The 72,089-nt window shown below is 36.7% G+C and overlaps 4 protein-coding genes across 5 annotated transcripts; all 4 read left to right on the top strand.

Annotated features, from left to right (window-relative positions):
• The first annotated feature begins 2,294 nt into the window (after positions 1 to 2,294).
• sf3a3 (splicing factor 3a, subunit 3) lies at positions 2,295 to 9,790 on the top strand. Its single transcript, XM_065295172.2, has 17 exons — positions 2,295 to 2,504; positions 3,103 to 3,150; positions 3,278 to 3,330; positions 3,414 to 3,519; positions 3,611 to 3,683; positions 3,886 to 3,977; positions 4,059 to 4,141; positions 4,261 to 4,399; positions 4,634 to 4,702; positions 4,840 to 4,907; positions 5,060 to 5,167; positions 5,285 to 5,354; positions 6,752 to 6,916; positions 7,316 to 7,426; positions 7,721 to 7,811; positions 8,353 to 8,408; positions 8,568 to 9,790. The coding sequence occupies exons 1-17, from the start codon at positions 2,409 to 2,411 to the stop codon at positions 8,643 to 8,645; spliced, it is 1,506 nt and encodes a 501-aa protein (XP_065151244.1). The 5' UTR covers positions 2,295 to 2,408; the 3' UTR covers positions 8,646 to 9,790.
• A 3,776-nt stretch (positions 9,791 to 13,566) lies between these two features.
• Positions 13,567 to 25,726, top strand: lin28ab (lin-28 homolog Ab). Its single transcript, XM_065291016.2, has 4 exons — positions 13,567 to 13,728; positions 15,754 to 15,929; positions 22,146 to 22,324; positions 25,196 to 25,726. Exons 1-4 carry the CDS (start codon positions 13,695 to 13,697, stop codon positions 25,416 to 25,418), a joined length of 612 nt encoding a protein of 203 aa, XP_065147088.1. The 5' UTR covers positions 13,567 to 13,694; the 3' UTR covers positions 25,419 to 25,726.
• A 4,323-nt stretch (positions 25,727 to 30,049) lies between these two features.
• Positions 30,050 to 45,003, top strand: pdik1l (PDLIM1 interacting kinase 1 like). Of its 2 annotated transcripts, XM_065295161.2 has the most exons (4): positions 30,050 to 30,182; positions 37,135 to 37,190; positions 38,092 to 38,388; positions 38,814 to 45,003. In XM_065295161.2, the coding sequence occupies exons 3-4, from the start codon at positions 38,104 to 38,106 to the stop codon at positions 39,552 to 39,554; spliced, it is 1,026 nt and encodes a 341-aa protein (XP_065151233.2). In that variant the 5' UTR covers positions 30,050 to 30,182; positions 37,135 to 37,190; positions 38,092 to 38,103; the 3' UTR covers positions 39,555 to 45,003. The 2 variants fall into 2 exon arrangements, with proteins under 2 accessions (XP_065151233.2, XP_065151227.2); XM_065295155.2 differs by lacking the exon at positions 37,135 to 37,190 and having other exon boundaries at positions 30,051 to 30,182.
• Positions 45,004 to 46,968: 1,965 nt separating this feature from the next.
• Positions 46,969 to 63,283, top strand: ppp1r8a (protein phosphatase 1, regulatory subunit 8a). The gene is made up of 7 exons (XM_065290921.2): positions 46,969 to 47,047; positions 47,488 to 47,548; positions 48,969 to 49,122; positions 55,025 to 55,242; positions 56,770 to 56,914; positions 57,161 to 57,225; positions 62,002 to 63,283. Exons 1-7 carry the CDS (start codon positions 46,998 to 47,000, stop codon positions 62,365 to 62,367), a joined length of 1,059 nt encoding a protein of 352 aa, XP_065146993.1. The 5' UTR covers positions 46,969 to 46,997; the 3' UTR covers positions 62,368 to 63,283.
• The last annotated feature ends 8,806 nt before the right edge of the window (positions 63,284 to 72,089 follow it).

Below are 72,089 nucleotides of genomic sequence, written 5' to 3'. Positions count from 1 at the left end.
TAGTTAAGTAGTCAGGTTAGTTTGGTTAGTTAAATAAGTTTAGTTCAGTTTATCTAGTTAAGTTAGTTAAGTTAGTGTAGTTAGTTAATTAAGTTAAGTTAAGTTAGGTAATTTAGTTTGCTTAGTTAGGACATGTTAGTTTAGTTATATGTAGCTAGGTTAGTTAGTTTAGTTATGTTAATTTGTTTACTTGAAAAATAAGAGGAGTTTATATGCAGAAAGCAATATTTATGCAAAAACCGATTAATTAACTTAAAATTTTAGTTTAGTTAGGTTTAGTTAATTTCGTTAGTTTAGTTAGGATAAGTTTGTTTAGTTAGGTTTAGTTAGATTACTTAGTCTAGGTTAAGTTAGGTTACATTAGTTTAGTTAGTTAAGTAAGTTAGTTTAGTAGTTAAGTTAGTTAGTTAAGTAGTTGAGTTAGTTAAGTAGTTAAGTAAGTTAGTGTAGTTAGTTAATTTAAGTTAGGTAATTTAGTTAGCTTAGTTAGGAATTAAATTAAATCAAGTTAAGTTAAGTTACATTAGTTTAGTTAGTTAAGTTATTTAAGTTAGTTTAGTTCATCTAGGCTTCATGCAAGAACCAGCAGGTGGATGACCTCAAAGCTCTGCCAGAGCGAATAGCAAAATCATACAGAGGAGTTTGCTTATCAAGCCTTCTCGCGTTACTTTAATGTCATTGGCCTGGTGTTCTTGCAGCGCCGCATAAAGTAGAGTCAGGAGTGATTGTCGAACTAGCACACATGGATTTAGCGGTTATTTAGGCCCCCCCACAAGCTTGCGACTCTAGGCACTTGCCTACTTTGCCTATAGGTAGCGCCGCCGGCCCTGATTGAGAATAATTTGGCACATTTACAAATATTCTTTTGAACATGGTTGCAGTTGGAAAGTCAAAATCCCAGATCAAGGTCACCACAACATCTAGAATGTAAATAAGGTTAGGTAAACACTCAGATACAAGGTCCTCTTGTTCAGCACTGTCACTCCCACTTACTCACACCGAACACAAGAAATTACAAGGGCTGAAACAGATCCACTGATCACCATCAAAGTTTTAGTTTATTCTTGATTAGATACAATGCACGTCTGGTGCCGTAAAGACAAGCCAGTCATAATCCATACTTCTGCCAAAAGATGCGTACTATACATATCAAACAAAGCTAAACAGGAAATAACAAATAATTTATCTAGCTGGACAAGATTCAAAAAATGTGGTCCATTATAGCAGGTTTTACAAGAATTTCTTATCATTTGTCAAAAGATGTCAACTGATAGCTAGGGCTGTGCAATTAATCGTTTTTGGTTTTCAATTTTTGATTCAAACAATTACAACAACAAGATAATTAAAGTTAAACAATTATTGTGTAATTATATACATTTCATGCGGCTGGACCAATGTGTTTTTAAGGCACAACTGCTTGGACACAAACCTATTGCAACACTTATTTAATAAAAATGTTAAATAAATGTTTTTCAAGTCACTGAGTAATGGTGTTAAATAATTGTGATTATGATTTTTACCAAAATAACTGTGATTATGATTTTGCCCATAATCATGCAGCCCTATTGAAAGCAGATATAGGTATCTCTTTCCTATACTGACCATGTAAAAACTTATATTAACAGTTAATTCTGCTTAGAAATATTCATTTGCATAAAGAAAATGTAACTAGTGAAATATGTGTTTCTGTGTTAGAGCATTATATTAGCAAGCAGCGCAAATAGCAGGTTTGTGTGATAATAAATTGTTGTATGAAAATGTATACAATAAGGACCCAAGAACAGTGCAAAACTAAAATTAATTTAACACAGTCAATATAACAAGAATAGCCGGGGGACCTCAGAGCATCAAGCCGAACTGTTATAGTTAACGTTATGGTTACAATGTGAACGGGCCTATAACTAACGCTCGGCCTCTCTGCAGTACCGCTACTGCCCTCTGGAGGCCGCAGCCGTGGCTGAAGGATACACACCAAATTTGTGGCGCTTTGTTGAAACATTATTCTTTAGTATTTATAGAAATGTTGCGGCATTATTATGTGTTAAACAATTACGTTAACAACAAATGTGATATTATGTTTTCTAAATGTGCTTGTAGGACAAATTTTATGTGCAAACTTTTATTTGGCCTGTTCAACAAATAACCACAGGTACGAACGGTATTTTTTATATATAATGTATATTTTGGCAGGGTTTAAACCTTATTTTTTAATGGAACAGTTCAAAAGTAACCTGAACAGATGGGCTGTAATGCACGAACCGTATGGTCGGAACTATATTTTGTCTCGTCCATGTTTCCGGTCGAGCGGTGTAAACTCAGGATCTATTTCCTGTACGTTACACGCGCGTAAGCAGGTTAATCCAAATAAAAGCTGAATATAGTCGATATCTGCAAATTAATAAGTCGCAATGGAAACAATTTTAGAGCAGCAGCGTCGATACCATGAGGAGAAAGAAAGACTTATGGATGCCCAAACCAAGGAGATGCTCACAAAGAAAACCACGGTAAACGCACAGATCCATGAAAGAATAGTTATAACGTAATGCTAATATACGTTAGCAACTTTATAGTTGCACAAAATCACTAGGAACTGTAATTAACAACATACTGTCTAAGCTTTATTACTAGTAAACATGGATATGTTATTTATTATGTACGACTGATGATGCGTCATAGATATTTACGTGATCACTTCATATAAGTTAGTTTTTATTTTGTTTCTACAAATAAAGCTTGCAATGTTACAGTCTTTACAGTTAAACGGTATATTGCTAAATTATTACTCTACTTTTACAGTGTCTTTCTTACTGATTAGTAATGATTACCAACATAACTAAAAGATTAGGGTTTGGTTTAGGGTTAGTTGCATGTAGTGCGTAATTTACTGTTATTACTGTAGTAATTACATGTAACATGCCTAAAATAAAGTGGATACAGTATCACTTAGCATACAGTTCTTGTTTAATTCTGTAGATTTAAGTTTTCTATTTCTTGTAAAAACAATTATGACAATTTTTTTTTCATTCATCAAAATGCTGTAAACTTCTATTTGTCTTAACATTTCATTGTTAGTAAGCTATTTTATGTTGTGTTTCTCAACAGCTGAGAGACCAGATTAACTCTGATCATCGAGTCAGAGCGATGCTTGACGTAAGATTCATTTTTTTATCTGTTTTGTGACTTGAAGTTTCATTTAATCTACATTGTCGTTGTGGTGAATATGCAAACAAATGTGCATTCATGTATTTCGTGTTGTTTGTGTTATCTGATGAAACAGAGGTACATGGAAGTGAGTGCAAACCTCAGAGATTTATATGAAGACAAAGATGGGTAAGACTTTAACAACGGCCATTTTTTATACATTAGGTTGATTGTATAACTAAATTACTATGTTTTTATCCGTTCTTCATCAGAATGAGAAAGGATGAGCTGAATGCAATATCGGGACCAAACGAGTTTGCTGAGTTTTACAACCGCCTTAAACACATCAAGGAGTTTCACAGAAAACATCCCAATGAGGTTAACATAAACCGATTTGATAGATTTCTTCTGACTCGTGTGCTTTATCTCCGAGTGTTAAATATACACTTTATCTCTACATTAATTTCAGATATGTGTGCCCATGTCGGTGGAGTTTGAGGAGCTCATGAAAGCCAAAGACAACCCCAGTGAGGAGGCACAAAGTACGTCTGGACTAGTTTTATTAGCAGTGTTTGTATCTCTGTAATCTCATTACATTATGTTTATAAAATATATGTTATAGTGTGCTACTACTTAATTATATGATGCACTAATGTAAACATAGCCAACATCTGTACGTTTAAGAGCTTAAGTGTTTTTTTATTATTGTAAATCTGGACTAACATTTATTTGTATTGGTCACAGACATGGTAGAGTTTACAGATGAAGAGGGTTATGGACGCTACCTTGATCTCCATGATTGTTACCTAAAGTACATTAATCTAAAAGGAGTTGAGGTACAGTTTCTTTACTCATTTAAATCACTTTGCATAATAAGATAGGAGATTTTTGTGACCCGATCTGTTGTTCCCTTTTAGAAACTGGAATACGTCACATATCTGTCAACATTCGATCAACTGTTTGACATTTCTAAAGACAGGAAAAACGCGGAGTATAAGAGGTAGGTGAAAGATTTTGTTTAACCCTTGGTTGTTAACTTTGCTCTTTTCAGTCTTTTTAAAGAACATGACCTGATAGCGGTGGAAGTGATTTCTCAAGTATTTTAAACTCGATTCGCAGGTATCTGGAGATGTTGTTGGAGTACCTGCAAGAATACACCGACCGTGTGAAGCCCCTGTTGGATCAGAATGAGCTGTATGGAAAGATCCTGATTGAATTCGAGAAGAAATGGGAAAGTGGAGCATTCCCAGGCTGGCCGGTGGGTTCGAGTTTTAGAGAGAGCATTAACTGCTTCAACAGGTCTTAAAATAAATCACAAATAAGAGCGCCACCTGGTGCATAATTGCGGAATCATGGATTGCCGAAAAACTCGTCCATGGCAGGGCAAGAGTTAAAAGCAGAAGAGCTCTTACAGCTACATGTTCCTGTATTTCATGAGTGTATGCTTGTTAGTTTGTTAATCTGTTGTTTTGATGTATTTGGTGGTGTATAGAGGGAGGCAAGCAGTGCTCTGACCCACGCTGGAGCTCATCTGGATCTGTCTGCCTTCTCTTCATGGGAGGTCAGATCTGTTTCTCTTGTCTATTGCTATTTTTTGCTTTATATGTTAATTTCGAACGGTTATTTTATTAAAGCTGATATGTGATGGAGATGTGTGTGCGAGATCAGGTTGGATGTCTAATGTATTTTCGTTTCTAGGAGCTGGCATCTTTGGGTTTGGACAGATTGAAGTCTGCTCTGATGGCTTTGGGCCTTAAATGTGGAGGGTGAGTTTAAGCACAATGTCCTGCTCACGTTATACTCCGTTTAATCTGTTAAACCAGTTCTCAGTGTATTTTAAACCCAGCAGTGTTTGATTCTTTAGGCAGTAGGTGATTTCTGCTCTTTATGTGTCATTTTGTATTAATTGTGTTTGTAGCACACTAGAGGAGAGGGCTCAGCGTCTCTTCAGTACTAAGGGAAAATCTCTGGAGTCTTTAGACCCCTCTCTCTTTGCCAAAAACCCCAAAGCCAAGGGACCAAAGAAGTAAGTGTGGAAACAAATCCTAAAGTGTATTGTTTACAAAACGTACAGGCTTCTTGTGTCTTCAGAGTCTTGTGTACATGTACATGTATTTAACTTTGATCTCGTTTGTGTCTGCAGAGACTCGGAGCGCAACAAGGAAGTAGCTTTTCTGGAAGCCCAGATATATGAATACGTGGAAATGTTAGGGGTGAGCAGTGTTATGATCTTCAGTATTGTTCTTTTTTATTTTTATTTTTTGGCGGGCACATTTATCAAAATGAAGTCAGAGCATTCAAAGTATAGATTTTATCTATTAAATTAACCTTTGACCTTAATATTAGTGTTGTTTTCATCATTATGAAGGATCCAGGTATCACCGTTACTGTTATTTATTCAATATATTAGGACAAACCCCGCAGAGATTAATACCTTTTTAAATCGTGTTTTTTTTTTACTGTTGCTACCTTAAAGGGATAGTTCACTGAAATTTTTTTTTTTCATAATTTACTAACCCCCCCAGATGTTTCAAACTTATATACATTTTTTGGAAATGTTTTTAATTAAGGAGATCTGGGTAACCATTAGCCACCATAGTAGGAAAAGATAATACTATAGAAGAAGTGAATGGTGCCCCAGATCTGTTTGGATATTAAACATTTTTGTGTTCAGCAGAACAGAAATTTCTACAGGTTTTAAAATAACTTTAGGATAAGTAAATAATCACATAATTATAAGTGTTTGGTGAACTGTTCCCTTAAACACATGAGTTTTAACCTGGTACTTTAGCGGCCGTTTACACAATGTTTTTGTGCGGTTTGGCTGTTCATTTACACAACGACTGCATTTTGGAGTCCAGAAAACACAGATGTTTTTGGCTTATTAAAATAAAAACTGAAAAATGTTTTGTTTTATTTGAGAGAATATGACATGTTGATGTAAAATTAACTAACCAACAGTATATCAAATTAATCAACCTTAAAATTATGTGTAACATACACAGATTAATATTAATACATAACTTATAATACTAAAACAGTGACAATTGTTTTTGCTAAATACACACTTTTATTCAAAAGGATTAATTGATTATTTAAAAATATCCAGACATTATTTTCAGCCGTTTCAGGCGCGCAGTAAATTTCGGGATAGCCTAGGCTGTGACGGATACATTTGTTCTATGCTTTGCAACCCGGAGAAAGGAGGACACATTGTGAGGTCACCTGTAGTAATAAAACTAAAGATGGCTTGTTGCTTTTACAATCTTGATTGTTTGTATTTATGACCCTGTAGACAAATGCATATGTGCGCAGGCATGCAGTGTTTATTTACCAGGTAACATTGCCATCTACTGGCCTGGCATATGTATTACAGCAGATTAGTTGTATTTGCAGATCGGTATAAACTTGGATCTTTTTCACAACATTATTGTGTGTGCTAAAATCTTTAATAAACGCAAAGGAAAAACTTTTCTGTTTCTCACTACATCATAAACAGTCTAAGTTTACCGCTCTGTTAATTGACACTTATTATCGTTGTGGGCAGTATGGTTATTGTCTTAAATCATAGACACTGGCAGCTAAAAGCTGTTGTGTTGGGGTCTTGCAGGAGCAGAGACAGTTGTCCCATGAGAATGTTCAGAGGAAACAAGCACGTACAGGAGAGGAGCGTGATGAAGAGGATGAAGAACAGCCCAGCGAGAGTGAGAGTGAAGATGAAGACAATGAAATTATATACAACCCTAAAAACCTGCCACTTGGCTGGGATGGGAAGGTATGGATTATTTAATTGGTGTAAAGGACACTGGCATTGTCTAACTAATCAAAGTCGGTACATGAAATGTACTGAACAGCATTGTAAAGATTTATAACATTGCCCTGCCTTGACTGCTTTGATATTTAATTTCAAGTTTTGGGTCAACATTCAGTTTGTTTTTAATGTTTATGCATTAGCTTGTTTTATAAAGAACCATCATTTCAATGCAACCAGTTTTGCAAAGTAAATTCAAATGATTCCGACTAAAACTGCTTTATTTTTTACCCTCAAAATTTTTTTATTTGTATAAACTAATATAATAATACATAATAATATATGCATCAACATTTACATAAATTCAAGTGTTTTTTTTCTTTCTTTGTGACTTTAACCTCATATTTTATCTCTTGTCTTTAGCCAATTCCATACTGGCTATACAAGTTGCATGGTCTAAACATCAATTACAACTGTGAGATCTGTGGAAATTACACATACAGAGGACCCAAAGCTTTCCAGAGACATTTTGCAGTAAGTTCCACATACAAATATCATCAGCCTTGTTAGTGCTCATTGGTTTATGTGTGTTTTAAGTGGTTTTCTTCCCTGCATCTTAAAATTCGTTAACACTAAAATTCAAATAAAGCATTTTTCGTACTTTGTCTATTATGGTCAAGGTTTTAAATGTGTGCAATGATGTATTTGTCGTACGTGAATACACAACAGATGTGAAATAGGGATGCAAATAAGAGGGCCTGTGTAATGATTAATTTTTAGATTTACCATTTAACGCATTAATATTAAATTCTGTTTGCTTTATGTCAGGAATGGCGGCACGCTCATGGCATGCGCTGTTTGGGTATTCCTAACACTGCCCACTTTGCCAACGTCACCCAGATTGAAGATGCAGTATCCCGTGAGTATATGACTCCTACATACATCCAATGGTTTAATGACGCTTTACACTTTGAATTAACATTATTAACTTACTGCTTAAGACTGTTACGTTTTAAGGTGCTTGATAAAGAAATAAAAATAGCGGCAAACTGGGTTAACGGTTTTAAATTTGCCTGATGGGTGAGACACAGACATGTGTAAATTACTTTTTAATAAGGGTTCATTGTGACGATAATAAGAGTTGACTCAATCTGGGGACAAACAACAAACCTAAAAGCTATTTTGTTTACATTTTGAAATTTAGCTGGGTTGAAATTAAGCTAGAAAATATTTATATTTCATCCAACAATGGTTTAAAACAGCCCAGCATGGGTTAAATTACCGCCCAGCAAAGTGGGCTTGTCCCTTTTTGACCCAATGTTGTGTTGAAAATAACGCCACATTTTTAAAGTGGATGCGTTGCTCTGAACATCATTACAACTAAATGGGACTGTTTGTAAAATGACTCAATATATTTGTATTTACGATTGTGTTTTTTTTCTCTCTTTTCTCTTGAATAGTCTGGTCAAAGCTGAAGTCACAGAAATCACTGGAGAGGTGGCAGCCTGACACAGAGGTAAGAGATCACACCTAATTCGCATTCACTTTCATTTTTATTTCTTATTAAAGTTTACACAGAGAAAGACCTCTAGCCAATACTTCTGAGAGTATAAATGTACAGTTTAGATGTTTAATGAGTTTAGAGAGGAAATACATTTTTTTTCATGCCTTATAGGAAGAATATGAAGACTCCAGTGGAAATGTGGTCAACAAGAAGACGTATGAAGATCTGAAAAGACAAGGGCTGCTGTAGGGCCTTATCGCTCAAACCTTAACATTTGATATTGTTGCGTTGTGAATACTGGAGCATGAACATTTCATCTCCTCTTTCAGAGGAATGTCATGTGTTATGAACGATTTGTATGTTTTTATTATTTTCCATTCAATTTATTGTTTTTCCCTTCTCCTCAAATATGAGACACATTTGTTATTAATCAATAAATTTTTGTACATTCTGCCAAAAATATGTTTTACAGGCAAATGTTTTTAACTGGGTGACGCCTTTTTGGAAACCTGCTGGGCAATATTAGGCCTGATTTCACAGACTAGTATTAAGCCAGTATTATTTTTATTAAGAACATATTAGGAAATTTAAGTAGCTTAGACAAAAGTGACATTACTGGTGTGCATCTTGAGACAAAGTAATGACGCTGATATATTTTATGTAAGTTTTCAGTTAAAAAACAGCTTAAAAATGAATTTAAGGCTCTGAATAGGTGTACGCCTTGTCTGCAAAACCAGTCCTTACAGGTTTAAACCAGCAAAGTTTAGGGTGTCACTTGGGACAGACATTTAAATATAGGACATAGAAAGACTCGATTAACGATTCACCCAAGCACCTTACTGCTTTATACCCACAGTTAAGTCCTCCCATTATCAAATAGACAATTCACACCCCTCAACTGTAATTAAAATAAGAGGTTAGGAAGTAGTTCACCAGCACCACCTTCAGGAAGGTCACGAGCTGTGATGTTGCCAGGCGATGTTATTTTTAGGGAGTTGAAAAATTACATTTCTCTTAAATTAGTTGTTAATATTATAGTTTGTTACATGACTTGCACTCATACCACTCAAGTGATGTAAAAACTTCACAGTGATGATGCTGAAGAGAAACCATTTTTGGTGACCCAAAGAACCATTCAGTCAAAGGTTCTTAAAGAATCTTTTTTTTTTTACATTTCTATATCTGAACAATATTTTCCATCACAATACAACAAGTTAAAGAGTGTCAAGGTTTTCAATTAGGTCTTTGCCTGAGATAACATTGGTTAAATAGTGCTGGTCAGGTAAGCGTAGTCTGAGCATCAAGACACAAATAATGTTTATTTTATAAACTCATTAAAAACTTCATTGTTTTCTGTCATCATTCCTCCCTTGCGTTCCTTGTTATAAACATCTCTGCATCTGCTTCTTGACTGGTAGAGAACTCAAATAGAGAGTTGACTGAATATCAGTAAAGAGAGATCTAGTGACACACTAGATAATCATTGGATCTAACATTACACATTCCTGTGCTCATAAGAGTTTGAAAAAGCTGTTGCTCAAATTCACAACACAACCAGCAGGTGGCAGTCAAGAACTCGGCAAAAACTTGAGAAGTGGAGCAGTAAAGAAATATATATATATATTTTTTTAAATAAAGGCTTTACAGAAGATATAATGCCGCAAAACAAAAATATAGAGACCACTCCAGTTTTGTTTTTTAATGGTCATTTGTAAATGTATTGTAATCATTTTAAGTGTCTATTGAATTTCAACAAAAGCAAACCTCATGTCACCCAATGGCAAATGTAAAAGACTGCGTGTATGACAAAATGTGATTAAAAATCAGGGTTATTCCATAAAATGTATATTTCAGAAATTTCCCAAAATACACGTTAGTATTTTGTTATTGAGAAATGAATCAAAATTGATTCCTGCTGTTTTCAGAGAAAAAACGAAAAACAATGCATCCTTTTATTTATTTGTATCATGTTTTCCCAGTTTCAATTTTAGTAAATAAATGCAAATAAAACTTTTTTATTAGGAATTTGACAGAAATTTCGGTAGTTGGAGGACTGAAACAAATCATTCTACCGAAGGCAGACACTTATTGAGTATTTTAAGTAAATACAAAGTGTTTGTCTTGGGAAAAAAATTACTTTGCTAAAAAATGTTCACTACATTCTAAAGCATAGAATCATACTCTGTATTCCTTTTATATTGCAAATTAAAATTGATTTAATACCTTAAAAATTGTGTACTTTTACTTTTCTTGGGTAAAAGTACGAAAGTACTTTTTACTTAAGTAAAATTAAAAAATATTACTAGATGTTTAATGTACTTAAATATTAAATATAAACCAAAAACTTGAAATTATGAAATTTAGTGGAGTAAAAATTATGATAATATGCTTTGGAATGTATGTTTTCCAAAGAAAAACACTGATAAAATACAAATACTTCACAATTTACTTTTATGTAGAAAGTAAAAATACTTAAGTAGTGTCCCTCTCTGCATTTTACTTAAACACATATCTATAAATTGTACATTTAGAAAAACTGAAATAATCTTGAAGTGGTCTCTTATTTTTTGTTGCGGCTGTATCTATAAAATGACATAAAATGCTTACAAGAATATTGCATTAAAAAGACCAAAAAAAGACTAAAAAACAATGAAGTAACCACAAACTAGAGGGTAGAAATATCTATAACTAGGGTTGTTTATGTGCTCCATTTATGTGCTCCAATTTCCCTCTTTGAAAAGTCTTCAGTTTTTGTCCACTGTTTCTTGTATTGGCTGCCCTGTTAACTATTCTTGATGTATCAGATGATATGTTGTTGCTAATAAGTTATAACAGCGAATTACAGTTAGTTTAAAAATAAAACTTGAAAAAGTAAACTGTTCAAAGTAACAGTAGCTTCACATATTTGTTTGTAATAAGTGTACTTAATTCACTATCCTGATTTTGTAAAGAGCTTAATACTCTGCTTATCTGGGAACACACTTTAAATGTAAACATTTTTATGTAGTTCTTTGGAAACAAATACCACATAGCTTGTTACTTGTGGAATATAAACCTTAAGTTAAATGACTTGTAACAGGATAAAGCTGACATGACTTGGCACAATCCTCACAATCATTTAACTATGTTTCGGGGTCATTTAAATATGTTTATCCAATCTTCTGTTTGGTAATTTTAAAGCCACTTTTATGTTATATACTTGGAAGATAAACTTGGAATATTGTCTGACTTTGTATGAACGCTTACAAAAAATTCATAAAGTATATGCTTTGTGGACAGACAGATCTGTTTAAAGAGTCTTTTTGAGGTGTAATTTAATTTAATACTTTTATTTACTTACTTTTACTTTAATACTTTAATTAACTGATTTATTTTTGGGTGAAAACCAGAATGAAGAAAAACTTCATTTCCCAGAATTCATTTATCAAAACTCAATTTTCTTAAATTTTAATTGACTAAAGTCCACTTTTTCCTTTTCATCTCCTTTTGATCAGTTTGATTCAGATTCGTTGAAGCGCTGTTCCCTGCTGGTGGTTTGTATGTAAAAGTATACAGCAAGAAACACTCAGAGCTGTCCAAGGTGCTGAAACTGTAAACCTCTATACTGTCTGCAAGTTAATGTTCAGTCTCTGACATCACCAATAGCTCACATTTACCAACTGTTCTGAAGCTTGATTGATATCCTGGATTTCTATGGTTTCTGACAGTGAGTCATTGATACTGAGATCCATCCAGATTCTTTACTGTGACTCACAGCCTAGGAGGTGATGGACAGCAGACTGACATAAGATCACAGTTAACCGTGTTTCATTGTTTCACACTTGCATTCTGAGTATTCACCATCCACTGATTCCCTAAGGACTGAACTGACATGTTTGCCTTTAAGATATGACTCCGATTCGCTTTCCATGCACACAATAAGAAAAATCCACGTTTTAATGATTTTTTAAGTACTCTGTTAAAAAAATAAATGTTTAAGCAAGTTCTTCTTCACATATTATTTTCAGGAAGGTTATAACAGTGTTCCATGGGGATATGATACTATAGTTTATTTGCAAACTCTTAAGACACTTAAGAAACAGGAGATGGTATTAAATACAATATATCATTCATTGTGTTTTGAGAATAGAGACAGCAGGTTAGTTTGAGGGTGTTACTAGCACATGCTAGATCTATTGTGCTTAGTAACTTCTGACATGGATCACTTCCAGTATTCCATTCTGGTCCAGATATTGTGAAGATAACTGGTTATTAAGGAAATCTTTATAGGAATCCTTAATAGTGACTATTGTCACCACTAAGAGACGCAAAAGGCATCCAGCTGTCCCAATGTACATTTATAATAAAGATGACAATGACTATAATGACTATAAATGTATATATCTATAAATGTATGTATATATATATATATATATATATATATATATATATATATATGTATAATTTGATTTATACTATTAATGTATTTTTAAGCATATATGAAAAGAAGTACTTCAATATTTTTCTTGACTTTTGTCATTTTAGGAAATTCCAAACTAGGATTAAATCAAATTAACAATAAAAAGTTAGGTCATAACAATATAAAAGTGCAGTCCCTTGATGCACGGTACACTGTAAAAAGTTGGATCAATTAAAACAAAAAACCCTAAAAAAATGTAGTTTTTTTCCAACTTAAAATTTTACTTAAGGTGAAATTTTTAAGTTGAAAAAAATTATATTTTTAGTTTTTAAAAATTGATTCAACTTTTTGTGATAATTTATTATGCAAGGAACTCAAGGGTATTCTATTTTATAATTTATTTAAATGTATTTGATTTTCACATAGACTGTCAGCACTACGCTGTAATCCATTGGGATCATAACCAGAGATCATGCTGCACATTTGATTGACGGTTACAGACTGCGTCATGTGACCCACAGAAACACGTGCTCAATTATCACATGAACAGAGTTCGGGTTCTGTTCATGATGTTTCCGCTTTAATTTCTGGAAGCTGTGTGACTAACGTGTAGCAGGTGCCATGCGGTTTCCTCAGAAATGAGTCATGAACGCTTGTTGTTCAGAGTGAGTTTGGGAAGTTGATGAATCCCGCATGAATATTTAATTGGAAAGCGGATGCGCCTTTAATTGTCTGTGTGCTTGAGTCGGACCCGCTTGACAATGGAGATGATCGACACCTGCAAACCCAAAGCACGCTCATCAGAGCAGAACCAGAGTCCTGACTCACCCACAGATCTTTATAAACAGCCCAAGTCATTAACAGAGGGAATTTCAAACCATTTATGCTAAGTTAACAAGATGCCTCCGACGAACCCGCATCCAGATCACAGAGGTGAGAATTCATCCTTTTAAGTTAAAAATAATATGAATTAACATTGAAATGTATAATATTAGACAAAAAATTTTGCAACCCTGTATCACGAAATTATGTACCTATTGTCACGTAATTTTGTGAGTGTTTTCGTGAGTGTTTTCGTTTTTCCGCCTTTTTGAACATGTCACGTATTTGTTACTCAACTGTTTTGTCCTATTTTCAAACCATTGCTTCGGTTTAGTGTTAGATTTGGCGTTAGGATATCACTTTATTGGTTTATACCTTTTTAATACATAGCTACATGCGTTTAATATTAACAAACGCGTTTTTTTTTCGATATTTTTTTATCTTTGCCCATTTATATTATGTAGCTGTTTTACTGTTTAAAATGTCACGCAATTGACATTTCATTACTTATTTGCGGTGTTTTTTAACGGAATGTGACCCAGTCTTTGAAAACCTAGCTAAATTCATTTTTTTGTGATACTGTTTTCTACATAAAATCATCTCATAATGTAAAGTACATTCTATAACAATATTACTTTAATATTTTTACTATTGACTGAGTATAGATCATGTCATTGAAATCAACGTGAAATTATTGAAATCAAACAATTAGATTGAGACTTTAGCTTGTTATTTTAAGCTTAAAAAACATTCAAAAAAGGTCTGATAGGCTTAAAATGACGTGTAAAATTCTTTCAATAATCGCCTAGGATGTGTTAATTCATCTTCCTGAACTAGAGAATTGAAAGTGACTGCTGTCCCAATGTCCATCCACTGTGTGGTGTCAGCATGCGGGTCAGCTCAAAGGTTTAAGAGGGGAGGTCACTTCCTACTCCACAAGCTTTAGATGTTCTCAGTCTGTGATTGGCCCGTTGGCAAATTTGGATCCTGTCGGCTCAGAAATGTGCAATTCATCAGTTCAGTGAAGTTGGGCATCACGTAGACTTGACCTAAGCGTGGGGGAGGCAGAGGCGCTCTGAGAGAGGGGATAGCCTACTACAGTGACCCGTGTCCTGTGATGCTGGAATGAAAAAACGGAACACTTTTTATGCTGTTTGGGGTCCCGGTCAATGATCCATTTTGCGTTGTGAATTAAGAGGAGATAGAAGACATCCCGGAGACAGCAGACATGGCTGAAGGTGAGGTTCTGGGTGATCTTCTGGTGGGTGGGGGGTCAGTGAAGAACGAGCGAGAGAGAGTAGAATAAAGAAAAGGGGTGGGATGGATTGCCTTCATTGTCTTTTAGATTTGGGGGTCTTTACAAAAAGCTCGCCTGAGAAACTCTGTAATTTTCCCTTCGTTACCGCTAAGATGTCTTCTAAATCTTTTGTTTGTTCGTTTTTTCTGGCGTCGGGAAAGTTGCTGTTTTTGTTTTAGCGGCGATTTGAAATGCGTGAGAAAGTTTGCGTCTTTTTGAATACTTTGGATTAATTTAATGGGCGAGATGGGAGAAATGGGCTCGGTTTATGAACAATATTACACAGGTGAGCTGTTGCACAAATCAGTTGCGAGATGTGCCTAATTTAACCTTTTTTTGCTATGCATTTATTGATAAATGACGCAGCGTTCAAACACAGATCGATTTTTGGCATGCATATTGTTTAACATAAAGCGAATTTAACATTTTAAATTGCATATCCATATCAAACTCATTCTTGAATAACATTTAGCTACCTTATTTCTGAAATTAAACTTAACAGTTTGGTGTTTTAACGTTGTTTAAATTGTTACCAATTTAATAAATGTTGCTATTTTTCTTTAGGCTATAAACTATAGTGTTTATTCGTTTTTAATTTGTATTATAGGTTATAAAGAAAGTTACGTTTATCTTATTTCACTAGATATTTTGGTTCACGTTTTGAAGAACTGAAAAGAAAGGGGATTGTGTTTGGACAAGAGATTCATTCAAAAGACTTTTGGCGTTTTACGCAACGCTTTGGACATTTTCTCGCTTTTTGATGAATTCAGAGCCGATCTTTCGATTACCTGATTTTTTTATTTTAAGGTTGATGTGAGTGGTTTGTGTGTTTAATAAAGGGGGCTGTGCAAAAACCGAGGAGGAGGAAGCCGCGAGCTCGGACTCGGAGCCGGGCGCGTGTCACGGCGCAGGGGTTTGCAAATGGTTTAACGTGCGAATGGGTTTCGGTTTCCTGTCCATGACCCATCGGGAGGGCATCTCTCTGGACTCTCCTGTGGATGTGTTCGTTCACCAGGTAAGAATAATACCTGTGTTTACGGTTTATTTTTTCTTTTATGGACCAGTAAAAGCCTTCCTCTGTCCTTATAGCTTCATTTTACGTCAACACAATGCATGATACAATGCATAAGGAAATTGATCAAACGAATATAAGGGGTACGAGGGACAATATTTTATGTAGGCTATAATTACATTTTTGGCGTTAGTGTATAAACAACATAGGCCTATTGTGAAGGAGGTTGACGATTTTAAAATCAAGCCCATAAATGTTTTAAGTTTAAGTATGTTTTAAATGAGTTTAGTACAACTGTTAAGAACAATTTTATAAGTGGTTAATACAACGTTATTGTAGTTTAATTGGATTTTTTTTTTAAATCATCTGGTTAATTGGTTTAATAAAATCAAAGGCTATGGATTAAACAATGACTTAAGATCTCATCAAGGTTAGTCTGCCTCTTTTGGTTTGAACTACGGATATGTTGTTAATCTAGAAGTGGTTTTATTTTGTTTTTATTTAATTTTTCACTCTTGCAAATATTCACCTGTGGGTTTAAAAAGCTTTGTGTTGAACACCAGACCAGAAACTTTTGATTTTGTTTTTACAAGATTGGAAATTTTCGGAGAACCTTTTGCTTTGATAATTTGTATCCCCTTTAAATAGATATTTAACCCAAAAATTCAACTCAAATTAAATTCTCTCATTTTCTCAATCTCATGTTGTTACAAACCTGTATAAATTTGTTCTGATGAACACAAATTAAGATATTTTGAGGAATGTTTGTAACAAAACTGATCATGAGCCCCATTCACTTCCATAGTAGGATAAAATAATATTATGGAAGTGAATTAGGCTCATGAACGGTTTGGTTACAAACATTCCTCAAAATATCTTCCTTTGTGTTCATCAGAACAAATTTATACAGGCTTGTTACAACATTTAGTAAATGATGACAGAATTTTCTTTTTTGGGTGAACTATCCCTTAAGGAGGAAGTCTTAAAATGACTAAAAAGATGAGAAAAGAATTCCAGTTCCTTGAATTAGTTCTTGTTGAGGTGGGTTATAGTCCTGTATACTGACTCATAGTATTTTAAATAGTATCTGCAGTCATTGTAAAATCACCCCTGGTACTGTTCAAACACACTTATATTTTAACAGAAGAATACAGCATGTCTGCATACAGTGATGATCCTCTCACCTTGTGCCAAATAAGCGGCTACCTCATGACTGTGGGTCATTGTGTAAAACTAGCCTGAGATTAGAGCATTTTATGGGCAAGCAGCCCTGCACACTGTCAAGTGATCTCTCAAAAGATCTCTTGCACTCAGACAGAGTAGCTGACCAAAGGGTGGCAGGGCTTAAAACACATTGCTATTGAACACACTGAAGTCTCAATAGTGACTTTAATATACAACTGAGACAGGAAGATTATGGCATCTTTAAAACACCCTCACCTAGACCCTTTACTGATTGCTGCAGCTGTATAGCATGTTCTGGGATGCTTTCTGCAACGTTCAAGTTAACACAAACCCTTTTACGTTTATATTCCTGTTCTTATAGTGCATCAATGCATATAATTGTAAATTATACAAAAGTTTCTCTTTGTAATCTTTTATCCATTATGCAATCAATGTGAAACAACTTTCCTTTTTGAATGAGGATACATGTTACCTTTAACCCCTCCAAATAGCTGCATGGTTCTATTTGGTTATTGCTTATTCTGTATTGCGTATGTTTGCAATCACTTCCCAATGGATAAAACCAAATCTTCACCATTTATTTATGGCATTAGTTTGTTAATTCAGTTGAGTAAATGCAGGTTTGATTTAAATTCAAGAACCAGATTGTGAGTATCTGGTTATTTTTCAGATAATAAGGTTTTACAGAGCCTGTCCTGCTCATGCATTCTGCACGCCCGTTTAAAATTTATCAGCAGCACTTGTTCTTTAAAAGTTGAAGTGCACTTCATGAGTTTGACTTTGGTTGTTGAAAGAAGCTGGTTGTCTTTTCATGTGTTATATGGGTTTTGATAGCCAAAACATACCTTAAACCTGCCCATGTGTTTCTGTAAATTATTGAGGCTAAGAGTAGGGTGACTACTGCAGAACCAACCAGGTTAAGGATAAAATGGGTGTTCTTGTCAAACTCAAGTAAGGAAGCAATTGCTGAATCGAACTCTAAAAAATGCTGGGTTACTTTTAACCCAGCATGTGGTTGTTTTAACCCATCGTTGGGTCAAATATAATTAATAAATCTGAGTTAATTTAACCCGACGTCTGAGTTGACCCAACACCGGGTTGAAAAGTGAAGGAGCGATGGCGAGATATTTCTAAATAAACAAGGAAAGCAGAGAGAGTTGAAAGATGTGCCAGTAGAGAATGCTGGGAATGGAGATCAGGAGAATGGAGAAAGGGAAGGGTTATTTGGGGGAAGGGGTTGTTAGCTGAACTCATTCATAAAAAAAGGCTCTGTAGTAAAAGAGGAGGGTAATTGGTGGAGGACGTTAAAGGATGGAGCCGGTGAAGGTTTCAGGAAGTCTTGGCGGGGGTTGGGGGTCTGATTCCTTTCCCGGTGACCCACCCCCCTCTGTGAAATGGGTGTCAGGGTTAAGCTAGACATCTTGTGAGAGCTCTAACGTGGGTCACTGTAGGCCTCCCACCCTGTACAAAAGACTTTATAGCGGGTTATATCTCCGTCCAGCCAGTACCGGTTTTATTGAGACTGCTGTAAATAAGCCATTCATAGGTTGGTGTTAATGTTGCACCTGACCAGTTCAACACGGAAATACAGACCCATCTGCTGGTTTGAGAACTTGAGCCTATCTGTTTGGCCCAATAATGTCAGACAGGAGAGTGTTCATGCAACTTGTAACTATTTAAAACTAACAATGATTCGCTTCAGATCACCAACGTGAATTAAACCAGTTCTCACTTTCTGGGTTTTATTGCGCATAGTTTATTAATGCATGATTTACCAAAGGCAACAAATGTATCGATAAAGTTGTTTTATTAATTAGATGTATTTTTTTTATTTGGTTTGTTCTATTTTGTTACAAGTTAGCATACAGCTATCGGCACATCGACATGAACGTTTCGTTGGCACAAAAGGTTCTTTGTTGTGGAGAAAAATTTTACAGACTGTAACAAAGTATATATACATATAAGATGCATTTTCTTGATGAGCAAAACGACCCAAGAAAATAAGTCTAGTTTTTAGACCAAAAATATCACATTTAAGTGATTTTGTGCATAAAACGAGCAAAAAAATCTGCTAATGTGGTAAGAGAATTTTTCTTGAATTTAATGTATAAGAAAAATGTTGAAGATTTCTTTGCTTGCCCCATTGGCTGATTTTTTTCGCTTGTTTTATTCACAAAATCACTTAAATTGTATGTTTTTTTGTCTCTAAACTAGACTTATTTTCTTGGGTTGTTTTGCTCATCAAGAAAAAGCATCTTAATTTAAGAATTTTGAGATTGCTACTGAAAACAAGACAAAAATACTAAGAGAATTTTTTTATTTTTTTGCAGTGGACTGAAAGGTTCTTTGGGAATCCAAAAATGGTTATTTTACGGCATTGCTGCAAAGAACCGTTTTAAAACCTTGATTTTTGTGTGAATCTTTATTTTATATGATTGTATAAAGTTCATATTAGGCAGATTGCAGTGGAGAATGCGTGGAATTTACTACAGACCATTAGGGGTTTAATGTGTACAAGACTGTGGAAAACATTTACCCGAGTGAGCAAGTCCTGGCGAGAAGATAAGCAAGAGCTGGTTTGAAAGTATTTGCCCAACACCACCTAATGATGATCTTCTAAAGGGTGAGGCTCAATGTGGTGCCATCATCTCCCACATACATCAACAAGCCAACTCTTTGGTGTCCAAGTGGCAGTTTAAGACCTAGAAACAGAAGGTTGTTTTTAAAGGTAGATCCTTTCTTGAGCCCCATTTCCTTGTGCCTGTAGAGCAACTATCTCAGGAATGCGAGCTTCCCCCACCTCTTCACGCAACAAACCCTTAGAACTGATGGCCAGGGTGAGATTTAACCAGATGGAGGGTTTTTTTTGGGGGGGGGGGGCTCAATGGCCCACCATGGTCATCTCAATAGCCACACTTTAATTGTCTCAATCTTTCTTCTTAAACAAAGGCAGTGGCTGCAGATGTGATAGGATGGGTTTAGTACTGATATTGACAGATCATCAATAGTGAAGAGACGAAAACCATTTTGAATTTGGGGTGAAGGTTGTGAAAGTCCCAGTGCTGGAGGCAAGGAATGAGTACACCACAAAGAAGAGGGTTGATGTTGAATAATATTGGCATTCAGAGAGCAAGGATTCTTCTTACAACTTCATGTATAATGTACAAAGCATGACTTTACCCGGATCGAACGTAGCATCATTGGGTTGATCTTTTCCCATGTACTTTGACACCATATTTAAATGTACCAAATGCAGTAAATATCCGGTGCTTAACAAATTCATTAGACCGGTCTATTTGTCTCAAAGTCCTTCCAGCATTGTGAAGGTTTAATGTGAACACTTTTCAGAGAGTTTTTCACCATTTTGAACAGGAGTGATGCACTGTAAAAAAATTCCGTATAAATTACAATGTCATTGCAGCTGGGTTGCCGATAACTTACCGTAGATTTAAATTTATGTTATTTACTGGCAAGAGTTTGTTCAAAGTTAAATAAATTTTAAATATTAACAAGTCTTTATCTTTATCTTTACAGAATAAAACTATACAATAACAGCCTCATGCAAAGCATTCTGGGAACCAGAAATTATCATCAACCTTTTTCTGTTTTTTTGCTTCAGATTTTGTTTCCCAGAATGTTTTGCTTGATAGTGTTTTTTTTTGTTTGTTTTACTCTGTAAAGACAAAGACTTGTAAATGTTTAATGTTCATTTAACTTTGAACAAAATGTTGCCAGTAAATAACATAAATTTAAATCTACGGAAAAGTTACCGGCAACCCAGCTGCAATAACACTGTAATTTCTGTAATTGATCAAGCGTTACTTTCAACCATTAAAACTTTTTTGCAAGTATTTTATTTATTTATTTAGATTCCCAATAACAAAGTGCTTTACTGTTTTTTTTTTCTGCCTTTGTTGTTATCCATCAATTTTCAAATTACAAGAATTATATTTTGGCATAGAAACATTCAGCATTATGTGTTAGCTCTTTATAGAAGCATAAATGATTTTGGCAATCACCAATGCAGTTTGTTTCAGAGAGCTGTGACATAAATTTATTAAACCACCACCCATTATAATGTTTAAGCATTGGATGTCCTTGTAAAATGGTATCAAGAGTCTAGGAGGCTGTTTATACTTGGTATTGAGATGTGTTTTCATCGATCGGATCACAAGTGGACAACGTTAATGCCAGGTGTAAACTGTGTTCAAAACATTTTGAGTTCGTCCACTTTCGAACACTTTCAACCACATTCAGAGGTAGTCGAAACCACTTTTGATCGGATTGCTTTTGTAGTGTTAACGCACATGTGGTTGAATGCGTTTGAACAGCCACACGCGACCGCCTTCTCTCCGCCCATTTATCTAATCTGAGGTATTAAACACAAGTTTTACGTCTTTTCTGACTTCTGGCGCAAACACACAGTGAACAGCGTTATTTTTAGCCTTCCATTGATAAAACTTAAGCGGCTGATCTCTGCGTAGTTTAATTTTGCAAGCGTGTGAAAGTTGCGCAATCCTATTTCATCAATTGCGCTGAAAATTCAGAGAAAGCTCTAACATATACACGTAGAAAACACTGTGCAGCATGTTTATTTATAACAAAAGCAGTGGACTCTGACATAATATTAGTTTGTGTCCATATAAACTCGTCTTTTCTCCTGCTCGCATTTAAATGACAGCGGAGAGAGTACAGTATTCAGGACAGAAGAGGACGAAAGTGGACAAAAGAGACGGATTTAAATACTAGGTGTAAAATGTGTCTCTCTCGTCCACTTGTGATCCGATCGATGAAAACACATCTTAATACCAAATGTAAACAGCCCCTAAGTTAAACAAAAATGTTTTGGTGAGTGAGTTATAATGCTGTCATTCATTTCTTAAATGGTATTAAAAAAATGCACGTCTTGAATCAAGCATCCATTTACATTGCCATCATAAACTATTTTATTCATCTTTAAAAAGCAAATAGTAAGTAAGAGTCATTTTACTTGAATTAAATGGGCAAACGCGTGTATTTATTCTATCTCTACAGAGCAAGCTTCATATGGAGGGCTTTCGCAGTCTGAAGGAAGGTGAAGCGGTGGAGTTCACATTCAAAAGGTCTTCCAAGGGTCTGGAGTCTCTACGGGTAACGGGGCCAGGTGGCGCAGCATGCATAGGCAGCGAGAAGAAACCCAAAGGTGCCCAAAAGCGACGTTCAAAAGGAGACCGGTGGGTGTCATCCAGTGTTAGACCATTTATCCTTTACATGACTCATACTTTCATTTAATAGTGTTTATTTGTTATTCATTCACTTTGCATTCTGATAGAATATGATTCATTTAAAAGTCACATAACACACAGTGTTTCTCATATTCCCATGTTAATCTTGAGTACCTGAGTAGTATTGCATCCTTTAGATCACCGAAGAGTCTTTAGTTTTATCAGATTTATAAAAGACAGATCAACTGGACTGCTACTTTCCAAGAAAAAAGCGAGTGGTCAGAGCGAGTCACAAGCTAGCTACGCACACAAAATCTTATCCCACTATATCTGGATAACTTATGATTCACTGCATGCCCATGTTGGTTACATAATATGCACTTACGGGACTATTGCCAACACTAAACAGACATTTGATGCAGTTTTACTTACTGCCTATGACTCATGACAGGTTGGGATTGTACCATTTCAACGAAATCCAGCGTTAAACGAACACACGCACAACTCTGCTACTACTTCAGATAAACAAACTATATTCTTTGGTGACGTTGGTTATTATTATTATTTTTTGTCGGCTCTTGTGTGTGTGCCCTATTCCGAGTGCCCATATAAGGACTTCCGCTGTACTTCCTGCACTAAAATTGCGCACACAAGAAATAAAGCAAGATTGTAAGGCATTAAACCGTTTAGAAAATAACAAATTTGACAGAAAGCAAACGAGTTGAAACATACAGTTACATATACCACCTAAGCCTCAATGTTAATTCAGTGCCATAATTTAGTATTTAAGATTGCAAATCATTTCAATTCCTTTGATATGGTATCTCAGGTTTGGCCAAACGAAAAACATATTCCTATCTCCCCCACCCCGTGTGTTGGTGACTTGACCTGCTGGATCAATAGGTTGTTTAAAATCTCATAGCTCAGAATTTAGGCACACGGTCACCCACCCCCACTGCAGCGATGCGGGTTATTGATAGGCACCTTCCTCCCACAATACACAGCTGTATCTAATCTTGTGCAGGTCCACACTGATCAAATACTTTGCAGTCATAATGATGCACGAATAAAGGTTTTTCAAGCTGTTTTTGCAGCATTGATAAATCTTGTTATAGTAGACGTGTAATGTGTGTTGTTGTCGTAGCTCAATTGGCATTGCATTAGCATTGTCTCGAGTTTGATTCCAGGGAGTGCGCGCAACCTGTATTGCTTGAAGTTATTTCGTATCAAAGCATCTGCCAAATGCATGAATGTAAACGTTAGATTATCACAAAGAATACAAGGTTGCAATTTTGTGAAATGTAAATTCTTCTGCTGGTCATCATTGATATTCTGTCACTTATGTCCATGCCTCCTGATGGAGGATTAGATCTGTCCATTTAATTAATAACAGATGTAGGTGCCTGAGAAAGGTCAGAGGTGACCGCTGCCATAGCAACCCTGAGGTGTGATGTATGAGAGCTGGGGGGGTGGTCAGAGGAGAGCAGGGATCAAAGTGCAAAGGTCAGGGTGCATATTGAAACAAAGAGCCCCGGAGCCACACCTCCTCTCTCTGCCGAATCAATAACACCTCTCTTAATTCAAATTTAAGCAGTTCGCTCAAATTTGCCCAAAAATGGCCATTTCGTTGCCTCCTGTTATGGTGGTATGAGTTTCTTTCACAGAATTGTTATCATTCTTGTGTTCTGAAGTCTTGCAGTAGTTTTATGTAAGAAACAGACATAAGCCCAGTTGTAGAGTTTTCATTATGGTGCTTGCTTTGTCATTGCATGCAAAAAAAATATGTAGATATTTCTGTATGCACTAAATGTGCTTTATATTGTATCCCACAATGGAATGTGATTTACTTTAGTACACTGGAAATGGAAAGAAATAGTTTGCTAAAAACTGAAGTAAGCAAGTCAAATACATCTGCAAAGAACAAAACATCTTGTAAGAGGCAACAATGCATGCACTTCCATCCATCATTAAAATAATTAAAACTAAATGATACGTTTGTGAAAGAAGGTGATTTATATTTCAACTTAATTAGGAATAGGGCCGGGTATCGATTCGGATGCCCCAGATCGATTCGATTCACAAGCAAATCGATTCTTTTGATTCTGATTCTTGGATCGATTCTCGATTCAACTCGATAAATATAGATTTAATACAAATACTATATTTATAAAAAAGAACAGTGAACATAAGTTTACAAGTGCGTAAATAATAAAAATAAATTAATATACAGGTTTGTGTCTCTTAAACTCTTTTATTTTAGGTACACTTGGGTACATTAAAACAGAGCCCATCTTTAATTTTCAAATGCATACAATTATGTTAAATACAATACAATTTTGATGCAAGATGAAAAATGTATTCTGAAAAAGTCAGAACAATCGCATTCCTTAATCAAACAGGATCAGGCTATTTCATAAAAAAAAATCGATTGGTGGCCTTTGAGAATCGATTTTGAATCGACCACGTAAAAAAAAACCGATTCATCGAAAAATCGATCCATGCAGACTGTTTGTTTACATGGTGGCACATCGATAACTTTAAACATTGTTTGTGATTTCTCGTGACAAGCTGTCATGCGTGTTTCATCATGAGACATGCGAGATTCAATGAGATTTGAAGTGATCAATGTGCAGTCGCTTGGATATGTTTGTTCACATTTCATAAGCTCAAAATATTTTTTTTTCCCTCAAAAACATTATTTTGCTTCAGAAGACATTTGGAGTGATTTGGATGTTTGTATTTCCTTTTTAGAGCTTCAATATGTTTAGTGGGTCAAATCTGTTCATTTTCTCCAGGGTTTGCTATTTATTTCAAAAGCTTGGGTGTCCTCTAGTGGTCTTGTATGCAAATAACGCTTTCGTTTCCCTGTACCATTTGTAGATGCTTCAACTGTGGGGGGCCCAACCATCATGCCAAAGAATGCCAGCTGCCGCCTCAGCCAAAAAAGTGCCATTTTTGCCAAAGCATCTCCCACATGGTGGCCAACTGTCCAATCAAAGCACAGCAGTTGTCACCAGTTTCTCAGGGAAAATCGACCACCTCGACAGCAGGAGAAGAGGAGGACATGAGCCACGCCTCCTTGCCTCCAGAGAGCGCAGATTAGATAAGGGGTGGGGGATCATTAAGAGCCAATCAAGAACCTCTTATTGGGGTGCTGCTTTAGAAAATAACTCAGGTTTTGAAACAGCAGAAATGAATGTCGCCAGTAAGACAGCTCTGATGAGTATCATATATTTTATCATATCCTATTCTAATTTGTATTATTATTATTATTTGTGACCATCACTGTAAAACTCTTTGTATTTCAAATTGAAGCCACACACGTGTATGAAACTGAAGCTTATTTACATTATAATGCTTGTTTTTGAGCGTTGCAGGTAAATGGTGCTCATCTGTCATCATAATGGCAATGCAAAGGATCTTAACAATTAATTTTCTTTAAGCAATATATTTTTTAATTCGTTTGAATTTAAGATGAAATTCATGCTCGCGCGCGCGCGTGTGTGTGTGTGTGTGTGTGTGTGTGTGTGTGTGTGTGTGTGTGTGTGTGTGTGTGTGAGAGAGAAACAAAAAATCTGTTATTATTATTTTCAGCCTTAGCTAGTAAAGTGTCTTAGATTTGTACAATCAAACACATGTTTACAAATTGCAATATGACTGTTTTTTGCCTGGAAGGGTGAAATGCATTTATTTTTCTGTTCAAGTGCACATTTATTTTTGCAAATAATAGAAACCATATTGTCGTCCATTGGTATACTTGAGAAGCAAAAAACATCTACTTTTTTCCTGCTTGTTTTCTGAGAGTATTTCTAAAGATTTTGTTTTTTACTGTCAGAAAAATGGCCCGTAGCTGTCACTGGGGTGGTACAGTTTCAAAAAGTACACATCAGTACATTAGAGGTACATATTGGTACCAAAGGTAAACACATCTGTACATAAAAATGGTACTTTTTTAAGGGTAATGCCCTAGTAACAGCTTTGGACCATTTCTAGACCATTTTATTTTTGTGACCGAGAAATGTTATCGGGCCAAATGAATGTTAAACGATTGTGATTGTGTGTAAACTTCTGCATCGTCCGTCAGTCAGTATACTCTTGACTGAACTAGTTAGTACCCATGCATTGTGATTGTAAAAGAAGGCTTGCTTTCGTTTTAAAATCTGGGAAATTCTTGAAAACTTCCTGCAGGAATCTACCATATTCCCAACTGGTGCTTAAAAACTGAGAGCCAGAACGACAGCACATGTTTTATGATAATCTTTTTCTTTTTGTTAAGAGACATTTTTTTATTTTCTTATAAGATTTTTATGGGACACAATTGATATGACAAAGCTTGTAGAGTATGTGTTGAGTGACTTGACCTTACTTTATTGTAAATAACTACTTTAATCTTTGTAAGCCACTGTTATTTATTTTTAGCCTCCCAAGCTATCCTCAGGTAAAATCTGTTGTGTTTAGATTTCAGTAGTAGATGTGAATTGATAGTTTAATGGGGGCATTAGAGTGGATTTGCAGTGTTTAACCAATAGACTAATTTATTTACCAACATTCACTGGCTTCTATATCACAGTATTTAATTAAGTTGAATATGTTATGATTTAGGCCTAAGTTCTCAAATGCTCGAGAAAAGCATCTAGTGTTCACCAAAATGAGCAGAATGAATGAAAAAACTCAGCAGAGATGTTTAATAACAATGCAGACCGTGTGGAAATACCAATAGTGGTTTAACTTTAAATATAAAAAATCAATGGAAAAGTGGTTTAATACATTTTTTATGTTACTGATGTTCAATCACCTAGTATGTTTGTCCTGTAGAGAAATTGCTCTGTTTTGTACCCCAATGTTTTCTTATCTTATTGCATGATTGTAGGTTTTAAAGTAGTATAGAATAGTCACATATGGAGATGGGTGTATGGGTATCGCCTCAAAAATGATGTTTTCGGAGGGCACAAGGGTTTCTTTCTCATTGTAATTGTATACTATCAGCATGAGACTTGAGCCTTGTTTTTATGCCCCTTTTGATTTATATCTCATTATTGTATATTCCATTATCATTTACATTGTATTGCATTGTGTGTTTTCATCTTAATTTTATTTAAAGAGAGAACAAGATCGCTTGTTTTGAATCTATACAGATCTACCTCAGGGTGTGTAGAAATGTGTCAAATGGGCATTTACGTCAGTGTAATATCCTGCATTGTCCATTTAAATGTGTATGTGCTGTGTGAGTGTGTTGTTTTTTAACATTTTGGTTTAATGTATTTAATGTTGGAAAGAGGTGTGATTGTTTAATATGTAACTGCACTAACAGAGTTTTGGTCAAAGGTGTTTTATGTTTTGGTTTACATTTAGACCAGCTCGCTTGAGTATTTTACCTGCAGAGAAATGGAACAGCATTTTTTCTTTTAATACTCTGACACCTCAGGAATAATAATGTTTATACTTTTTTCTTTGAATTTGTAATTAATGAAGAGGATAATCAATATTGATGACTTTGTTTTCTTATTGGTGTTATTAATAATACTATCATTATTGCTTTTTATATTTTTTGGTCTAGTCTTACTCACTGATGTTAAGGTAACAAACTATACAATCCTGAGGCAGGTTATACACTGTGGTCAAGACTGTTTTTCATTTTGTGTTTGATGAAGACGAACACATTTTGTGTTTTTGTGACCAAAGAATGTATCTGCATTGGAGCGACTTCTGTAATTGTCCACGTCAGCTGGATTGAGAAAGAATGATTTTATTTTCAGCTCGTCGTGACAAACCTATGAAAAGAAATGTTGTGCCCAAAAATGTGTTTGTGTTAACATTGACCACTGCTTTCTAGTAAATATGTTTGTATGACTTTATTGTAGAATTGTTTCTTTTTGACCTTCTACTTATGATTTATATAAATTATGCATTTTTAGTAATTTTAGTTGTTGTAGAGGCTCCTGAAGTATGCCTGTCATGTCACTGTAAAATATTTCTGTAGAAATCACAGTAATACTGGGTATTACTGGCAACTAGCTGCCAGTAACTTACTGTAGATTTTACATTTATGTTATTTACTGGCAACAGTTTGTTCAAAGTTAAATGAACAGTAAGTTACTGGAAACCAGCTGCATAAATAATTACAGCTAATGTTTTACAGTGTAGGTTAACAAAAACATAAACTGCTGTCATCTGCTAGATTGTTTTTATGCATTAGAATAGATATTTTTGTATATGGCGGCAGTATTCCAGTAATAGCATTAATTGTAATATAATTGACATATTACTAAAAATAATTTGTAAAACACTTAATGCTGGGTTATTTTTAACCCATGCGTTGGGCCAAAAGGGACAAACCCAGCTGTTGGATTTAAGAAACCTAGAAAATTAATCCAGCAAAGGTTAAATTACAGCTCATTGTGTTGGATTTGTCCCTTTTTGACACATTGCTGGGTTGAAAATAACCCAACATGTAAATACCACATGAACATGTTAATATTACAGTACAGTACAGTATATAGTACCATGATATATGCAATGGTGTTTAAAAAAATAGCAGTGCGCTTATAAAAGTAAATAAAGTGGAAAATTTGTTATAGAGTTTATTTCCTCATTTTAAATGGATTAAAAATATTACACATTCAAAGTATTAACAAAATGTATCAGGCTTGTCTTGTTCTTTTAAATGGAAGCAAAGAAAATTAATATTAAGCTGTTTAAAAAATAGCAGTGTCAACATTTTTCTCTAGACACTTAAAACTAAAGACATTTCTAGATTGAACTTAACTTTAAAATATTGAATTACTAATAGACTAGTCAACATTCGAAGTGGATCAAAACCTTAATAAAAGTTTACATAAAACTAATACCTAATACCCATTCTTGTCATGGGACAACTTTGCTTAACTTTTTTGATCCGAAGTTCCTGTCAATTTTAGGTTTTGCTTCAGATACTGCATTTTTAGAGATCAAGGGATTGCTTCAATTCCGTACCTGGGGGTCGATTGAGTTTCTGTTAATAACCTTTAGACCCGAAATGAAAAATGTTATTCTCATCAGGCCACAAAATGTTACAGAATTTTTCTTGGGGCCAGTTGATGTCATTCTACGAAGGTTTTTTTTTTCAACAATGGTGCTTTATGGGGTTTCTTGCAAACAGCTTAGATGTTCAATCAGTTGGGTCCATGCAGTGCACTTCCTCTTAAAGTAAAAGTATGCTGTCAAATGTTAATTAAACAATGGCCAAACAAAATCATTAATTTGTCTTGATTGATTAAATGTTATATTAAATATTTAAGTAATTTAAACGATACAGTACAAAACTATTGCTCATAATTTGTTATTTATTTATTATTTGTTTTCTATTACTGACCATTATATATATATATATATATATATATATATATATATATACACAAACAAATTAATCTTAAATTAAAGAAGAAAAAAACAAAAATTGTCATTTCAAATTGTGATTCAAAGTAACTGAATAATTTTTGGTCCTAACTTTTGATCAATTTTACTGGTAGAACAATGTATGAAGAATTTGCTGTGTCTAATATGTGACAGTTAACTTTATTTTGCTTTACTATACATACATATCCTTGTCCCCCTCGCTTGTCCCCCTCCATGTGATTGGAGTTTTGTTGGAGTTTTACAGAACACCGCATGAAAGAGGGGGCGCTGTTTCCAAAAAAGAAAGTGAGGGCGCGCGCAAATTCTTCACCGGCGCGAACGCGGCAACATCATCGTTTTGCGCGCTCACGCACATCTGCGCGTGGAGAGAAAGGGAGCGAAGCGCCGTGTCCAGCGGCCTCGCGTTTATAATGGCTGCCAGGAGAAGAGAGGAGTACGAGCAGTTACATTGGAAATAAAACTTGTCACACAGGTAAATATTCAAGCTGTTTGTGCGCATGCAGCGCGAGTCTTTGTTTCAGCGTGCGTGTCAGGCGGCTGCGCAGGTGCAGGCGCTGCTCTGCTCTTCTCTTGCTGCTGCTGCTCGAGGGGTTTGTTATGACATTTTACCTTTACTGTTACTGTCACAGCAACATGTGAACGTCACGAATGTCGGGGGTAAATGTTACACCCTGCGTTCACGCAACGCCCAGCCTTTATGTGTAAAGTCAGGTTTGAACATAGGTTTGTCAGCTAATGGACCGAATGGGTCAGAACCAGCAGGCCTGTACATAATAAAAGCACATGACTGACACACAGATAGTTGTCTACAGTGATTTTCAGTTCATCCGCTGCAGTGTCTTGTGTTTTTACAGTCATGCTTTGAGTTCGTGATAGGCTTTGGCCTTTGATCGCGAATGTCAGGCTGCTTCCGCACGCACGTGCTGTTGCGTTTGTTTACGTTACAGGCAGCGTCACGTTGTGCACGTTTATTGTCAAAACTACAATAAATCAAGCGAAACCATTTTTTTTACAATAACTGCATTGATTCTGGAAATGTGTGTAGATATGTTTTTATTATATATTTTTTTATATCACGGGTTTTGTGCATTTGCTTCTGAAACGGCTGCAAATTACTGTAGTAAAACCATGGTAAAAAATAGTTAAACCATGGTTGGTTAGTGTAGTAAAACCATGGTTTTGCTGATAGTAATCAATACACAGAAAAAGTTACTACACTTTTACCACAATAAAAAGTAAATTTTTTAGGCCTAATGTAGTAGTAATAATAATAATTTGTTACATTTATATAGTGCTTTTCTGCTGCAGTTAAAGCGCTTTACATATGAAATGGGGAATCTTCTCAACCACCACCAAAGTGCATCATCCACCTGGATCAGGGATGGGCAACTTCGGTCCTGTAGGGCCTGTCTCCTGAAGAGTTTAGCTCCAACTTGCCTCAGCACACCTGCCTAAAAGTTTCTAGTATGCCTAGTAAGACCTTAATTGGCTGCTTCAGGTGTGTTTCATTACGGTTGGAGCTAAACTCTGCAGGAGACCGGCCCTCCAGGACCGAAGTTGCCCATCCCGACGGCAGCCATGTAGATAGATGGTATGCAACAACGGCACTTTTCCACGTGACCATGCCGGAGGTCACACTGTTGAGTGGCAAAACTTTCAACAAAATGGCTGCTGCTGCGAAAAGGCCAGTAAAACTGACTATTATCAGATTAAATTAAATTTAGTTGGCCTTGTCCTAGGGATCCTATCTTCAAGGCTTAACATAATGGATGTTTTTTTAATGAAGACTCAATGACAAAACTTTGCAATTACACAGAATAAGAGTATTCATTGGTGTATTTTTTATAAAAAAAATTTAAACCCAAATTTGTACATACCTGACATATGGCTACTGCTACTGATTTACTTCGCCTTTGAGTGTTTTTTGCTGTCTGGATAAAGACCGCTCTAAATTTTTGTTAAATCTTTAGCACAGCCAATTCACACAACTAGTTTTCCCATTTTAGACACGTTTTTCATGCTAGGCTAATGGTGTCGCTCAGACTTTTGCCACTCAGTGGGCGTTACTGCAGTCACTTTCGCCAAATGTGACGTTACATGCATACCCTCTATTGAGCCAGAATGCCCACCACACACCAGCTTATTAGTGGAGAGGAGACCGAGTAATATCGCCAATTAGTATATAAGGGGATGATTAGTAGGCCAATGGAGAAGTTTGGTCAGGATGCCGGGAAACACCCCTACTCTAATGTGTTAAAAATCATCTGTAGTTTTCCCTTAGGCAGATATCTAGTGGCAGTTTTTTATAGTTTTATTTGTGTCGATATAGAAAGCGAATTAATAAAAGGACTGCAGTAAAAGTGTGACAACTAGTTCCAGTCTCCTTTTTGTGCACGTAGATATCTAAATAGAAGGTATGTGGCTTTATTAAAGGTATAGCGGAAGATTTCCCCAAATTTTTTAAAAGAACCACCCCTTTAAAAAAAAAAATGCTCATGCGCAACACTCTACCTACTCGAGAGGGAACGCCTATTAAACGTGTGCACGAGAGAGAGAGAGCATGCACAAGCATCTTCTCTTCGCTCTGTTTACAAGTTGCTGTTGGCATGTTTACCATGTCTGCGCGGTTCGTGACTTGTGCCAGGGCTAGCATCGCTAATCATAGCTTACATCAACTTTTAAATAGATTTCTCCAAATAGCATACAAACTTTACCTGTCGAGTAGAAACTTCACGTGGGAAGCCCAATCTGTGCTTTTAGCGCATGCCAGCGTGTGAAATATTCTCCCAAAAACACTCTGGTCTTGTTTCTTTCTTCAGAGGCCTTTCTCTTCTTGTCATACAATTCGTAAACAATATTTCTCTTGCGACCCTCAGACATTTTGAAAAAACTAAATGAGAACGCAAGCTTCAATGAATGGCTGAAACCGTAGCCCACCACACATATACACCTGAAAGTGCGCATGTTACGACGGCCTTACGTCAACATATCATTAGAATGATTGACAACTGGGATGACCAATAGTCTTGATGATCCACCCGGAAAAACAAAATCTTCCGCTATACATTTAAGTGCAAAAATGTACATGTCCATTTACAACCCTAGGATTTGCCTTTTTGAATGAAATAGTATACCATTATTGCCTTATTTGAAGGGTCATGAATAGGGCTGCCACTAATTACTATTTTATAACGACTAATCTATCGACTAATTCATTGATTAATTGGTTATTTTAAACGAATAATTAATCATCACAAATCAACAAACATTCAATCAAACATTCCTTAATCCTAGGGATGGGCGATATGACCCAAAAAATTATCGAGAAAATGTTTTCCATATCAGTCGATATCGATAATTATCATGATAAATAACAAATCTTTACTCCTGTCAAATTTAAAGGCAGATTTTTGCTCCTGAATGAAAATTGTAAAAACCAGACAGTTAATAATGGTTTTAAACTACTTTTTATTCAGAACATGACAAATACAAAAACTAAAATCTTGTTTTAATGCATCTGTATTAAATGTAAATCTATTTGTTATGAAATCAACACATTTCTGACACAAAAGCAGCAGACTACTGTCCCTTTAAAACCCAAGACAGACTGCTTTAAGTTTCAATATACTGAGTAACAGCTGTTTATGTTCACTTAAACAAGAAAGAAAACTTAGTTCAGTGATCACGCGTGTGTTATACATATACGAGCTATACACGCTGATAAATGGATGTCAAGACTGTCACGTTGCTGTGGGAGGGCACATACGCAAACACTATATTCACTGCAGTGGTGGATCTGCTGCTTTTCCTCAGTTCCCTGAATTTGTGAATGTCCTGTAAATATACTTTTAAAGCTGGGCGGACGCTGAATGAAAGTAAAGTATACTGCACGCACCTGTGTCTGCTGTGTTTGACGAACCCTGTTTGCGCGTCCAACATTACACACAAGAAAATGTTTCCGCGCATTTGGATTCCGTGATTCCGTCCACGTTATCCGCATCGCGAAAATCATAGGTCTCTACTAATAAATGAATAACTTGCCTCATCTTCCACTCCTTCAAGTCTGACTGTCACTGTGATTGTAAACCAAGTAGTGATGGACGTTTTCGAAGCACTGCTTCATGAGGCTTCGAAACAATTACGAATCTTTTGTTTCGAATCAGTGGTTCGGAGCTTGTTTCAAACTGGCCCAAGTCACGTGATTTTAGCAAACGAGGCTTCATTACGTCATAACTGTTTCGAAACGTTTCGAAAACCCGATGGTTCACCACTAGGGGGAGTTGATCACATGACCAGTGTCTAACAAGTTTAGGTGAACTCGGGTCAGTTTTATTATGAAAGTTCATAAAACATCCATCCTTCTGACTAATAACACTGCCATGTTGTCTACTTTTTGTTTATAGACAGATTTAATGACAAAAATGTGCATAATTAAAATGGTAGTTAGTTTTATTCATTTGTTTGCCCTAAATAAAACTAAAAACACATAATACACTTTTAACTATGTCTGAATTAAGTTAAATAATTTTTTTAACATATTTTAATAAAAATCTTGCTATTGTTTTGTAAAAAAAAGTGTAAAATGTTTTGACACATCTGCTTATACACTATTTTGACCAGCAGGGGTCGCCAGCGTGTGTGGGTTTCGAACTGCTTCGAAAAACTGAATCAATTTTCGAAGCAATTGGTTCAATTGATTCGAAGCTTCGAAAGGCTTCGTTTCTCCCATCACTAAAACCAAGAGCGCGTGCCGCATCCGGAAGTGCTCGCGCAACATTACGCACAGTGCTTAAACATTATCGATCACTTATCGAACTGTCCTTATCGTTTTATCGGAAAAGTTTATATCGGTAAAATTATCGTTATCGAATTATCGCCCAGCCCTACTTAATCCTATTGTTTTTTTAATGTGACACTCTTTTTATAGTGTATATATGGCAATATACAGGTTTGCGCCTACTAGTGGTGTGGAGGAAGCCTTGTTATTTTGGCGTGAAAACAACATTTAAAAGGTAAAATAATAAAATAATTTAAAAATATTGATGTCTGTCGACTAATTATCAGCATCGACGCCATCGATTCTATCGATCAATCGCGACAGCTTTAGTCATGATTAATAATGTTGAGCTCTGCTCTGATTGTCTGTTTGTCAGAGCAGTTCAGTTCAGTAGCTTTATGTGTGTGAACAACAGACCTTATGTTTGAGTCTGTGTCAGATAAAGATACAGAATTTGAGGAATAATCAATTGTTTGGAGATTGTTAATGGACTTTTCTGAGCGGGAAGAAGTTTTTTTCAGTATGGACCTGCAAAACATATCTGTAATGCCAATAGTAGAACTTCAACATAAACCCTAGCATGTAGCATTAACTAGCATATAGCGCTAACTCAGCAGTTACAACTTTGTTTTTAGCATTGTTACATCATTGTACTTAATTGAATGTGTAATTTAATTTTGGGGCGTACATCTTCACTGTAATGTCACATTCAGTGTTATGTTTTCTAGCGGTCTTTTGCATGCATAAGGTTTACATAAGGAGGAAACAATCGTGTTAAAGGCTCACAATATGTCATTTTCATGTGCAGAACTCTTATTATTCATCTAATTAAAGTTTAACATTCTATGGCAAATTTAGATCAGTGATCAGAAGTTAAGAAAATAATGGATCTAGCATGATCCTAAATCTGATGGATCAGGCCTGTTTCACTAACACTTCAGTGTGACTTCAGTTGTATAATTTCATGTTTGTTTTTTAAAATGTAGGTTGTTTCCCATAAAAGAAACAAATGTCTTGGGCTTAAATATTTAAATTGGCAACGCCTGAAAGCATGTGAAATGATAAACTTTTCTGGCTGTGCAGTACTGGCTTGATCGGGTTTGAAATGCTTTAAAATTTTTAACGAGGTAAGTCAGGAACATTAAATATATATATATTTAACTTTTTTTGTACTAATTTTTAACAAATGCAGACCTTCCTCGAGGAATACCCATTTACTTTCAGATTTATTGTAAGACAATCAGGGCTCCAGAATAACTTTTTTCACTTGGAACACAGTGTCCCCCCACTGAAAAGCTTAGGGGCGCAACCAGAAAATTTAGGGGCACACATCGTAAATCAACATGCTAACCAAATATTCACATTTCTACTAATTTCCACTGTATAATAATAAATACTTTAATGATAGATGCAAAAGTACAATGTGCTGTTTCAAATTCATTGTCACATCACAAAAAAAGGTCAAATTTACTGGTCGCACATGTGCGACTGGATGTAAAATTCAGTGGCACACTCTGTGGCATTCTGGAGCCCTGACAATACATTCAAATGTCATGAACACATTATTTGTTTCAGTCATTAGTAAAAAAAAATGTTGTTATAAGACACTTTAATATTACATTTTTTGTGTAATATTAAACTGTACCTGTCAAAATAATTAGCAGCATCTGGATTACCATGTGTTATTAGTTTTGAGCGGTTCTTTTATGGCAATAACAAACCTGCAAATGTCGCGACTGGCCAATCAGAATCAAGAATTCCAATGAGCCGTGTAATAATTTATAATAGAGAATAAACTTTATATAGAGTTTGAGAATATGCCATTTCATTTAATGCTTCAACTTTACTTTGCATCTTTAAAATTATATTTACTTATTACGTGATAGATCATTAACACATGAAATGTGTTTATTAAATTATAGTTGTAACGTAGGCTACAGTTAAATAAATAAATCGTAACATTAAATGACATGGCAAATACACAGTATTTAAGTGTATTTTCTCTGTGTATAAGAGAAAAAATTTATAAAACTGTATTTCTAAATAGCACAGCAGCAACATCGCTACACATCTTTGTGCGTTAAGCTCAACTTAACTTATGTGTAATTTTAACACGTGTCATTTTTTGTTGATTTTGTGTTAAAATATAACACAAGTTGTGTTAAAAGTAACACAAAATGTGTTGTTTCAATAATAACACAGTGATGGGTAAATCCTGGGACAACGCATTTAGTGTGTCGTCCCACAATCAACACTAATGTGTTGTTTTCAACACATTCATTCTAAGAGTGTACACACGAGCATCCAGCTCTTACCACTTCTGAGTTATTTTATACAGAATCCATGTGATGGGGATTGTTTATGTCCTTACACGGCTCTACCTCTGCTTTAAGGAATTACCCCTGTTAATTTTCATAGAAATAATAGTAACCATGTTTTTGGGAGATTGATTGCCATTTGTATTACCATAGTTTTACCATGATAAATGATAGACAGTGGTAAATTTGTAGTTTTTAAAGTTTTACTACCAATAGTATAACATTATGACAGAATTAATCCAGTTTTATTACAGTGCAAGTAATTGTATCCTTTTGTTCATTTATAATTTATATTTCTAAGATCCTCACTAGCTGTGTTTCCATTGCAGATGCTAAGGAAAGCCCTTTATACTTAGGAGCAGCAACATATAGGTGTTTCTTAGAGGTAATAGTACATTATTTTAAATTAAAATAGATGTATGAGTGTCATCCAAACATTATTGGCAAGCAAAGCATACTTTGGAGGAGACACGTCTTGAGGTGTTTCTAGAAGGTTCAAATAATAATTATGTGACCTGCGTCAGGTGACCTAAAATGCTAATAAACTGTATTGCGAAATACACCTTTTTGAATTCCCTGAAAGACCACCTAATGGTATGTTTTTTTTTTTTTTTTTTTTTTTTGCAAAATTGACCTGTTTCCATTGGCCGTATTTTCAATTCGCAATGTCAGTTTACGCAATTTAAAGGGTAATGGAAATGCAGTTACCATCTACATCTACATCATCTGTCTGGCTAAAGAAGATATATGAATGTCAACATAGTTTTATCAATACAGGAGGAGCCGCTGGTCAACGTTATCAGCTGAGGAACAGACAAAGTTATGTCGTTTATGGTCTTTGTTAAATACTCTTGCCCGTGTTTCCATTGCTTGTTGACATTATGGACAGATTTCAGCCACCATTATAGAGCTGTTTTGTTAGCTCGATATTGACAAACTACAGACATAAAGCCAAGAAACCGATGCTTTAAACATCCTGCCTGCAGGCACATGCAAAGCATTATGGGTAGTTTAGCAACCTGTGAAAAAGGAGGATATGGTTGTTATTTGAAATTTATAGGTGTGGGTCTGCTGTTATGGGTTGTGGTCCCATAAGACCATTTCAGGTCAGGCAAATGCATTTCACAGGGCAATTGAAGTGTTGGCTTGCAGACTACTGCCATGGTCATCTTGGCAAATTGCAATGATTTGATAGGTTTCACTGCACTTTTTAATAGCACTTTAGAATAGACATGGAACATAAAGCCACAATATCCCAACAAATGTGCCTTCATGTCTCTGTATAGGTGAGAAAGAGGATGGTGAGCAGTCAAGCCAAATACGAACTGATCCAAGAGGTGGGCCGGGGCAGTTACGGTGTGGTTTACGAGGCAGTCGTACACCAGACAGGCGCTCGTGTGGCTGTGAAGAAGATCCGCTGCCATTCCCCGGAGAACGTGGAGCTGGCCCTGAGGGAATTCTGGGCACTGAGCAGCATTCAGAGCCAGCATCCCAACGTCATTCACCTGGAGGAATGCGTCCTTCAGAGAGACAGTCTTGCTCAGAGGATGAGCCACGGCTCCAGCTCTTCGCTCTACCTGGAGGTATATTTTCCCACAATGCCCTTTCAGTGCAGTGTTACCACTTGCTAGTGTCCATGTGAAGGTCTTTTTGCACCTTCTGACAGTTAAGTTTCTATTTGAAACCTGTGTGACATGTTTTTTTACAGAAGACAAAAAGACATAATTTGAATATCCGTTGGGTGAATTGAATACAAAGGCAGTTCATCCTTTTACTTTAGTTTAACCTTCACATCCACATAACCAAACACAAACTAAACAATTAGCGCTTTTCTATTGCATGGTACCACCCGGCACGTATCACATTGGCTCACTTTTGTTTACGTTGTGATGTCATTACTGTTCCAAATATTTAAATGTAAACTTTGTTTTTATCACCTAACCCTAATATATAGCAGGAAGCAATACACAAAGTGGTTTTAAGTTTGTATTTATTTATTTCAATTTAGCTGGTGGAGACCTCCCTGAAAGGTGAGATTACGTTTGACCCCCGCTGCGCCTACTACATGTGGTTTGTCATGGACTTCTGCGACGGTGGAGACATGAATGCCTACCTGCTTTCCCGCAAACCCAGCCGCAAGACGAACACCAGCTTCATGCTGCAGCTGGGCAGCGCTCTGGCCTTCTTGCATCGCAACCAGATCATCCACCGAGACCTCAAACCCGACAACATTCTCATCTCGCAGGGCCGCACCCCGGCCGGCAGCCTCGACCCCATCCTGAAGGTGGCCGACTTCGGCCTCAGCAAGGTCTGCTCCTGTTCAGGCCTGAACCCAGAGGAACCGGCCAGCGTCAACAAGTGTTTCCTGTCCACGGCTTGCGGGACGGACTTCTACATGGCACCGGAAGTATGGGAGGGCCACTACACGGCTAAGGCAGACATTTTCGCTCTGGGGGTGATCATATGGGCTATGGTGGAGCGGATAACATTTGTTGACGTGGAGACGCAGAAGGAGCTGTTGGGAAGCTACGTGCAGCAGGGCGAGGATATCGTGCCGTTGGGGGAGGCTCTGCTGGAAAACCCCAAAATGGAGCTCCACATCCCGGCACGAAAGAAAAGCATGAACGCTGGCATGAAGCAGTTGATTCGAGAGATGCTGTCGGCCAATCCGCAGGAGCGGCCTGATGCAGTCGAGCTAGAGCTTAGACTCGTCCGTATCGCGTGCAGGGAACTCGACTGGGACACGTGAGAGTAAATCCTTGTGAACTTTAATGTGATTCCTGCCATCTTGAAACGTATTGTTTGTGGGGTTTTCAGGGGCCAGTTGTGCTGCTCCTTAAAAGGATTCATTGTACACAAAGTGTAAAATGTATTTTATGGTCTCCTCTATCTGTCCATGAGTGCATAGTCTCATGACGGTAAAAGATTCCACCTTGATCCCAAACGGAGGTCCACAGAATTCCCAGAACATTCCAGCATGCACAACAAACTGCTTTTTTTCCTGAAGTCAAACTAATTTGATTTCAAACTCTGGTACTCCTTTTGTCTTTTGATTTTATTGTCTTTGACGGCTTGTCCCGCCTCGCTCCTGGTGCTAATTCAATTTCTAATGCAAAGCGGAAGCGAGCGCAGTAAATAACGGCCTCTCTTACAGCCACCTTAATATTTTCCTGGTCAGTTTTAACAGCTTTTTTACAACACGATCAATATCTGTTATTCTGCACTTTGCTCACAAAAGGGCTTCAGGGAGTTGTATTTACGTCAGTCTATTTGAAATCTGTGTGTTTTCATCTTTTCTACAAAATACTTGACAAGGCAATAGTTTGTAGTCAAAATCTCAAAATTTGTGCGTTAAATTTAAACTTTAACATGTTTGAATAATTACGCTTGAATAATTAGTGATCCGGACATCTGTATAAAAAGCAAGAGTAATTGACAAGCATCTTATGAGGAATGTCGGTCAGAGGTGTAAAGCAAGTCATAAACGGAGTCACAGACAAAGCTTCCTTCTTTGCTTCCTGCTGAAAACTGACAAATGTGCACGTGGACTCAATGTGCATGTAATAAAATGCATATCCGGGTGACTCTCTTTGACCAGTACAGTATCAGTATGTTTCTTTCTCCTAACAAAATCCTGTCTAGTTTAAAAATGAGCCCAGGATACAACCTGGAGTTTCTCATGACGAAATAGGCAGAATTGCTTAGCCAGGTTGTGGTACCAAATGGCCATATTATCCATTTAGAAAATCTTAATAATTTAAACTGTTTTGATTAATAGAAAAAACTCTAAAGTCTTTAAAATGTTGACATTTTGATAAAGCAAAAAATCATAAATGTATAAGCAAGCACATGGTTTAAGACAAGCCAGAAAAGACAACCTCATGAAGAAAAAAGAAAAACACGTTCGATTAAAAATGTGCATGTTGTACTAGTAAAAAGGTTTTGACATTGCTACTCATTTCCAGGTTATTTTTCCGGTTTGATTACACCTACGCACACTTCAATTAACTTTATAAGGTTTTTAACAGCTTTGAAGGATTTACATTTATGCTGATTTACAATCTTAAAAATAAATGGTGATTTACGATGCCATAGAAGAACCGTTTCTGTCTAAATGGTTATTTAAAGCATCTTTACATCTGAAGCACCTTTCTGTTTCACAAAAGCTAAATAAAAAAGGTTCTTCAGAAATAGTTTTTTTAAAGAACATTTGACTAAAAGTTTTTTTTTTAAGGAACCAAAAAAGGTTCTTCTATGGCATAGTTGTGAAGTACCGAGCCCCTAAGGTGAAATTGGAGTAAAAAAATCTAAAGTTTAGTTTCATGTGCTCACGCAAAGCCTTCATGTGCAGAATTTTTTTAGTTTTAGTTTAGTTTTGAGTGCTAACGTGAAACTATCGCGCGCGCACGTGAAACTAAACGTAAAAAAAAATTCTGCACAAGTGAAATTATCGCGTGCGATCGTAATTTTATTTACGTTTAGTTTCACGTGCGATAGTTTCACGTTAGTTAAACTAAACTTTAATTAAAATTCTGCACATGAAGGTTTCGCGTGAGCACATGAAACTAAACTTTATTTAATTTTTGCTCCATGTTCCCTCAGGTGCTCCGTAGTGAAGAACCTTTCAAGCACCTTTATTTTTAAGAGTGTACCATCATTCATTTCAATAATTTTATTTTTGACATAGTTTTGACAGTAATATATAATTAATGAATAAAAAATAATATATAGGCACAGTTTGTCTACCATACATTTACAAAAAGCATTAGCTTTTAAACCCTAACCAGTCTCACGTAGATTCGTATAAATAGCCTGAAGTGTGAAAATCGTGCAAACCATACGCAAAATTCCAATTTGGCGTGCATAAGATACGCCAGACCTTCCCATTCACTTAAACGGTGCATCTTTTTTTGTCGTTTTATTTATTGGTTTCTCAATTTTTTTCAGTTTTTTAAACCATTTTCGCTTGGGTTCAGGGTTAGATTTTAGATTTGCTTAATGAGGTTATTTAATATACAGGTTTCTACACGTTTTTGTCTATATTTAAGCCATGGCCGCTTTGAGTTGGGATTAGAATTGGGGTTTGGGTTAGGAAGTCATTTTTATATAACAAAAAGTTGTTCTAACCCTAAACCCAAGCGAAAATGGTAAAAAATAGCAAAAACATTGAGAAACCAATAAATAAAACAACAAAAAAGATGCGCTGTTTAAGTGAATGGGAGGGACTGGCGTATCATATGCACGCCAAATTGGAATTTTGCGTATGTATTGCACAATTTTCACACTTCATGCTATTTATACGAATATGCATGTATTGCACGATTTTCACACTTCGTGCTATTTATATGCAACTCTGTGAGACTGGGTTCTTTAAACCACAAGAAAAAAATTCAAACAAGTGTGTCCAAACTTTTGACTGGTGGTGTACATTTAAAGGTGCAGTGTACGTTTTAGGAGGATATATTGACAGAAATGCAAAACAATATACATAACTATATAAGTGGTTTATAACAATCTTAAATAATGACCTGGTATGTTTTAATAACTTTCGAATGAGCAATTTACATACACCACAGTTCCCCAGTCACCATTTTGCACCGCCATATTTATACAGTAGCCCTAAAATCCTCTTTAGAGCGCTTTTCGTCACCCTTTTTTGTCTCAAACGCTGACATGTTTGCCCTGTGGCGGCTACCATAGTTTCTCTGTGTGCAGTCTCACCACTAGATGCCGCTAAAATCTACACATGGCACCTTTAAACTAAATAATCATATGTTTTGAAGAATGAAAATTTTTTTGAAGCCATGAAGTAAATTCGGCATTATTAAACAATACTTTTGGAGATTTTCTAATGAGTGTGCATCGATCTTCATGTGAATGCTTAAAACAGCCAGCCTCAATTTGAGACACACAACCTCATCTGTTAGCATGGAAAAAGATGCCAATTATGACAAACTATCTGTATCTGTCACACTACTCACCTGCAGGGAAAAGCATACAAGGAGTGTGAAGGGATAAAAGTGGAGAGGCATGAAACACACTCGCACAACCACAAGCCTCTGTGAGCTGAGGATCTTGTGTTGTTGACACATAAAACCAGCACGCTCAATTTGATCTTTGCTACACTCTGAAATCCCAGAAAGGCGCATCTTACTTGTAATCCCCTCTGCCACACTCGTGACAGACCAAATGCTAAGCCTGTTAAGTTATTGGGTAGAGAGGGAATTCTCTGATACCATAACCATCATTCAAGTCAATGTTATAGGCAGCTGACAAGTGAGCACTTGTGGCTGTACCTCTGCCTGTCGCTTTAAACACACAACCGGTCCTGCTCTGGGATAAGCGGAGGCATTAATATTTAATGCTGCATATATCCGGTTATCTATGCCGTTTTAACCTTTTTGAAGTGGGGCATGCTGTAAATGAAAGCCAGCAAAACATTCATTCAGAGCAATGGCTTAAATGATCCCTCTTTTGTAGACGCCTCTTTTCTGACTGTGGTATTATTTTATAATCCATGTTATCGCGAGAATAGAGGATTATTTTTCACACAGCCGCTATTTCTGATCACTCAGATATTATTTGATCTGCCTTTTTGTTGAGATTAACATAATTTATGCCTTATTTTTTAAATCCTTTGCCCTTGTGAGTAGGGATGCACCGATACCACTTTTTGGAATACGAATACGAGTACATGCCGATACCGAGTACTTAATAAAAAATATGATTTAAATTTACAGGTAACAGCTTTAGTCATATAATTTAACAAAAAAACAAGGGACTAGTTTTCCAGTTTGTTGTAAACTCTGCCTCTTTGGACAACACAAGAGGCATTAACCCCTTACACGCCGCTCAAACATAGACATTTCTCAGACCGTGGTATCGATCCCTGGTATCGGGGGACTTTTAACGAGTACGAGTATTGAGGCCGATACCCCATACCAGTATCGGTATCGGTGCATCCCTACTTGTGAGCATATAGTTTCGAACAACAGCCTGAACTTATAAAAGACTGAGTAACAGTTGCCAGACAAACACTATTTGGTGAAGTCTGTCAGTATTAATGAAGTCTCGTGTGAACAGGGCTCACGGACACTAAAACACTGGAGCCTGTAAAGCCGACGTGCAGATGATTGTCAGATGGTGATCAATGAGTAGCAGGTCTTGTTTTTTTAAGGCTAAATTCAAATCGGTTGATTTGTGGCCTAAATCTGTTTTTCCATACATTTTTGAATGATGAATGTGTGTCCTAGCTGTTCTACCAAGATTAAAATGTTTTGTACACAACATCTACTGTCTTAACATTTAAAAGTAAATTTTTTTCCCTTTACCTTCATAATAAATTGAAATAATAAATCATGAAATGCAATAAGCTGGTTGAATAGAGGATATCCAACACAATCTTATGGCAATTTGTACATATTTTACAAGGTGGCTAATTTGTATAAATTCGTACGACCACATTTGTAAGTTTTTGTACGATTTGCTTTTGCGTAAAAATTATTTCCCCCTCCTGTGGTTAGTGGTGTGTTTATTTAATGACAAACGTAAATTTTTGTACAATTCACTTTTTACGAATTCATACCCATTAGCCAACTCGTACAATACGTACGAATTCTCGTGAGTTTAGGCTGGAATATCTCTGTTCATGTCCACTGATTTGCTTTGTCTGTAGATACTGTACAAGAGTATAAGTCTGAACTGCACAGATGGTGTCCTGATGACTTTAAATGTGTGCTTTTTGAATGATGGATGAATTTGTATTGTGGATTGGGCTGTATGTTTTGGTTGTTATAAGTAGCCTGCTGACATGATTATTACATGATCTTCTGTGTGTTTCTGGATTTCTGTGCTGTTTGAGTGTATACAGATATGATCTTTTGGCCTAAGGTTAAGATTGTTTTAAGGTGTGTAAAATTGGGAGCACAACTGTATTTCACTTTTGTAACAAAGTTGTTTTTGTTTTATAAAAAAGCACTGGATATTTTTTCCCACAGTGCTCACAGATTCTGCCCTGATCAACTTTTGCGAACTACTGATGATGCACTGTGACTTCAGTGCTTTTTACTTTTGACTATTTGTGTTGTTGTAAAGTATTTTTGGAGATATACAGAAGTTCATGAGAGGGGATCCTCCAAGTGAGTGTATAAGTTATTGTTGGGACTTGCTTTACTAATAAAATTTGCACTTGAATCATGTTTTCTATTAAAGCATTTTTATTACATGTGTTATTTATGTATTCATGAATTTGTATGTTGACCAATGGTTAAAGGGGTCATAGCCTTAAAAATCTGACTTTAAAGAGTAACTTAACCTTAAACCTTTTTTAGTTAATGATCTGTAAGAATGATGCTTTATTAGTGCTGTTCATTGATTTTAGTAACTTTTTTGACATTTGTATATAAAGTGTTTCAATACTACAGTATATGGTGTAAAAACATCTGAGTGCTGCCCTCTTCAGGTTGAATGGATCCTAGTACAACATCCTACTGGATGTTGGGTCCAAAAACTACCTCATGACGTAAGCAGGTTCAAGCTCACCACACCCTTGTTACGATCTCACCGCACACTTGGTGCGAGCTTAGTTTGCATATCTCCGTTGGGGTCTGCCCACTTTTCTTGCATTTTTCAAATATTGCCAGTGGGTGGAGTCAGGCTCTGACCAGGGGTTTAGTTACTCTTTAAGTACTATATTGGGTCCCCAGTGTTTTTTTCAACCTAGAAAATGTGAAAAAGATCAACCCAGTAACTTAGTTTTGGTAAACACTTCTCTGCAACCATGTGAAGAATTAGGTCCTTCAGATTTTGTCTGTTTTGTGATGCAGGTAGCAAATCTTATATATATATAATAAGCCTTTAATACACTATTAACCTGACCGATTTTGTTAAAGCACTGACTTTTCTTTTAAAAGTTTTCTGGAAGTGTGCTTAAGCGGTAAGCATTGATGGTACAACATTCAGCCTGCCTGGCTATATTTATATTACAAGGATGTGCCCACCTTTTTAGGATTCCCAGAAATGCCCCAAAATTACAAATTAGATTGTTGAAATTAAACAACATTTGTTCATTAAGTAGAGAAAATCAAAGCAGGACATTATGTTAACACATGTACAATGGGATTGTCAATCTTGGGGTTCGTGTTAAGTGGCTCTACTGTTTACCTGTGTGTGTAACGATTGTTTATTTTTAGATTGCAAAATAAAGTCACAAACGCCATCTCTTTCATATTACATATTTTTGTACAATTTTCAGCATGTATTTCATCGAACCATTGCAAGAAAAAGGCCACAAATTGGGCTTAGCTGGGTATCACTGTTTACAACTTTCATTGCATTCCATAAATGCTATTAATTGTTAATCATGGTGCAATTACAAAGCAACATTTTGGTGTGGGTGAAACAAATGTATGTATAATGTATGTATATATAAAACAAACATAAATAAATAAATACAAAAATAAATCTGCAGGGAAATATATAAAAAAAAAAACATAAATGAGTATTGCAACTTTGATTTCTTTATTTTTGTATTAAAATATTTTTTAAACATTTATTTATTTCTGTATTTAATTATACATTTTTATTTATTATTTTATTAATTTCCACATTTATGTATTTATTTATGTATTTATGTGAACATTTAATTATTTTTTACATTTATTTATTTATTTTATTTCCACATTTATTTATTTATAAATTTATTTATTTCCACACATATTTATTTATACATTTCCATGTCTAATATGTAAATTAGTTAATAAATAAATAAATGTAAAAAAAAAAGTAATTAAATGTTCATATAAATACATACATAAATACATAAATGTGGAAATTAATAAAAGAATAAATAAAAAGTTAGAATTAAATACAGAAATAAATAAATGTTTTAAAAATATTTTAATACAAAAATAAAGAAATCAAAGTTGCAATACTCATGTATGTTTGTTTTTTATATTTCTCTGCATATTTATTTATTTATGTTTGTTTTATATATGTATTTATTTATGTATAATTTTTGAACTCCCAGTCCTCCATAGTAATGACCCTTGTTTTAACTAATGCGTTTAAACAGTATTGGTATTATTTCAAAATTGTTCAAGGAAGACTTGCCAATAAAGTTAGAAGAAACTCCAAATCCCACAATCCTCTGGAGCTTCCGGTTATTACCCAGCGTTCCCTACGATACTGTAAAATGGCGGCGAATGCAAGCACAAACACAGCTGTCTTTGACTGTCCGTCATGGTGAGAAGAGAAATTATTCATCTAATAATTGGAAATAAATGCAAATACTGAATGTATAAACGTGTAACTGATGGGTAGTCAGCGTTTGCATGAATAAACTTTAATGCGCGGGGTTTCATATGCGGAGATAGTAACTTCATATACAGCAGGTCTGAGCAGACATGCTTCATTCATTCAACACCCGTGTGTTTTCCTTTGATTACATATGAGATCATGCAGTGTTGTGTTCATAATTCTGATCTTGATCGTTGAATAAATTTGGTTATTCGTGCTTTCTTTTGCACTGGTATTTTATATATATTATAATGAACATTTGTAATGCACAATACTAATGAATCTTACAAATAAATGCACAACTGTATTTTAATAGGACACAGGCTAAGAATAAATGATAGAAAGATGTTATTGTTTTTAATTATGATTATTTAACTTGATCTCAGGGCAGGAAAGCCTCCACCTGGACTCCATCTGGATGTGGTTAAAGGAGACAAATTAGTAGAGGTATGACTGCTCTCTATATTAAAATATTGCCTTTTGTGACCTTAACGGATAAAATGTCATCACAACTTTTTTAAGAGTTCTTAATTTACCCCCAAAATGAAATTTCTATCTTCATTTACTTACCTATGATGTCATTCTAAATTAATAAAATCAAGTGTTAAAATGATCCTTTGGCAGTGCTGACAGCTTGATACAAACACCATGAAAAAAAAGATTGTATATATATATAATATATATTTATTATACATTTAGAAATTCTTAATTTTATATTTAGAAAACCAAATAGGGACAATAGTCCGGAAACGTAAATATTTTTCCATACTCCGATTTATTTTTTCCATACTTTTCCAGACCTGGAAATTACTCAAATCAAATTCCATACTTTTCCAAACTCTTAGGAACCCTGTGATGCACAAAATCATTGGTTGCTGCGGTCACAGCTGTTTTTTTTGGGGGGGGGGGTCACACTAATGTGTTTACGCCACCTGCAGCTGGAGTATGTTGTGGGTTTTGTCCGCACTGAGCTACCGCGTTTACGATTTATTTCTGTGCTCAAAGTTGAACAATTTTGAACTTTGGGTGAAACCCTAAGATCGTCAATGTCCCATTTTACTCAACCATCCAATCACAATACAATGTACAATGACTGACAAACAAAACAGAAGTACCATAACAACCAAAGCGCTTGGCTGAAAAAAACGTTGGCAAACGCCCACTGTCAGTGTGCACAAGCCGCTTTCAGTCGCGTTTAAACACCTTTGTGTACACGCCCCCTTATTGTAAGTAAAACAAAGCCATTAACCAATCCTAATTAACGATTGGAACTAACCGTTTATATACAGTTATGTAAACTATCCTACGTTGCTTCACATTGTGCCTAAGGGGGCATGTACACCAAGGTGTTAACGCCGACGACTGGCGTATGTTTTTGATTGTTTTCAATGGAAGTGCCACACTTTTCAAAATCGCCAGCTTCTGGCGTTTTTTTCCACGCTAAGCGCTTGCTTTTTTTTCCACCCCCAGTGCTGAGCGACCAAAGTTGAAACATTTTCAACTTTGGGAGAAACGCTAAGATTGTCAATGTCACTTTTCACTCAACCACCCAATCACAGTGGAGGAGGGGCGGGACAAATATCACAACAACCAACCGGTGCATCGTTCAATGACTGATAAACCAAACAGAAGTATTATAGCAACCAAAGCATTTAGCTGTATAAACCGTCGTGGTTCGCCTGCTGTTTTCAGCCCAGTTTAAACGCTTTAGTGTACACGCCCCCTAACACCATCATCAGCCGTGACTTATATCACGATATAGCACAGCCTCTCATCGTGGCTTACTGTTTACATATATAATTTAAGTTTAATGCTCTAGGTGCCCTGATTAATAGCTTTAATAACTGGCCCTGCTTATTGTCTCCAGAAACTGATCATTGACGAGAAGAAGTTTTATCTGTTTGGGAGGAACCCAGACCAATGTGACTTCACGATAGACCACCAGTCCTGCTCACGGGTCCATGCGGCACTGGTCTATCACAGACATCTGAAGAGGGTCTTTCTTATTGACCTCAACAGCAGTGAGTGATTCCAACTAAACACTGGAGATCATCATGATTTATATTATCTGTTTATTTCATGCACACATGTAAAACAGCGATTCCCAATTAGAGGTCGACCGATATGCTTTTTCTCTGGCCGATGCCGATTTTTTAGAAATCAGGGCAGCCGATGGCCGATATGTTTGGCCGATTTTCTATATGTACATAATAATCAAAATGTACTCATCATTATTAGCAGATATTTTTAATGCAAAAATGTCACTATTTAAGTCAAAGTATTTAAAAATATATGACTGGTCTTTCTGAAGAGTTTTACAACCTCCTCTGCACCATGCTTTTATCAGACACAGATATTACCTGACACTCTGCTATCATCATCTTTGATCAGTTTTTTACCATGGCTTTTATTGCTTTGTAAGATAAAATCCTTATTTGGTAGACCTGATAAAATATTTATTCATCATAAAGTTAACATAGTAAATGTCTTTGGTTTTTAGTTGAGACTGTTATTTAGGGCAAATCTTTTTAAACACATTTACATTCTCATTTCTGAGACGCTATAAGTGACTGATTGTGCTGTCAGTGACGTCTTGTGACTTTAGTGTTGTTGGGACAGATCTGTTGTTTCAACCGTTCATTCAAACGAATCCGTTCAAAGGAGTCAGTTCGCGAATCGGACGCGCTGTGTTCTAATCCAGGCTGAGCAGCGCAAAACTGTAAACAAAGTCTTACTGTAACAACACGAAAAACATTTCCTCGGTGGATATGATTTGGTCTTCCGAATTTCGCCATCGGGTCAGTTTTGTTTTGAGTAATAAAAGCAGGGAGACAGAAAGCGTGCGGGCGCGGCTCTTCTCTCTCTGTCACGCAAACAAAACTCATCATCACTCATTAATCACATGAAATGAGCCTAATCTTTGCATGGACAGTGCACCGCGAGACATAACCCCGTCGCGCTGTTGTACTGGCTGCTTAATTCGCGCGATCCGCCATCATTTAGTAAAGCTGTTTGTGAACAAGGCTTGGCTGCACACACACGAGACGGGAGCGAGCTGCTTGCAGCAAGAGGCAGGCAGCGTCACGAGTTCTACAACAGCGCTTAGGTGCCCGCAGATGCGCCTGCCTATTAATCGGCCTAATTTTGCAGCAAAATCGGCCAAAGCCGATTTTTTAAAATATGCCAAAAATCGGCCAATTAATCGGCCGGCCGATAAATCGGTCGACCTCTATTCCCAATATTGTAGTTCAATAATGGGCACCAATACAATGATGCCAATATTTAATATAAAATGAAAAGTATTTGTTTTATACACTGCTAAGTTGATTGTTCGACTGTGGTCTCGTTCGCAGGCAATGTAGTAACTTGGTGCATTATAGATCGTGTTTATAGGTTTTTAACGGGTTTAAAGCATAGAGTGTAAAAAGATGTGTCTCAAAAGGCTTAAGAAAGAAGGATTTATAAAAAAAGGAAGCCAAAACCTCACAAAGAATGTGCTTCAGAGGTGGTGATTGTGAAGTGGAACCACAGTATTAAGGTCCCGCCCATATTCCCGATTGACTCAATAGATGTGTTCGACTTCATGCTGCGTTGCAAGTACTGACAAGCAGATGACATCAAAGTACCACGAGAGCGATTCAAGAACTCATACAAAGTCTGATTTCAAATCTATTTCGCAATACATTGATGTCATCTGCAGTAGGGCTGCACGATTTGTGCTAAAATGTGAATCACGATTTTTCTTTATGGGAATTTAGATCCCGATTCTCTCAAATGATTCTCATATTTTCAACAAAAAAAAAAACATTTATTGCACTCAAGTAACAAAAATGTGCTACACCGGACATTTAGTTATAATAAAGTGTCTTCAAAGTCTCTCTTCCTTATTTAAGAAGATGAGTAACTTAAAATGAGTTAGATGTTAAACATAAATAATAGAATGTTGACACCAATAAATAAAAGTAATTGTGCAAAAAAGCGCAGGTGCTATTTATTTTAATCAAATCAACCTTAAAACTTTAAAAACACGCAAACCTTTAAAGAACGAAACGATGATACAGAGGCCGTTTCTCAATCTGAAGGCTGCAGCCTTCCGGAGGTCGCATTTCTAAGCTGCATACGTCATCAAGACATCTTATTTCAGAATATTAACAATTATAAAGTTGATTATTATTCTTAGTTAATCGTAAATTGTTGTAATACGTTTATGACTTGTGAATGTAATGCTCAGTTAAGTTAAACCAAGCTTGATGACGTATGCAGCCTTCCGATTGAAAAACGTCCAAAGGTAGGCAAGGCAAGGCAAGGCAAGTTTATTTGTATAGCACATTTCATACACAGAGGTCATTCAAAGTGCTTTACACAGAAATGAGAAAACAATATATAAAAAAGAAAAAGAAAATGTAAAAATAAGATTTACACGATAAGATCACAATAAAGACAAAGATACATGAGAATTTAAAATAACAATTAAAGAAAATAAATGTGATTTTAATAAAACAGTTTAAAATGTTAAAAAGAATAAAACAGGAGTAAAAGTGACTTGAGTTAAAGGTGCAGTCAGTGTGAAGCAGCACAGTGCTCATTCAGTAAATGCAGAGTTAAACAGATGTGTTTTTAATCTAGATTTAAAAGTGTTTACTGTTGAAGCACATCTGATCTCTTCTGGAAGTTGATTCCAGCTAGAGGTGGCATAAAAGCTAAATGCTGACGCACCTTGTTTTGAGTGAACCCTTGGTATTTCTAACTGACCTGATCCTAATGATCTGAGTAATCTGTTAGGTTTATATTCAGTTAGCATATCTGTCATGTATTTGGGTCCTAAGCCATGAAGTGATTTATAAACGAGTAACAATACTTTAAAGTCTATTCTAAATGTAACAGGAAGCCAGTGTAAGGACCTGAGGACTGGAGTGATGTGCTCAGATTTTTTGGTTCTGGTCAGAATTCTGGCAGCAGCGTTCTGTATGAGCTGCAGCTGTCTAATGGTCTTTTTGGGGATCCCAGTAAGGAGTCCATTGCAGTAATCCACCCTGCTGGTGATGAAAGCATGAACAAGTTTCTCTAAGTCCTGTCTTGAGACAAAACATCTAATTCTGGCAATATTTCTGAGATGGTAGTAAGCTGATTTGCTTATCGCTTTCACGTGACTACTGAAATTAAGGTCAGACTCTAAAATTACACCAAGATTTCTGACTTTATTTTGTGTCTTTAGACCCCTAGAGTCAAGGTATGTGTTAACTTTGAGAGTTTCATCTTTATTTCCAAATACAATGACTTCAGTTTTGTCTTTGTTTCACTGGAGGAAGTTTTGACGCATCCAACAGTTAATTTCCTCAATGCATTTACATAGAGAGTCAATGGGGCTGTAGTCATTGGGTGACAGGGCTAAGTATATCTGGGTGTCATCTGCATAGCTGTGGTAAGCAATTTGGTTCTTTTTCATTATTTGACCAAGTGGGAGCATATACAAATTAAACAGAAGCGGGGCAAGAATTGAACCCTGTGGGACTCCACATGTCATGGATGTCCACTCAGATTTATGGTTACCTATGTTCACATAGTAACCTCTTCCTTGTAGGTATGTTTTAAACCATTTGAGAACCATCCCAGAGAGCCCTACCCAGTTTTCCAGTCTATGTAAGAGTATGGTGTGATCTACTGTGTCAAAGGCAGCACTAAGATCTAGTAGCACCAGCACTGATATTTTACCTGAATCAGAGTTTAAGCGAATATCATTTATTATCTTTATGAGCACTGTCTCTGTGCTGTGATGCTGACGGAAACCAGATTGAAAGTTGTCCAGATAGCCATTTGAGTTTAAGAATTTGTTCAGCTGATTGAAAACAACCTTTTCAACGATCTTGCTTATAAACGGAATATTTGAGATAGGTCTGTAGTTGCTAAGTATGGTTTTGTCTAGGTTACTCTTTTTTTAGGAGAGGCTTAACAACTGCTGTTTTTAAAGGTAACTTATTTCCTTGCCTTTTTTCAGAATCAATATTGTTGCATCGTCACTCTCTCCATCGCCACCAGGATTTTCCACAATGGCGCACATTTTTACTCTAATTTGTTTTAAAATTGCCACTCCAAATCCATCAAGTAAATCGATGTGTTTAGGTTTGCCGCTTTGTTCCACGTCACGCGAATGACAGCCAAAAGCCGCAAATGAGGAGAAGAGAGGAGAGAAACGATCGGGTCTGATTGATGAATGAATAGGGTTTGGTTTTACACTGCGTGAGTCTAAGCAAGTTTAACTGACATAACATCTGGACTGTTGTAATGGAAATACGTGAACGCAGTATCTGAATACAGGGAAATACTGTACATGCCGTCATTTACAAAGAGGATCGTGTGTATGTATGAATCGAGATCGTGATTCTTTTTTCGATTAATCGTGCAGCCCTAATCTGCAGTGGCGGCCGGTGACTTGTTTTTTGAGGGTGCACGATGCGAAGCTCGTCAAAACATTTATTTAGCCCATCGTGTGTGGCTCGTCATGTCAAAATATGTGAACCTATGTTGATCATGCGTCATGTCAAAATAAGTGCCTGCTGCAGATGCCTCGATGGGGTTTATGATAACACAGATGCTTGTGTTTTTTGCTAGATACTCGCTTAATCTCCATGTGTAATCAGAGTTTAGTGTTTAGCTAGTGTCTTGCAAGTATTTTGTGAATGTCTCTTATCATAAACCCCTCCGACGCATGTGCAGCAGGCACGTATTTTGACATGACGCATGATGCACATAGGTTCACTTAACGCACCGAACACACATTTTGACATGACGAGCCAAATACATGACACAACGAACACATTTTTTCTATTTGCGCCCCCGAAGAATAGTTTCCGGCCGCCACTGATTATCGGCCTGATGGTTTAACGACAATGCATGAAGTCAAACACACCAAATAGCAGATGCCCCATTTAGCATTGTGTATCTAAAACCAATCTTATAGACCCTTTTACAGCTCACGTGATCAAATAGCCTGCGCGCGCATTTGGGCAACAGAAGTGGTGTTATTCCCCATTGGTTCTAACGTGGTAGCAACTCAGAAAGTTTATTAAAACGGTTTCTCAACATCAAAATGTCCCGTTGTTGCGTTTGGTTGCACTAATATAATATACTAATATACGTATATATGTATCTGGCAACTTTATTTTTGGCCATCTGCTAACGTCTTTTATCCACTCCACTATAGTACACGGATCTGGTAACTGTATTGAAAATGTTGATAAAGTCCATTTTTTTAAAATAACTTACTGTTTGTGTTGCTTCACTGTTGATTCTTACGATACTTCCGTTGCCTAAATGCGCGCGCATACGCTGCCACGTCATCATTGTGTACAAACAGTAAAAGGGTCTATTAGAAAAGTGAACACTTTAAAGTACATCAGTGTGAGAAGAAATAATAAAAAAACAGAAACCATCTTGGGAATTTTTTTTTGAAGTGTAAATACAAGTTTGGCTTTATATGGAGGGGGCAGAGCTTATGGCCTATACTACAGCCAGCCACCTGGAGGAGATTAAAATAATTTGGCCTCACTTTTCAGGATACATGTGGCATGTCAGGTTCAAACAAGGCCAGTCAGGATTTAGAGTTTGGTACCACAATGGCAAAATCCCTAATGGCTTTAGAAAAAACGTTTTATTTTCTTATGCAAAATATAAACATTCATTTTATTAATTTATAACTTCACATTTTCTGTGTAGATTTTGAGGGAAAACTTGCACAGTTTTATAAAATAGATTTTAACATTGTACTGCATGTTTATTATTTGCAAAAGCTTAATAAAATCGCAGAAATGATGTAATGGACCTACAAGGAATGGATGCTGTGTGAATGTCAGACTCAATGGATCAGTCAAGTTTGCTATCCGAGTTGTATGTGTAGATTTCTTATGATTGATCTTCTCATTTCAGCCCATGGCACATTTCTGGGCAGAATCCGCCTCGAACCTCACAAACCTCAGCAGGTGCCGATTGACTCGACTATGTCTTTCGGTGCGTCCACAAGAGTGTACACGCTGAGAGAGAAGCCCCAAACACAGAGCAGCTCAACTACAGGAGACAGTAAAGGACTGGAGGATGAAGAACTTAAGGGATTGCTTGGCCTTCCAGAAGAAGAGACGGAGTTGGAGGTGTGTATGCGTAAAAGCAGCCTTAGCCCACGGAGGATTCTTGGATTGTCTGACACATGCCGCACTCAAAGATGGCAAAAGCTTTCTGAAAACGACCAGCTCCGAACAGATGAATTTGCTTTCTTTTGTTGACATCTATAGATCGTCTAGTTTTTCTGTGTTTGTGAGGAATTTTATGTGAAACACATCTGGTTTACTCACATACAGTCAAAGCCATCTTCTTATATGAGGGTCAACGTGAAGTAGGGCTGCACGATTCAAGCTAAAATGTGAATCCCGATTTTTTCCATGGGAATTGAGATCCCGATTCTCTCACCCGATTCTCTTTATTTTAACAAAAACATTTATTATGCACTTAACTAAAAAATGTGCTACAGGACTTTCAGTTATAATAACGTTTCTTAAAAGTCTCTTTCTTATTTTAGACCCCTTAAAATTTAGAATAATTTAAAATTTGTTAGCTGTTAAATTGCACCTGTGCTTTTTGTACTATCAAACTGGCCAACCTTAAAACTTTAAAAACACTAACGTTAAACCTTTAAAAGACTAAAAGATCAACATTTTGAGGCATCAGAGAGAAACGCAGACATGTAACAATGTTCCCTTCGTGCGAAAAACCCTTTGTAATGGGGAATGCAAAGAGGCCGTTTCTCAATGTGAAGGCTGCAGCCTCTCTGGAGGTCGAAATTCTAAACTGTGCATCATAAAGACTGTCTAATTTCAGAATATTAACAATTAACGTTATAAAGATGACTAATATTTTTAGTTAATAATAAATTGTTGAAGTATGTTAATGACTTGCGAATGTAATGCTCCGTTAACTCAAATGAACCAGGCTTGATGACGTATACAGCCTGCATGCGACCTCCTGAGGTTGCAGCCTTCCGATTTAGAAACGTCCGGAGCCTGAGGTAAATAATTTCCTTGCCTTTTTTCGAAACCAATGTTGTTGCATCTTCACTTTCTCCGTCACCACCAGGATTTTCCACAGTGACACTCGTTTATCCTCTCTTTTTTGTGAAAATTGCCGCTCCAGATCCACCAAGTAAACGACTGTGTTTAGGTCTGCCGCCTTGTTATACGTCACGCGAGTGACAGCGGAACGCCGCAAATGAGATGAGAGAGAGGAGAGAAACGATCGGGTCTGATTGGTGAATGAATAGGGTTTGGTTTTACCCTGTATGAGTGTGTGTTAGCAAGTTTGACTGATATTCTTGGGTTGTTGTAATGTAAATACGTGAACACTTGAACGCAGAAACTGAATACAGGGAAATACTGTAAATGCAAGTGAATCGCCGTCATTTAAAATGAAGATCGCCTATATGTATGAATCGAGATCGTGATTCTTTTTCGATTAATCGTGCAGCCCTAACGTGAAGCTCCAATATGCACATACATCCATCGTATTCTGCATCCCGACTCCAACTGTTTTGGAGTATTTTGGAAACCTGCACAGATAAACCAATAATAAAAATAACCATAATCAGTACTGTTAATCATCCCTTCATGTTATGCCATCTTTGACAGAACCTGACTGAGTTCAACACGGCTCATAACAAACGCATTTCCACACTCACCATTGAGGAGGGAAACCTGGAGATCCAGAGACCAAAGAGGAAGAGGAGGAGCTCACGAGTGTCCTTCAGCGAGGAGGAGGAAATCATAAACCCAGGTGCACGCTCGCATACAGTCACTGTGTATATGCTTGTTTATGTCTTTAATGTCATACACAGACCATCATTTACCTGCCAATAGCTCATGAGGGTCTCCTCTGTAGGCTTTGGGATTTCTATCCAGATGTTTTTATGGGTGGATTTTGTATAACATGCTGAATGGAAAAACCATACATTGGAGAAGTTTTTAAAATCAATGAGATGTGCATAAACACATTTTCCATAATAAATTTATATTTTCACAGAGGATGTTGACCCCTCCGTTGGACGCTTCAGAAACATGGTGCAGACAGCTGTGGTCCCCATTAAGGTAAAATCATTGGCTTGCTCCTGTGTGTTTGTGATTGCATTGATTTAAACTGGTGATAAACAGCCGCGCTCCCAATACAATAAGTTGTTTGTTTCATGGCTCACAAACACAGGAAATTGCATAATGTGGGATATAATGATTTTTAAAGGCTTCCTCGTAGTAACCTCATTTCTGACTCCTAATGTAAAGATAGCGGCCCTGAGCTGTCTATAGCTTTCATATAGTGTCCGGTCGTCTGTCTTTGCTGCAATCTTTCTGTTCGTACTGCTAACATAATTTCAGATATAAGCTGTTGTTGTTGAGCTGTGCAATGGAATTGTAAGAAATTAAACAGCTTTCCTGATTTTGCACAGTGGTTGATGTCCTCAGGGCAACATTATGTTGACCCTGGGGCAACATTTTAATAAACCAGTCAGATTTCAGAAATAAGTTTATAGTTTGTTTCAAGTTTAAGCTTACAATCAGGATGCGGTGCTTTTAGACCATTGTTTTTATCATTTTCCTCTGATTGGGTTGTCCTGGCATTTAATATGTCTCATTTCATTCATACTGCATGATTTCATCTTAAACCCAAGACGTAGCCTACACATAGTCGTGTACCTTAAAAGGGTTGCACATCGGGCGAGAAGCGCCGTGTTGCTTGGTACCACATACTGTATTTGAAATTTGAACACATTTTCTATGAGTGCGATACCCTAGACCAGGGGTGTCAAACTCAATTTCATCCCGGGCCACATCAGCATTACGGTTGCTCTCAAAGGGCCGGTTGTATTTGAACGACTGTATGAATGTATCAACTCTTTTATTACTGTACATTGCATAATTTTCTCTGCATTTGCTTACTATTGGTTTTGTTAATAACTCAATTAATACCTAGCTTTAAACGTAGAAGCCCAGGCAAATAATGACAACGTGTATAGAGTATAACTATTCTACAGATTATTTTAAAAATAATTTTGGTAACAAAAACACATGTTGTATGTGAGCTCACTCAAAAAGTTCTGTTATCCTTCATTGTGCAGGTAATAAAATGAGAGGCATTTTAAGATACTAATAAAGAGTTTTACAATCTCCGCCACAATATGCATTTATAGACACAGATACTCTCGCTTGTCATTTCTTGCCCTCTTTGCAAAAAAGCTGTGTTTTTTTTACCTGGCTTTAAGTGTCTGATTGACTGACGTCTCATGAGTTCAGTGTTGTAGGCTACAGATCAATAGTTTCAATCATTTATTAAAAGTAATCGGTTCAGATGAGTCATTAGTTCGCGTATTTAGCGGGAATAGACGCGTTGTAAACTAATACCAGCTGGACATCGCAAAACATTTCTGTAAACGAGACGAAAAAACATTTTCTCTCTGGATGCGCGTGAGCGTGCGCGAGAGAGGGAGAGAAAGCACGAGCAGATACTGTCCGTTTCCATATGCAGAGGTCGCATATGCAGCGTCATCAATCCTGGTTTATTTAAGTTAACTGACCATTACATTCACAAGTCATACGCATATTACAACTATTTACTATAAACTAAGAATAGTATTTAACTTTAGAATTGTTAATATTCTGAAACAAGACCGTCATGATGACGTATGCAGCCTGGAAATGCGAGCTCCGGAGGCTGCAGCGTTCGCATTCAGACACGCCCACTCTAGTAGTGCGCGCGTGCGGGGCACTGCTCGTTCTTTCTCATGCAATCATCAACATTATCACTACAATTACATTACAAAAAGACTTTGGCGGGACAAAAAATAGTTTTGGTGGCTGCTAAAAAAATCTATGTAGGAAATAACCTGCAAAAAATAAAACTTATAATAACAATAAAATAATTTGTAGACTCTGGCGGACCACATAATTAACATGATTTGGAAGCTCTTGCGGGCCAGATGAAATGAGGGGGCGGGCCGGATTTGGCCCGCGGGCCTTGAGTTTGACACCCCTGCCCTAGACGGAGCGAGATGTTATGCTTCTCGTCTGGTGTGCTACACCCTGACGTGTACCTCCCTAAAAATTTAACACCAAGTCAATTCTACGCAGATCGCAAGCGTTGTGATTGGTCTGCTAGAACCCCTCCCTCAGGTCCATATTTTATAAACTCAAGCTGTAACAAAAAGGGGGTCAAGATTCTCTGAATCCTCGATTCAATTATATTTTCGATTCTAAGGTCACGATTCGATTCTCGTTTTTTACTTTTTTTTTTTTTAAAGAACAGGTTGCTATGCCATTTTTAGACTAGAATTTTCTGAAATATAATATCTGTGCCCGGTTGCATGAAAGTCCTTAAGCTAAGAAATCCCTAAAATATAAGGTTAAGGGTACCCTTAATAGAAAAACCCTTAAGGGAACCATAAGCCGGTCAGTAAGTATTTACACTTAAATGCTAAAGTATTACCTCAAGTTCTGCTTTGCGTTGCTACAAAGTCCTTAAGTTCCATTGGATAATAGCGGTATTGCGGAAAGATGGAAAATCTCGTCATTGGCGGGGAAGCGTTTTCTCTTAATTGACGAGATATCTCGTCACTGGCCGTGAAAGAGTTAAAAACTTAACTCTTTCACCGCCAGCGTTTTTAAAAAAAGTTGCCAGCCAGCGCCAGCGTTTTTCATGATTTTCACCAAAGTTTAATGCCTTCCAGAAAATGTTCTTCTTTAAATATATAAACATACAATATACCAAATGAAAGAACAGACCCTCTGCTTTCAAACAAAAAAACCGTTTCATCCTACCTTTAGTAGTTCTTTTGCAATCAGCTTTTGAATATGGGTAGGTTTTTGCAAAAACACCATATTTTGAGCAAAAAGCAGAGATAATTCCGTTTTTGTGACGGACTTTTCATAGAGATCCCATTCAGAGCGATCTTTAAAACAGACACGGACATGCAGCCGCTTGCCATAGGGCAATACTTCCGGTTTTAAAAAGTTGCGGAAGGGCGCCACCTGGTGGATAATAGCGGTATTGCGGAAAGACGGAAAATCTCGTCATTGGCGGGGAAGCGTTTTCTCTTAATTGACGAGATATCTCGTCAATGGCGGGGAAAGAGTTAAGGGACTATAACAGGTCCCTTAATGTCACACACGATGGCTGATTTTATGGTTATTTAAGAAAATGAAGTACCGACGCGCATTTCTAACGATCAAAATAATCCTTTAGAAAAAATTGATGCGCATTTATTAGGAGAATAGCGGTTTGATCGTCCGTCAATCTAAAGTGCTTCAAGTTTGAATTACTTTGAGGTTTTATACATGCGGCACTTTACAGTCTGTTATTTGCGATGTTTGATTGTACACACATCTGCCGTCTGTTGAGCTGCGTGCGTTGATTTGTTTACGCTGTCAGATTTTGTAACTATAGCAACCGCTTCACCGCTGCCATGTTTTGGCACAAACTACCTTAAAATAGTATAAACACTTTAGGGTGACAGTTAAGACCTTTGTTGCAACCACTGATCTATATAAATGACTGGATTGCGCATGACGTCACACTTGTGAAGCCACCGCGCCGCCATGTTGGTATACCCAAACGTTCTATTAAATCAATGGACGTTATCAGATTTTAATGATAAAACATCACTTTACTCGTCTTCGTTTTTATATGTGAAGTTACCCTGTACATTATAACAACACAAACATCCAAAGCATGTAAATAGTTATTTACTGAAAGTTGTACATTTTGCGTTTTAAACAGTCATTATACATTCATCTTTATTACAGTATCAGATCAGCAGACAGACCGCAGCATATTTAGTATTAATGACAATAAACGTGCTCATTCTGAAATCTAAATAAATAATCATGCTTTGTACCGTATGTGCATGCAATAATTTGCTAGTTTTGTAATTATGTTATCTAAACTTACCTAAACTTATTTAGAGAAATAACGCTGACCGTCACAGTCTAGCTGAATGTCAAAAAAAATCTTTATTTATAACCGTGTCATTAACAAATGCAACAGACACACTCACCTTAACGGTTTATAAATCCATTATCCTGCCCGATTAAAACATAAACATTGCAAATAACACCAGAATTAACAAATAATTAACGTACACATATCCTAAAAATTAACCTTGTGTAACTGATACGCTGTAAAGGGGGTAAATTTTGATCATGATTTTGAATGGAAGTCAATGACGCTCTCTGCCAGTTGGGTATACCAAGATGGCGGCTCGAACTCTGCGCTGGCTTCACCTCACGCAGTTATGTAAAGCGTTCTATGCGCAATCCAGTCATTTATATAGATCAGTGGTTGCAACGCTCTTAAAGAAATCCCTTACCTCAGGGATTTTTTCTCCCTCAGGGAAACCCTCACTTAAGGAGTTTCATGCAACCGGGCACCTGAACCCGGAGATGCCTTGCCATTTAAGTCGTGCTGCCAGTGGAAAAATATGGTACACGCACATACCAGATAAAACATGTCAGTACTTTTATTTACGCGCTTTTATTGCCATCAAACGAGATGGTGGGACTATACCTCAATGAGTCATGTTTAAATGCTGTTTTCATAACTTTTAAGCAACTGAAATAAGTTGTTCTAAAACGTAAACGGGGAAACAACGGTCCCGTCACAGATACCGCTCTGCTGAGTTCAGCTGAGTTCAAATTTTTTAATAAAATAGTAAAAATAATCAATACTGAATCTAATCAAAATAATTTTAATAAGAATTGAATCACATTGCAATTGGTCGCAAAACGGTTATGAAAATAATTCCGTTTCTTTTTCAAAATTGCACTGTAATTCCCAACCTTTAAAGAAGTAAAATAACTTTTACTGCTTCTTTACCACAGAAGAAGAAATACGAAGGCCACGGCACATTGGGATTGGACGACAGCATAGCTCGCCGATTACAGAACTTCCCCCTCAGTGCTGGGCTCTACGGCGACCTGCCACCCACCAGCCACGATTTTGGAGGCCAGGGGGGCGGCGGCCAGGGAGGCGGGTCATCTGCAATCCTTGCCGGTATGCCTCTACCCTTCCCCAACCCCGCCCCAGAGATCGATCTCACACCCACCACTGTGCAGCCCCCTGCTATGCTGAACCCCACACCTGCGCCAGGACCCTTTATGGCCGAGCCCCTGAACGAGCCACGCAAGAAAAAATATGCAAAGGAGGCGTGGCCTGGCAAAAAACCCACCCCCTCCCTGCTGATCTAACATGCAGGACTTCTCGTTTTACAGTGACACATAAGACTTTGATGCTTACGTTTACAAGCGTCTGCACGTTTGGACCACATTTTCAGGTTATCGGTTCCAAACTCTACAGATTTTTACAAATTTACACGCTTCAAATGCAGAATGTTACCTGTTGCAAGGCATTACCACAAGGATTATACATTTTGGGAATCTGAGGCGTTACCGTGTAGACACACTATAAACTGGTACTATCAGCCTGAACTCATGAAAACATGGTTGGCAAAGAATTCTTTCATAGAAAAATATTTAATTGTTATTATTAGGACCTGTAATTACATTTTTGGTTTTTTTTGCAATGACATTCTCATAAGAATTGAGGACATTTCCCAACACAAATTCTCATAACATCATTAACATAATCTTTCTCATTCTAGAATATTTTCTTTAAACTTTGGGAAGGCATATGGCTCTGCATGTTTCAGGCTTTTTCAGATATTTCTGATGAACACTTAGATTCACAACGCTTATACCACATACAACAAATATTGGATAAATGCATTGTTATATCAGAGATACAAGCTGACAGCTGCTGTTTCTGTTGGCCATAAGGTAACCAGCGATGGGATTTTAACAAGAACATCTATTTAAAACCTTGTTTTGTGTTGGACAGAAGTGCCATCGTATCACTGTTCAATTATAATTTCATGGGTCTTTGTTTTTAAAGATTTTTTTTATTGGCCTACACCGGGGTGGGGAACCCTGGTCCTGGAGGGCCACTGTTCTGCAGAGTTTAGTTCCAACCCTAACTAAACACACCTGAAAAATCAAGTCTTCAGGATTACTTGGAAATAAAATTCAGGTGTGTTTGATTAGGGTTGGAACTAAACTCTGCAGGACAGTGGCCCTCCAGGACCCAGGGTTCCCCACTCCTGGCCTACACAAACCAAACCATATCACACAAATGTTACAGTAATGGATTGTAATGTTGAAACTGTAGCATCGATTAACATGTCTGATCAATTTCTGTGTTATCATAAAGCTAACTGTTTGTATTTCACGGTTTAATGAAACGTTTCTAAATAATGCTATGTATTCATAGAGGGTAATGCAAAGATAGAAACATAAATGAATGGAGGGAGATGCCTTGTAATGTGAACTGTTTTGTTAGCGTTTTTATATATATATTTTTTATATCTTGAATGCTTGTTGCTACCCAGGGTAAGAAGCAGTAATAGCAAGATTTAATGTGGAAAGATGAAAGGGATTTCTGTCACTATTGGATTATTTGTCTAATAAACAGTATTCCTTAGTTTAAACATGGATTTCAATAGTTAAATGCATTAATACGTTATTTTTTAAAGGTGGGGTGCATGATCTCTGAAAGCCAATGTTGACATTTGAAATCACCTTAACAAACTCACCCCAACCTAATAGAATCTGGACCTTCTTTTGATAGACCCGCCCCACACATATGCAACCCAGGCAACGATGTTGGTTAGTAGACATGTTGGTTGGTACTCTGCCTTTTCCAAAGGGTTTCTCAAAAATCATGCACCCCGCATGTAATTTACATGTTTATTATTGATCCACACTTTTAAAAACTACCCGCAGATGGCTTTTTACGTATTCAGCACTGAGTGCCTTGAAAATGTACAACTTTGGGTGAAACGTAGGGCAAAATGTTAACAATGTTTTTTTAAATGTTGATAAAAATATTAGGAAATGGAGGTGTTTCCATTAACCGATGTTATGAGACTAAAACATAATTTTGTTCTCTCTCGACAAGTCATTTAAAAAACCATGGTGAACAGGTGTGTTCGACTTCATACAGCACTGTGCAATGATTCAATGCATACAGAGCAGTCGACTCTGGAATCGCTCTCAGGCGATTTTGTGCTTGTTGGTTCTTGCGACACCACATGAAGTTGAACACACCCGTGTATTGTCCTCCAACCAAACATAGTGCACCATATTTAAAGAATAATCATGTGACTTGAACGGCAATTTTCATTATTATTGCAGTCTTACAATATGTTCCTTTTTTTGAATTCCCTAAAAGCGTAACAACTTTTTTGCGATATAGGGAAAGTTTTTGCTAAATTAACGTTTCCCTTTGGCACATTTTTAATTCGCTATTTCAGTTTGCATCTAGTGGAAACACGTCTAGTGCCACTTTTCATTCAGGGGGGCGAAACAAATACTACAACAACCAACCAACCAACCGGCACATCGTACATTAACTGATAAATAAAGAAGTATCATAGCAACCAAAGTGCTCAGCTGAAGAAATGCTGGCAAGCGCCCACAAGCTGTGTTTCCATAAAATATTTGTGCAGAACGGCATTATTTTTTTATATGCTGACAAAAAACTATTGCAAAATTACAGCTTTTCCATTAACTGTTGATATGCAATTAAAACAAATTTGTTTTGTCTTATGATACGTAATTTCAAAAACCATAGTGATGGGTGTGTTCGACAAAATAATGTTTTAGTCGCATAAGATCGGTTATGAATTGTTGTCATTTCGCAATCATATTTTGTCTCGACATTTGGTAAACAATGCAAAAGTTTTGTGCAAAATCTTTAATATGAATGTAGCTACTGACGTACAACAGATACATTTCGCTATTTCAGTTTGTACAATTTGAAGGGTGATGAAAACACAAACACATCTAGTGTTACTTTTCAATTAGCCGTCCAATCAAAGTGGAGGAGGGGCGGGACAAATACCACAACAACCAACCAGCGCATCATACAACGAGTGATAAACAAAACAGAAGTATCAAAGTGCTCAGCTGAAAAAACGCTGGCAAGCACAGGATCCACATGGCTTTTTCAGACGGGTTTAACTGGTGAGCCGGACACCTAAGTTTACTTCAATATTTTTCATTTAAATGTTAATATATCACGACAAATTATAGATTGTTGAAAAGAATGAAGTTTTCATATTTCAAAACCTTTAAGTAGTAAAAATAATGGAGTAACTGTAATTTATCAGTTAAAGGGTTTAACACTTTGGTGTGCAGGTTATAGTCTTTTTATCTCATATCTATCTTTCTATGTTTCCTGTATGATATTTTGGCCATGTAGACATAATTTATCTTACTTTTGAATACTCTCACATTTTCGCTAATGTAAAATACCATTATATAAAACTTTTAATTATTTAATAGATAGCTTGATTAAAAATTACAGTAAAATATTTTGCCCAGAAAGTGAAGTTTATCTTGACTGATGCTGTTGTCCACTTGGTGAAGTACACAGACATTTGATGAAACTAATCGTGGCTAAGAAAAATGTTGATGGAAACGATCCTGAGTAGAAACTCGTTTTTTATCGCCTTTTGTTAAAAACAGTTTATCTTTAAAAAAATTCAACTAACGTTATTTCTATATTTCTAAAGATAACAAGGCAAAACAACATAAGCATATGAAGGTAGCAATAACAGGAAGCTAGTTAAGTGTTGTATTTTTACGTCACAAATGCTGTTAGTTGTGCTCTGATTTGAGTATGTTTCAGATGGGTTTGAAGCAGTTTATGAAAGTGTAAGTAATTACTTTTTTCCACTAGATGGCGGTGTGTGACAGAGCTGTTAACCGTGCCGTTCCAGACATTTCTCCTGCCTGTGTTAAGCAGATAATTTCAGCAACTCCACAATAATAAAAAATAATAATTGCGCGTCTGTGCAAACTGGCAGGTAAAAATAAAAGCATACACGACACTATAACACTTAAGTTATTGCTCAAATCCTCACAAGAGTTTGAAAGGTTTGATGCGTCTCCGTCAGTTTTTCTTCGTGACCCAGCAGGGGTCTCGCGCGCTCCTCTCACTGGCACCTCATTAATCAAACGTGCATGAGCGCGCTCAGGTTGCCATGGCAATAATTATCAGAGCTGCCTAATTAACTTTCTCAATTGCTTAATGATATACGACCCTATGAACTCCCCTCTGTTTCTTGCCTGTCTATAATTCGGGCTCGGTTTTCTTCCTCTTGATTTTTTCCCTTTTCTTTCTCGCTGTTAACCCGTGACCACCATTTTACCAGAATAAAATATGAACAGATTGATGTTAAAATTTCAGCTCAGAGTTGTCGCACCTTACTGCTGACACAACAGGTGCATGATACATTTCAGAAAGTTTTTTTCGTAAGAAAGTAGATTGTTTTTAACCTAATGTCTGTTGAAAACATCTGTGGCGTACTGTCATATAGTTTCTGATCAGTTGGATGATGCCTTAAAAAAAACTAGCTTTTCCAAGGACCTTAACATTTTAACCTAATTTTAAAACGCATTAATTAAGTTCAAATAAAATTAGTTGTTACTTGTGCTATAGTTATCTAAATGAGGTAAAGAAAATCTAGTTATGGCTTATCATATGTGGCCTCAAGGCCCTAAATATTTATTTATTTAGCAAACATTTATATTTAAAGCGAATTAAAAATTAGGAACATTTAACATTTTGTCAGAAAAAAATCCAACAAAACCGTTTTGAAGATTCATTTGGCCTACTTTGTTTGATTTGGACTTTATCAACAAAGGCAGATACATCAAAAAGAGACATTTCAAAATACTTCTTTTAGATGTCAAATATATATTTGGTGTCCCCAGAATACGTATGTGAAGTTTTAGCTCAAAATATCATATAGGTAATTTATTATAACATGTTAAAATTGTCACTTTGTAGTTGTGAGCAAAAATGTGTTGATCTCTATACTAAATGGCAGTGCTGTGGTTGGATAGTGTAGATTAAGGGGCGGTATTATCCCGTTCTGACACCACAAGGGGAACCAAATTTCAATGACCTATTTTTCCCACATGCTTACAGAGGATGATTTACAAAACTAAGTTGCTGGGTTGATCTTATTCACATTTTCTAGGTTGATGTGGGACCCAATTTATAGCAATTAAACATGGAAAAAGTCAGATTTTCATGGTATGTCCACCTTAAATGAAGTGCAAATAATGGGCATTAACAAGTAATTGGTTGATGCTATAGGTATTTTATCATTCTTATGCTGCTACAAAGAATTATGTGAAATCTTGTTCTGTCACAAGCCTGTCACCTCTTTCAATTATTTCTAATGTTAAGAAGGCAGTGATTGTTTGTGTATCTTGTAAAACGGTAAAATTGTAGTAATCATTGTTTTACTGTAGTTTCTACTGTAGTTGTACTTTACATCATGATAATTACACAGTAAAAAAATGTGCTTATGCAGCTGTTTGTCAGGAACTTACTGTAGATTTAAATTTAGGTTATTTACTGGCAACAGTTTGTTCAAAGTTAAATGAACATTAAACATCAACAAATCTTTATCTTTACAAAATAAAACTAAAATAACAGACTCATGCAAAACATTTTGGGAACCAGAAATCTTCATGATTCTTCCTTCAGATTTTTGCAAGTATTTTATTCTGTAAAGTTCTTTAAACTTGTTAATGTTTAATGTTCATTTAACTTGTTGCCAGTAAACAACCTAACTTTAAGTCTACAGTAATTACTGGCAAACAGCTGCCAGTAATACTGTAATTTCTACAGCAATATTTTAACAGTGTATGGTTAGTTACTGTAGTGGACAATGCAGGGCTCAACATAAAGGACTGCCCGGTGGCCTGGGGCAAGCGTGAGAGGCGTTCGGGCCAGTAAAAAGTATTGTCACTTGCCCAATCAGGCCAGTGCTTCACCCTCAGTCACTGAGATATATTTTCATCAATGTATATTATTTAACATCTTGGAAGCAGACATTTACTTGGGTAAAACACGATGAAAGAAAATATGCAATATTTTGTACAGTTTGCTGTCAGTTTACAGGTATAGCAGAAAAGTTGTGAGCCTTTATTCATTGGAATGGGTCTGTTGTATATGTTTACAATTATAATTGACTTTTGAATTATTATTTTTAAATGTGTGACACTGACTTTTTTATTGGGGCCAGTAAAAATTTTGGCAGGTCAAGTGAAAACCTGAACCACTGGCAGTATAAAAAAATATTTGTGTTGAGCCTTGCAATGGTAATTTTTCGGTTACTGTCGTTGTACTGTACTACAAATAGTTAAAGTGTGTAAAACTGTTACTTTTGTTTATTTGTAATCTTTCACTAAATAACCTGCTTTTGTTCATAAACTATTTTTTGTTTGCCTAATGTCACCGAGCCTTCCTGGCTTCGCAGATTATAAGAGTAAAATGGGTTTCAAAAGTAATTTTTTGTTGTCTTGCAAAACTGTGAGCACTTGCACTGTTAAAATATCTATTTGCGGTAGATCCAACCTACCTTGCTTGGCAGCCCTGTAAGTGCCTTTGATTCCACAGATGGAGTTAAAATTATTATCTGTTAAAATTAAAGGCACCTGATATTCCTGTAAGTCTTCTTGTATATGCTGATATCTGGTATGAATGTCAGTAAGTGTGTGTAAGCGCGGGAGCGATGTGTGCGCCTGGGGCAGCAGGTGACCTCGTGTGACGGGTTGAGTGAAGGGGCCGGTGAGGGCCTGTCAGCTCCTGTTCACTCATTCAGTGTCTGATGCAGCCAGGCAGAACTCTGCACAACACCTGCTGACACTCGCGCTGGCCCCGTGCCTTCACGTCATACACGCTGCTGTCAGGACGGACTCATAAGGTTACACGAATCTTACTATGCACACACACTGTTGACGGCGTGTCAGACTCGATCTGGATGTTCTGTCGTGTCCCACCCAGGCAGTTTGCAGGACCCTCATTTAACATGCATCCATTCTGAACACTTATCGCCAAGAAAATGGAATTAAGGAGCTCAGATGCAAAAGCCTCTAACCACCACATCTGTCAAAAATGAGATAATGATATTTACCGAATGCTCTTGGGGCTAAAGCTGTTTCATGCATTCTGACTCATTAACACTGGTTAAGAGTTGGATTCCTCATGCTAAAGAGGCAAAGTGTCAAAAAAGCAGTTGGACGTATGATGGAGTATTTCTGTGCAGTTTTTTCGAACATGAAAGATTTGTACGTAACAGTCTCACTTTTTATTTCTTTTATTGGCAATTTCAGTGCAGGAAGTAAATTGAAAGTCCTTATATGGACACTCCACCCCGAATACATGAAATACACATTGGCTCGAAATCAACGTCACCAGAGAAGTGGTTTGTGAGGGAAAGTTTAGCTTGTTCAGCTTCCCAATGAATCCAGCATTATGGAAACAATGGAAATAGTTTGTTTGTTAATGTCACAGGTCGAGAAGCGGACCACCCCTATCGCTGGTCACGCTCCTCCTAGTTCCACCTCAGAGCAGGCCAACGCTAGGATGCCAACCACCGCTAAAGGTCTGAAATTTCCTTTTCACTTACTATCCTGTAGTCTCACCTGCCACAAGTCTATCAGTCCGGATCAAGATCGTCTTCATGAGTGTAAAGCACTTACCGTCGTCTATAGTAAGAGCCATCGGAATGTGTTGTATGTTGCCTATGTGAGAGTAAAGCCCCAGTCACCAGTGAAAGTACTTACCTCCTGTTATAGCTAAGAGCTACCTGCTTGAGTTGCACATCGTCTATGTGAGTATCGCGGGTCACGCTCCTCCTAGTTCCACCCTTGAATAGTCACCCCGTGACATCCTCCCCCGCCAATCCGTTCTAGTCCCTAGAATGCGGGCTCTTTTGTTGACGGGCATAAGGTAAGTACTTTAAAAAAGGATGTCATTGGCCATTGGGGAATCTTGGTCGCTCAACCCGGGGTGGACTGCCGACTACGCCAAATCTGTCACAGGTCGAGAAGCGGACCGCCCCTATCGCGGGTCACGCTCCTCCTAGTTCCACCCTTGAATAGTCACCCCGTGACATTAATCTGGGCTAGTAGCAGATTTGTGCAAGTATGTTTGTTAAAAGCTGAATTTTGTTTTGAAATGGGGTGGTCCTAACAGGGTAATGAGTCGCAGGCGGTGAGTAAAACTGCATCAAATGTTTGTTTTGTTGGCAATCGGTCCGTAAGTATTTAGTGAGTATTTAGTGAATCATAAATTGTCCAAAGATAGTAGGTTAATGTTTTGTGTGTGTTGCTTTGCTCTTGACTTTCTCCGTCTGCGGTACGCCTCCAGGGGCTCGTTTTTTTATCAGCAGTACAGCTGCCTTTTATACATCTGATAAAACTAAAGACTCTTTTATGATATATAGATGGAATAATACTCTATAGGTACTCAAGATTAACATGAGATCAGCAGAAACACTGTGTGTTATGTGACCTTTAACTCTTTCCCCGTCATTGACAAGTTATCTCGTCATTTAAGAGAAAACGCGTCCCTACTAATGACGAGAATTTCCAGCTTTTTCGCAATACACTTTTTCAAATTATAGAACCCGGAAGTAATGCCTCACATGAAAGACAAAGGCTGTTTCTCAATATGCGTTCTTCAGCGATCTTACGTCCTTGTGTTCTCGCTCTACGTCATCATTAACTGTTCAATTCCAATTCTCAAGTACAACACAAGTACAGAGGATGCATGAAAATACCCCGATGTGTTCTTGATATCGAGGATGCATCGAGTGCAGACTTGCACCCTGAAATCTGGGGAGGTCAGGTGACCAACGGAAGATCGCACACATCTCAATTCTCACAGGTGCGTTCTGTGTTCTTGTGACCTTCTAAAAAAATTAAATTATCTCAGCTTTTTGTTCAAAATTTGATGTTTTTGAAGAAACCTACTCATATATGAGAGGTGATAAAAAGAGAACTAATGAAGGTAGGATGAAACAGTTTTTTGTTTTTTATATATTGTGTGTTTATATATTTAAAGAAAAACTTGCTGGTGCTGGCTGGCAACTTTTTTGGAAAAAAAAGCAGGTGGGGAAAGAGTTAAATACTTTGGCATCAAATTTGCTTAATCATGTCATATGGAAATACCGGTTTGTTGGCAGAATTCATTAAGAGTCTGTTGAAAAAAATGCTAATTTACAAGAAAACATGTCAGATGCACTTATGGTTATGTTGTGTTGTAACTTGTAAAAATAATAGTGCATTTAGTAAATGTGCACAAACTCATAAATAACTTTAGGCCTGAAGTGAACACTGAACAAACAAGGATAAAACAATAGCAGGCCTACTTTAAATTTAAACTTTTCATGCCTCTGCATGAATACTTTTTGTGTCTTGGCTACATAATTTACATGATTTACAACACAGAGAATATTGTAAATTCACTGACTTGCTAAAGGTACAGATGTGACCAAAATCTAAGAACATTTTAACTTCTGCTACAAAGTACTCTTATGTAAGCCGAAGTAAATCCAGTTTTGGAAGTGTTTTCAGAAATTAAATTTTCCGTATTCCCATTGAATTTCAAACTGACTCTGCTCCTTCACAATCTTAAAGTGGATTTTATTTCTATCCGTCAAACACTCAGCAAATCTATTATTATGTTAAAAACGTGTTCAAAACTGCATCCTTACTTTGATACAGTAAGACTATAATAAAGTTTTTATATTTATAGTGATCTTGTTGCATTTGCTGGGAAATTTACGTTATTCTAATACAATGTCATGGCAATTTCTACATATTTTACGAGGTGGCTATTTTTGTAAATTTCATACGTCTACACTTGTACGTTTTCATACACTTTGCTTTCACCCCCATAACATTGGGGTTAGGGGTGGGGTTTCATTATTGCTTTTTTACAATATGATGTTTTTGTACGTGTTGATTTACTTCGTATGAATTCATACGATTAGCCAACTCATAAACTACTGTACGTACAAATTCCTGTGAGATCATGCTGGTAATTT

This window comes from Paramisgurnus dabryanus, chromosome 19 (genome assembly GCF_030506205.2).
Source record: "Paramisgurnus dabryanus chromosome 19, PD_genome_1.1, whole genome shotgun sequence".
In the NCBI taxonomy this organism is placed as follows: domain Eukaryota; kingdom Metazoa; phylum Chordata; class Actinopteri; order Cypriniformes; family Cobitidae; genus Paramisgurnus; species Paramisgurnus dabryanus.
This window is presented reverse-complemented; position numbering and strand designations above follow the sequence as displayed.

Coding starts and splice junctions, on each gene's coding strand:
- sf3a3 (XM_065295172.2), top strand. CDS start 2,409: ATGGAAACAATTTTAGAGCAGCAGCGTCGATACCATGAGGAGAAAGAA. Junction 2,505..3,102: donor TGCTCACAAAGAAAACCACG/GTAAACGCACAG, acceptor GTTTCTCAACAG/CTGAGAGACCAGATTAACTC. Junction 5,168..5,284: donor AAAGCCAAGGGACCAAAGAA/GTAAGTGTGGAA, acceptor TTGTGTCTGCAG/AGACTCGGAGCGCAACAAGG.
- lin28ab (XM_065291016.2), top strand. CDS start 13,695: ATGCCTCCGACGAACCCGCATCCAGATCACAGAG. Junction 13,729..15,753: donor CCCGCATCCAGATCACAGAG/GTGAGAATTCAT, acceptor TGTTTAATAAAG/GGGGCTGTGCAAAAACCGAG. Junction 22,325..25,195: donor CGACGTTCAAAAGGAGACCG/GTGGGTGTCATC, acceptor TACCATTTGTAG/ATGCTTCAACTGTGGGGGGC.
- pdik1l (XM_065295161.2), top strand. CDS start 38,104: ATGGTGAGCAGTCAAGCCAAATACGAACTGATCCAAGAGGTGGGCCGG. Junction 38,389..38,813: donor GCTCTTCGCTCTACCTGGAG/GTATATTTTCCC, acceptor ATTTCAATTTAG/CTGGTGGAGACCTCCCTGAA.
- ppp1r8a (XM_065290921.2), top strand. CDS start 46,998: ATGGCGGCGAATGCAAGCACAAACACAGCTGTCTTTGACTGTCCGTCA. Junction 47,048..47,487: donor GTCTTTGACTGTCCGTCATG/GTGAGAAGAGAA, acceptor ACTTGATCTCAG/GGCAGGAAAGCCTCCACCTG. Junction 49,123..55,024: donor TCTTATTGACCTCAACAGCA/GTGAGTGATTCC, acceptor TTCTCATTTCAG/CCCATGGCACATTTCTGGGC.